At 38.8% G+C, this 72,089-nt stretch overlaps 1 long non-coding RNA gene across 1 annotated transcript; it reads right to left on the bottom strand.

Annotated features, from left to right (window-relative positions):
- Positions 1-60,072: 60,072 nt before the first annotated feature.
- Positions 60,073-69,273, bottom strand: LOC308348536. The gene is made up of 4 exons (XR_013967344.1): positions 69,115-69,273; positions 67,452-67,494; positions 62,761-62,846; positions 60,073-61,769 (listed from the first exon to the last, which is right to left on the bottom strand). It is a non-coding gene; the product is annotated as an uncharacterized lncRNA (long non-coding RNA).
- Between the last annotated feature and the right edge of the window lie 2,816 nt (positions 69,274-72,089).

Here is a 72,089-nt window from a genome sequence, read left to right as displayed (position 1 = left end):
ATATCAGTAAGCCAATGCTGTTACCAGAATTGGGAAAAGAGACACTGAGAGTCTAGGTTTAGGAAGTTTAATAGCTATTTCACATTGTAATGAGTTATATTTCATAAATTGTATTTTATGGTCTTGTCTTCTCATTTTCTGAGTAATATATTATTTTATTTTGTGAAAGTCTGAATCAAGATGAAATTAGTAACTTAAACACAACAAATAAAACTTGCCCTCCATCCCAAATGTTTTGAGAAGTACTGTCCTAACTGAAATGTTATAATCTACAGAATAGATTAAGACTTCCCCTAATTTGGGGGCTCTTTTTCCACATTTTAATCTCAGATCTCTAGCTTCTTTGATAGATGAATGCTTACTACAGCACAACATAAAGTATCATCCCTAAACCTGTTCTGCAAAATTAAAATATTCAGGACCTTTGGGAAGCAGCATGTATATTGTGCTCACCTTAGAGATTCACAATGTATGCCAGCACACTAAAGAATCTGGGAAATTTTGCAATAAATTTTGCAATAAATAGATTTTGCAACACAGAACTTCCCAAACTTATTTGGTCACAGAACTCTTTGCATCCTGTAACACCTTAGCTCAAATTAATTCCCTGTGAAACTCATATTCCATGAAACATAAATTGGAAGATACTTTTATTTAATCATGATTGGAGACTTCAGTGAGAGCTGAAAAGTAAACAAATCAGGTAGCAGTAGATGATGTTGAAGGGAAGAAATAGACAGTGCACATACTTTTTAATTATAGCCCAAATAATATGCTGATTCTGTTTAGACTGGTATTCTAACATGAAACTCCTGACTTCTTCCTTTCTTTTATCCTCCCTCCCACCTGCCTTTTCTAAACACTCTTAATCTCTCCACAGTCTCTTTCTTCAGATACTTATGGAAAGATTTCTGCTCACCTTGACTTTTCACAATTGAGCCAGAAATTATGTGAAATTTAGGGTTTTGCTAGTTTCCTGACTTTTTGACATCTGGTGCTTTCTATATATTTCTAGGCATTTAGTCAAACCCCACTGATTTGGACTAACAAGGGAAAAGGTCAATCTAATTTGGTAAGAAGCCTACTTTAGGATATTTTAAAAGTAATGCAGTTTTAGTTTTATTATTTTCAAAAGCCTTTGGTGCCAGAAACTATGATTGTGGACATATACAGCATTCCTATTTAACATATAGACATGTGTGATTTGCATTAATTGAACTTTAAATAAGGTTTTATGTTTAGTTTAAATATTCTCTCCTTTCTCTCCATTTATAGCAGTTATGGAGCTGCTTTCATTTGCTTAAGAAATTTTACTTCTAGATAAACATATTCTTTATTCAAAGTCCTGTCTCAAAAACAACTGTCCAAACCAGTGGTCCTCAAAGAATAAAGCTTGTTTGTATTTGATTTCCACCCTTACTAAAGTGCAATAATATAACACTGGTAAAAACAAAGAAATCAGAACCACCATGCTTTTTCTTTCCAAATATTTATTCTGAAAATGGATCTTTATTTTTTTAAAGCAAAAAATGAAGTACCTCACATTGTCTCTTTTCACAACTATCATTCTATTTTATTTTTCTCATACTTACAATCATTGTTTGGAATCACAATGCTTGTTGATTTGTTTCCTTATATACTTTCTGCCTCTCCATACTGGCATGTAAGCTCATAGAAAGAGGTAAGATCCAATCCCTATGAAATAACATGGGAGAGGGTCTACTGAGGTACAAAATAGAGACCCCAAACAGGGAAAGTAATTAGAGGTGGTTTAGAGAATAACAGCCTTATTGGCTCTTCTTATCTTCACCCACTCACAACTGGCTGCCTAGCAGACAAAACAGAAGAAACAAAACCAACAAGAGTGCTCTCCTTTGACAATACTCAACTTACCTCTTAAGAAACACTAAGACTTCTAAATCTATTACTTATATTGTAATGACCATCTCCACTCTACCTGCAGATTTAAAGTAAAACCTTCCAGTTGACGATATTTATACCAGACATAGTGTTCCCAATGAGCTCATTAAGAAGTCCTATAAGAACATGATTGCAACTACCTAAAAGAATCAGTTCTCCTTGGGGCGCCTGGGTGGCTCAGTGGTTAGAGCCTCTGCCTTCGGCTCAGGTCATGATCCCAGGGTCTTGGGATCGAGCCCCGCTTTGGGCTCTCTGCTCAGCAGGGAGCCTGCTTCCTCCTCTCTCTCTGCCTGCTTTTCTGCCTACTTGTGATCTCTGTCTGTCAAATAAATAAATAAAATCTTAAAAAAAAAAAAAGAATCGGTTGTCCTTCATGCCTAAATATAATGAACAACAAATAGTTTACCAGAAATATGAGGAAATCAACCTTTTGTCTGTACTGTCATTTGCAAATATCTTCTCCCATTCCGTGGGTTGCCTCTTTGTTTTGTTGACTGTTTGCTTTGCTGTGCAGAAGCTTTTGATCTTGATGAAGTCCCAAAAGCTCATTTTTGCTTTTGTTTCCTTTGCCTTTGGAGACATATCTTGAAAGAAGTTGCTGTGGCTGATATCAAAGAGGTTATTGCCTATCTTCTCCTCTAGGATTCTGATGGATTCCTGTCTCACGTTGAGGTCTTTTATCCATTTCGAGTTTATCTTTGTGTACGGTGTAAGAGAATGGTCAAGTTTCATTCTTCTACATATAGCTGGATCTATAAAGAACTTCTCAAACTCAACACACACAAAACAGATAATCATATCAAAAAATGGGCAGAAGATATGAACAGAGACTTCTCCAATGAAGACATACAAATGGCTATCAGACACATGAAAAAATCTTCATTATCACTAGCCATTAGGGAGATTCAAATTAAAACCACATTGAGATACCACCTTACACCAGTGAGAATGGCCAAAATTAGCAAGACAGGAAACAATGTGTGTTGGAGAGGATGTGGAGGAAGGGGAACCCTCTTACACTGTTGGTGGGAATGCAAGTTGGTGCAGCCACTTTGGAGAACAGTGTGGAGATTCCTCAAGAAATTAACAATAGAGCTTCCCTATGACCCTGCAATTGCACTACTGGGTATTTACCCCAAAGATACAGATGTAGTGAAAAGAAGGGCCATCTGTACCCCAATGTTTATAGCAGCCATGGCCACGGTCACCAAACTGTGGAAAGAACCAAGATGCTCTTCAACAGACAAATGGATAAGGAAGATGTGGTCCATATACACTACGGAGTATTATGCCTCCACTAGAAAGGATGAATACCCAACTTTTGTATCAACATGGATGGGACTGGAAGAGATTATGCTGAGTGAAAAGAGTCAAGCAGAGAGAGTCAAGTATCATATGGTTTCACTTATTTGTGGAGCATAACAAATAACATGGAGGACATAGGGAGATGGAGAGGAGAAGGGAGTTGAGGGAAATTGGAAGGGGAGGTGAACCATGAGAGACTATGGACTCTGAAAAACAATCTGAGGGTTTTGAAGGGGTGGGGGGTGGGAGGTTGGGGGACCCAGGTAGTGGGTATTAAGGAGGGTACGTATTGCATGGAGCACTGGGTGTGGTGCAAAAACAATGAATTCTGTTATGCTGAAAAGAAATATATATATATATATATATGTATATATATGTATATATATATGTATATATATGTATATATACATATATATATGAAATATGAGGAACATAAATAGTGCTAATGAAGATGTATTTTTGAAAAGGTTTATTTATTTATTTGAAAGATAGAGAGAGAGAGGGCACAAGCAGATGGGGCAGAGGGAAAAAAGAGAGAGAATTTCAAGCAAATTCTTTATGAGTGCAGAGCCTGACATTGGGCTAAATCTCACAACCATAATCCTGAGATCGTGACCTGACCTAAAAGCCAAGAGTTGGATGCTTACCTGACTATACCACCCAAGCCTCCCACTAATGAAGATATTTTTAAAAATTAAGATCGAGTAAACCTAAAATAAATAGATAATTCATGGAACATAATGGACCTTTGAAAAAGTTACAAATATTAGAGTCAGAAAGATTGTTGCCTCTATAAAACAAGAATAGACTGTGGCAACAAATGAAAAAAATGAAAAACTATAAGAAATAAACACATTATAGTGTTTGATGTAACACTAGCTTAAAAACTGCTTTCCAAGAATATTTAATTTCATGAATAAGGTATTATAAAGAATATTAGGTAAAAACCTCATAAAAGAGGAAACAAGAATTACATAACTTAAAAATAATGAAAGCAAAAGATACAAGCAAAAAAATATGGCCTGAAAGGAAGCCAAATGGTGTTAAGCTATTATTTCTTAGTAGTGGTTACATTTTCTAAAGTTGGTACAATGAACATGTGTTACTATTGTAATCAGAGAAATTTAATATACAGTTGCAATACTTAGCATGTACTACAAATGAAATACCCATTAACTTCGCACTATTTACTTTTCAATGTATTACTGGAGAAAAGCATTGAAATACTGTCATGTCAAATAAATTGAGGTTTATTTTGTATGCCTTAATAAAAAAAAAAACTACAAAATATCTCTTGAAAATTAAAAATAGTCTGCTTCAATTTAAAGTTCAATGAAAGGGCTTACACACTTCACAGCATTCACCATATCACATGCCCTACCCTCCCCAATGTCCATAACCTAACCATGAAGTGTATAAGCCTGACGATTCATAAACCTGAACCCTTGGGGTAAATAATACATTACATGTTAATAAAAATAATTGATAAAAAATAAATTTCAATGAAAGGGCTAAGAGCAAAAATAAATAACCTTTACCAAAAGGCAGTACAAAACATAATTATGACAGAATAGATAAGCCATATAGATTACTAACAAAGTTGACATTTAACAAAATTATAGAAGTAGAGAATAGAAATAGAAAATGGAGGGGCACCCGGGTGGCTCAGTTGGTTAAGCAGCTGCCTTCAGCTCGGGTCATGATTCCAGGGTTCTGGGATCGAGTCCCACATCAGGCTCCCTGCTCAGCAGAGAGCCTGCTTCTCTCTCTCCCCCTCTCCCTGATGCTCTGCTTACTTGTGCTCTCTCTCTAGCTCTCTGTCAAATAAACAAATAAAATATCTAAAAAAAAAAAAAAATAGAAAATGGAGAGGAACTTAAATAAATAAATAATAGAAAATAATTTACCAGAGATGTGGAAAGATAAGATTTTTCGATTAAAAAGGATCATCCAGATGACCTCAAGGTAAAAGACACACACACACACAGTCTCCCATTCTTTCTCTAATATCTCAGAACACAAAGGATAAAGAAACAATCCTTAAAAGGTAAAATCACATGACACATAACCTCAGAGGATGAAAATCAAGCTTGCATCAGAAATCTTATCATCAATAACGGATGTGTGAAGGCAGTGGAAGAATTCATTCCAAGCTCTAAGAATAAATTAGTTTGAATCTAGAACATAACAAAGTTATCAGAATATGGGAGACAAAACAAATCTATAGAAATTTTCCTATGCACAGTTCTCAGGAATTTTCTAGACAATATACTCAAGACAATAAGTTTAAAAAAATGAGTGAGAAAAAGAAAACAAGAGATACACGATACATTGGAATTAAATGAGAAGTACAAAGAAAATAAATCCCATGATGACAGCTGGCCCAGGACAGGATGTTGGTGGCCTGCAAAATATATTTTTTTCAAAAAAAAAAGAAAAGGATAGATTATTTTCAGTGGATAGGTGGAATAAGCAAGATTTGTTATGTGACAAAAACAGTCATGTTTTTATCAGCAGGAATAAAAGAAAGATAATTATCAATGTCTTATTTATAAAAGTATACAATAATCATGGTTAAAAACATAAAGCAAATAAAATGTGTCATTTAAAAAAAAATGTATGGAATGCAAGAAATCTGCCATGATTTCATTTATGGTTTCTGGTTTCCTGTTTAGCCCAAAAAAGGCATTACCTACCCTGAGATTATATCAATATTCTTGTAAATGATTTAGTTTAAAAACTAGTTTAAAATTTAATTTAAAAATTATGTTTTTATGTCCTTTACATTTAGTTTTCTAATCCATATAAAATTTATTTTTACATGGAGCATAATAGGGATTCAGCATTTCTTTTCCCTGGTGGGTAGATAATTATGCCAGTGTCCCTTATTAAACACAACATTCTTTCTTTACTGAACTGAAATGCCACCTTTATTATTTCACTTCAGCTATTTTAAGAAATGGTTGACTCTATAGGTTGAAGAAACCTGGAAGAAAATGAGAGGCTTGTCTTTTTCATGGAGAAGAAGTAGATACTTGGTAAGTTAAAATGACAAAAAGGCATAATACAACATGTGTAGGTGTCATGATCTAAGCCATGAGAATAAAAATAGAATGTATGATTTTTTAAGCCAGAGAAGACAATTTTAATCATCTCCAGGAATGCAGGAAAGAAGACAAAAGGGGGGGGGTGGAATACAGAAATTTGGAAATATGAAATAATGTGGAAAAATAATGACCAAGAGAACAGAATGTACACTAATTGAAAATTGGTTAATCTCACTAAATGAAAGACAGAACCATTCAGATTAGATTAAAATTACACACCCATACACACTTACACATACAGCATTTTGTAAAAGAGACGATGGGCTTGACATCTTGAAACAGATATTTTGTTGTTTACTAAATGTAGCTCTACATTCATTAAGAATGTAAGAAAAGCTTTTGATAAAATCCAACATCCATTAATGATTAGACAAACAAAGGAACAAACAACCTCTCAGCAAACAAGTGATAGAACGGGAACTTCTTCAACCTGATAAAGGCCTTTGAGAAAAACCTAGAGCTAACATCATTCTTAATGGGGAATGGCTCAGTGCTCTTTTACTAAATATCAAGAACAAGACAAGAATGTCTATTCTTTCTTGCTAATTCAGCTGGAGGTTCTAGCCAGCTGAACAAAGAAAAAAGAAAGCACCCAGATTAGCAAGGAAGAAGTAAAATCATTTTTATTCATAAATAATATGATCGATTTTATAGAAAATCTTATGGAATTTACAAAAAGCTGCTACAGCTAAAAGTGAATTCAATGAATTGTAAGACACAAGATCAATATGCAAATATCAGTTGTTATTTCTATATACTACAATAGACATTAAAAATTGAAATTAAAAATAATACCATTTATACAAGCATATGAAGAGGAATGAAATACTCTTTAGAGAGTATGAAATATGAAATACTCAGAAGTAAATCTTACAAAAGGTAGATAAGCCATGGATACTAAAACCTATAAAAACACTCCTAATTGAAATTAGGACCTAAATGAAAGTTGTGATATACTGTGTTGATGTGTCAGAAGATACAAATTTGTTAAAATGTCAGTCTTCCCAAAATTAACCTACAATTTCAAAACAGACCCAGTCAAAATATCAGTGAACATTTCTGTAAAATAGACAAGCTAATTCTGAAATTCATGTAAATTCAAAGTAGTAGAAGCCTTTGAAAAAGAACATAAGTTGGAAAAATAATACTAACTGATTTTAGGGCTTATTCAAAGTTACTTTCATCAAAGTGTTGTGGTATTGGCCTAAAGATAGACAAATATATCAGTTTACCAGAATAGAGAGTCCAGAAACAGAATCACACCAGTTTATGAACAACTTTTTTTTTCCCCCATAAAAGAGCAAACACAATTCAGGGTTTAAAAAAAAAAAAAAAAAGTTTCTCTCTTTCTTTCTGATTCTTAACGAATGGTGCTGGATTAATTGGCTATCCATATGCAAAAAACCAAGATGAACTTCAATTCATTTTTTATACAATTAGTAATGAACTTGAAATGGATTTTAAATAAATATGTAAAACCTAAGACTACAAAATTTCTAGAAGAAAACAGAAAAGAAAGTCTGTATAACCTTGAGTTAAACAAAGTTAAATACAACAATAAAAGCATGGTTTATAAATGAAAAAGTATAATAAGTTATACTTCAAAATGAAAAATGTCTGCCTTTTGAAAACCAAAGAATGAAAAGGTAAACTGCAATTTAGGAGAAAATATTTGCCAGTAGTATAACTGATAGAGTTGTATCCAGAATATAAGTCTTAAAATTCTCATAACTAATAATAAGAAAACAATAACTCAATTTTTTGAAAATTTGCAGAGGATTTGAACAAATAAGATATATGAATAGCAAATTTACAAATGAGAGGATTATTAACATCATTAGTCATTAAGGAAATGATAATTGAATCACAATGAGATACTTTTACCTGCCTGTTAGAATAGTTAAAAATAAAAAGAATGACTATATCAAAAAAAAAAAAAAGAATGACTATATCAAGTGTTGTCTAGAATATACAGAAATTGAAATCCCCCTACACTCTTAATGACAATGTGTAAGAGCACAACCATGGGTAAACAGTCTAGCATTTCCTAAAATGTTAGCTATATACCTGATAAATGATTCAGACATTCCATTTCTAGTGGTGAACCTGTGAGATTTGTAAGACTGTGACCATATAAAGAATTGTATATGGATAATCGTAGCAACTTCTATTTTAACAGCCTGCATCTATAAATAACCCTAATGTCCATCAATAGATTAATGGAAAATCAAATTACAGTATGTCATACAATGAATTACTACACATCAGTATAATGAACTATTAACTACACACAACATAGATGAATTATAAAATAATTATGCTGGGCACCTAGGTGGCTCATTCAGTTAAGCATGTGCCTTCAGCTCAGTTTGTGATCACGGGATCCTGGGATTGAGTCCCATGTGGAGTCCCAAGTCTGAGTCCCTGCTCAGGGGGAAGTCTGCTTCTCCCTCTCCCTTTGGTCCTCCCCCCTGCTCATGCTGTCTCTCTTTCTCTCAAATAAATAATTAAAAAATAATAATAATTATGCTTTGTAAAAAGTCTGACAAAAAAGTATCTAAAGTGTGGTTCATGTATACAAAATCTGGAAAATACAAACTTAAGCTATAACTACAGAATTTATAACAGTGGCTGCCTGGGAAGGGGGGCGAGGGTTGGGGAAAGAAGTGTTACTTATAGTGTGAAAGGGAAATTTGGGAAATAAAAGGGAATGAATGCATAATTAAACAAAATAGTTACCATCTTTGAACCATCATACTAAAGCAAATAAACTGAGAAGCATAATTAACTTTTTTCACCAAAAGATGAAAAATAACAAATAAAGACAAACAGAAATTTGCTGCTGCTAACAAGTACTAGAGACTACAGTTTTCACCACTGCTACTTCTAAATTGCATTCAAGCATCAGTGCCAGAATCTTAACCTTCTAGCCACAACTTGCTGTCAATGCCAAGGATAGAGGCTTCCCTCACCTCTTTCTCCTCACATTACTAACTCCCGGGTCGAAGTATGACATGAGTGACTGATTGGTGAATCCCACATCATGACCCTGTGCTGTAACTATGAGGGAGGCTGCGAAAGAGAGTGCCTAACATTTTTACCTCTCAAATTAGGATTGGTTACTGCCCTTCACCAAGACTGATAATTCAGAAAGAATTGTCTATATATAGTAGTATATTCAGAAGCTGGGTGGCCAACATGAATACCGAATATCCATTTTGCCAGTTTATAAGTTATTTGATTTGATTTATTGGGCATGTCTCTGGGATTATTTTTATAAGCTCTAAATCCACTAACATACTAGAATATATACTGATTTTGACTGATCTAAGTTATTTTTCTCCTGAGACATGATGTGCCTGTTAAATGTGAATATTGAGGTATGTCTAAATTTCAGAAAAGCTTTCCTGAGTATATATTTGAATATTTTATTCCTGTTTCTTCATGGACACCAATTATGCATATATTGGTGCTCCTTTGTATTTATTCCACATCTATCATATTTGCAGTAATCCTCTAAACTCTTAAAAGTTTTGCTCAAGGTTCTTAAGCCTGCCTTCCTTATTTCTAATTTTTTCAGCTGTATCCGTTTGTTTCTTTTTTTTTTTCTTTTCTTGCTTCCCTCTGATTTCTTTTTCCCCCTTACATTTCTTTCCTGACCTCTGTTTACTGATTCTAATCTTTTACCCACGGATCCCCACTAGCTCCACATTGGGCTTTTTCCTCATATAGACCATATTTCCTTTAAATGTGCTAATTTTGCGGGCAATGTTTGGTACAACTTTCTGCTGCTTTACAATACACTTTTTCTGATGTGGTTCTTCAACTGCCTTCAATTTGTCTTATTGAATTTCACATTAAAAAAAAATGTTCCAGGGGCGCCTGGGTGGCTCAGTGGGTTAAAGCCTCTGCCTTCGGCTCAGGTCATGATCCCAGGATCCTGGGATCGAGCCCCACATCGGGCTCTCTGCTCCACAGGGAGCCTGCTTTCTCCTCTCTCTCTGCCTGCCTCTCTGCCTACTTGTGATCTCTGTCAAATAAATAAATAAAATATTTTTTAAAAAGTTCCATAGATTGGATGTTGTTTTATTATTCTATTTTTCTTGCTATTAATACCATGAATAGTAGTAGTAAATTTCTTATTTTTTATTATCTTTGAATGGAGGGAATTCTTCCTGGACAAGACATTTATAAACAGATTTTATGGACGGGGGATCAGTGGGAGGAAGCTGCGGTTGGAAGAAATTTGAGTAGCAGGCAAGCGAGGAGCTTGAAAGTCTGTCTACAGAAACTTACTCATCAACACTGCCGTGTAGGTAGAAGCGAGAGCCAGAAGAACAGGAAAGCTCTTCTGCCTACAGCAAAACTACATGATGTTGCATGATTCAGATGTGTGAGACTGTGAGTGTGTGTGTGTGCACTGCGTGTATGCATGTGTGTCGAGGGGTGGAGGGGGATGATGTAATCTTATTTTTTTTTAATTTTTTTATTTTAATAAACATATAATGTATTTTTATCCTCAGGGGTACAGGTCTGTGAATCGTCTGGTTTACACATTTCACAGCACTCATCATAGCACATACCCTCCCCAATGTCCATTTCCCCACCACCCTCTCCCATCCCCCTTCCCCCCCGCAACCCTCAGTCTGTTTCTTGAGATTGAGTCTTTTATGGTTTGTCTCCCTCCCAATCCCATCTTTGTAATCTTATTTTTAAGTTTCAAGGCTCTTTCGCTCCCATTCTTTCTCTGACACCATCTACTTCTTCAGAGATAGCGCACATTTGCTCTTCTAACTCTAGTTTGCCGGCTGTTCCGTGCCGTCAGGCTGCATTCGGACAGGCTCCGGCTGTAAGCATACGCACACTTTTTGTAACATCCGAATACAGAGTCATTCTGCTCATCTGGCTCTGATGCAAAATCCTTAAAGACAGGTGCTTTTCTTGGGGTCCTCTCTCACTGTTGTCCCCATTTCATATCTCTCAGCCGGACTTCTTCATACTCTGTGGTTTGAAGTTATAGGTGTTCCATAGACTTGTCGAAGATGACATGCCCCTTTCTGGTTTGGGTTCTCCTTGTTGGTTTTAGTTCATTTTAGAGAGGGAAAAAAGAAAAAGTTATTTTTACTTTTCCATCTAAACACGGAAAACATCCGAGAAATCTTCTGAACGATGATGCTAAGCTCTGTGGCCAGGAGCAGCTGAGTGCCCTCGTATATGGCAGGTAGCCCATGGAAAAGCGCTGCACACCATAGTGCCCTGACTCAAGGTCATGTGTTCCAGCTGCTAAGCAATATTAAATGGGGCTAAATGTTAGAGCAAAGAGCTCTTTGTCCTTCACTCGATACAAATATTATTCATGTATCCTTTGTCTAAGAACCGCATTTGTAAATAGAGTATACATCATGAAGATACTCACTTGAAAAATGTTAGTTTATTTGTATTTTCTTTGCAGATGATAACCCAAGTCAGAAGGTGAACTTGAGCAGCATTTTGAAGCACTGGTATTTTCTTTTGCTTATGCATACTTATTATTCTGGTACACTCCCTGTTGGTTATTTAGAGTAGACATGAATTGCCATGTCCCCTAAGTATCCTGGAGCATGTGACTTTCCTGTGGACAGTTGTTCTACATGCATGGATCAAAGACTAATTAGGGACTCTAAGGGATATGGTGATTAAATAAGCTCAGACTTTCCCATTAAAATCATCATACAATAAAGACCATCCAATTAGACACAGAGCTAAAATACAAATCAAGGCTCTAATCACCCACCATCCTACAGGATTGTTATGTGGTTTAAATAAGAATATAACATGATGCACACCTGGGTGGCTCAGTCGTTAAGTGTCTGTCTTCCGCTCGAGTCATGATCCCAGGGTCCTGGGATCGAGCCGCACATCAGGCTCTCTGCTCGGCGGGAAGCCTGCTTCTCCCTCTCTCTCTCTGCTTGTGTTCCCTCTCTTACTGTGTCTCTCTCTGTCAAATAAATAAATAAATAAAATCTTTAAAAAAAAGAATATTACATGACACCTGGTAAATCCTCAATAAGTATTAACTACTTTATTGCTATTGATGTTTTTATCATCCGGATTGGTAGTATCAGTACAGGGAGATAATGACATAAAAATGCAATTTTATAATTCTTCTATGTTGTGTATATTTAATAGTTCATTATATTGACGTATACCCATGATAAAATTCTTTGACAGAAAGAAGTGGAAGCATTTTTTTTTTTTTTAATTCCTGGATGGACTACATGGATACTGACAAGGACCACATCTGTGGTCTGTGGAAAAAGGATAATCTATACGGCAAAACAGAAATGGACATAAAGACAAAAGTGAAAGGGAAGCAGGCTATTTTTGATGCTGCTGTTTCCGAATGCACTGTGACAAAACCTGCTTCGGTGTTGGGTCCTATGCATTGACCTTTTGGTTCTGTTTCACTCTCTTTAATTAGCTCACTTCAACTTGGCGTGTTTTCTTTAGCAGAGCAGTTGGCATCAGCCTGGTCCCGGTATAACAATTTTGAGAGGATGAGAGACATGGATGGAAATAACCCATCTAAAGTTATGATGACCTTCTCCCATAATGTATTGTAATGTGGTGATAATGATAGATGCACTAGCTTCTGTATTTGAAGTTAAAAGAAAATTCAGTTGTGTTTTCTTTTCACCATCCACAAACCGTTATTTTGTAATAACAGAGGGAAGAGTTTTCTATAGCAGCCTCGTCAGTGGTTCCAAACTGGAAATAACATCCAACCACTAACTGCTGTTTAATTTTTTTTTTGTTTTTACTTTATTTCATGCGTAACTATGTTTGCACAGCAGGGCAGCAAACGTCTGAGGAAGTGTCACTTGGAATAGCAAACAAGCTAGCAAAGCCATGGTCTCTGCCTGGGGTTTTGCCTTTGGTGGGCGTACACAGTCCCAGTTCACCAAAAAGACTTCATTTAAGTACAGTGAAATCTGCAGGATGATAAAAGATGGCAAATGGCAGTAGTTGCCAAAATATGAATTTCATCCTTATGATGCCTTATTTCTCTAGGATAGGAAGAGCTTCTAAGAGACAATTAATGAAAAGCATCGCTGTCTGCTTGGTGACTCAGGAGGCAGAAGGAGGGGAGGCTTGGTGAGAATTCAGCAAATGGGCAAAACAGCAGAAGCCTAGATGCTCAGTGTATAATCTTTATATGTAACCAAACCCCAGATGGACTTCTTATATTTCTGAGGGATGCTCCTGGTTTTTCTCAGGGGTTTCTATTTTGGGGGGTTGGCACATGGAGATGTCAGCGGATATTGGCAGAAGCCATGTCTCTCCCCAGCTGCACCAATGGAAATCATCACGTTACAGTGACTCATCATCTTCCTTTGCCACTGGGGTTTTGTACACGATCTTCCCTGCACAAAACCATGACTGATGACCAGGAACAGGGGCATTCCTGGGAGCCTTGAGAGTTTATGACCTTCTCCTCAAAGGAAGGACCCAAACTCAAAAGAAAATATCTAGGAGCCAAACCCTTAGAGGTAAAGACAGGATCTTCATATACCCATCTAAGATCAAAGCAGGGTTTTTTTTGTTTTTTTGTTTTGTTTTGTTTTTGTTTTTGCATCAGGGTCAGGATAGTGGGGCAGGTAATGGTATGGAGCTTTTCTGGTACCTTTTATGATATCATTCACCCTTTGCTTCTTTAGCTTACTTCATATAACAAAAAGAAAAGTGTCGCATTTAAATTCATGAGTTTTGGTAAAGTCCCAAGTCAGCATTTTAACTACTTTGCTTCATTATATGAATAGTAACCACTTCCTCAGGGTTGTTGAGAAGATAAATTAGATAATTGAATTTAGCGCATGTAAAATTTTCCCACCAAAGTTCTTCCGGAGGTAAGCTTTAGGTCCAAAATTTTAGATCCTCAGGGGTGCCTGGGTGGCTCAGAGGGTTAAGCCTCTGCCCTCGGCTCAGGTCATGATCTCAGGGTCCTGGGATCGAGCCCCACATCGGGCTCTCTGCTCAGTAGAGAGCTTCTCCCCCTCTCTCTGCCTGCCTCTCTGCCTACTTGTGATCTCTCTCTCTCTCTCTCTGTCAAAATTTCAGATCCTCAGATTTTAGATCTAAGGATTACCTCCAAAAGAACTCTGCTGAGAAAGTTTTAGATGCATTAAACTCAGTTGCTCTATACATGATGGGAATATTTTTTCTATTGTATATTATGTTGTTCTGAAGCTGAATCTGTGTATTTAACAAAAACTCTACCTAGAACTATTCTTTATTCAGTTTTCCTTCTGCAGGTTATATAATAACTTCCTATAATGTAGCAGGCATAGACATCATGACATTTCAGAGCTCAGCTCCAATTACTATGATGGCTACAGGGCTGGATGATGGAGCAATGAATCGGGCACAATCCTTGCCTATAGTTAGCTCACAGGCTGATGATATGATATAATAATAAGATTATGTGCAATTCCCTATAAACTCGCCTGGAATAGGGTGAAGCAGAATACAATATGCTCCCTGGAGGAGGGAGTCTTCGAGAGGCGCCTTGAATTATATTTGAGACAACATGTGTAAATATATGGCATAGCATATTTGGGGAATTGATAAGTGGCTGAAAGCATAGAGCATTTACCTTCCTACACTCTCCTTTAGATTTTAGTGGCCATGCTTGAATTTCATGTTGAGTGAAACCTGTGAATTGTGACTTAATCAATTTTAGAGATGGAAGGAAAGAGTAAAAGTACCTAATCTCTAATAGCTATTCTGAGTTACTTCTTCATTCACCAGGGTCAGCCAGCACAGAAGACAAGGTTAGCTTATATTCCAGGTGGGAAGGTTTGCCAACCTTATGTAAGTTTATTAAATGATCTAAGTGGGTAAATTTGGAGAATCCAAGAAGTCCACATGAAAAAGTGCTCAGAAGGTGGTTACACAGCTCTGAAAGAGTTCTCAAAAGAAACCAGACCAATCCTTCATGTCCTAGAAGTATTCAGAAACCTAAGAAAATAGCTAATAAGACCATTCATTTCTAAAAAATGTACAAAGGGGCCATGCATTCTTTGGTGATGTGCTCCAGAAAAATGTTAACAAAAAGATGGTTTTTACTATTAAACCATCAACTAACTTTGGCCTGCAAAACACCAGCTGGCTTCCATTACTTGTAATGTGCTTTGGTGTGTCTCTGATGATAAATATGAAGGGTCCTTTAAGATATACAGAAATATTAAGCAACTAAACATGCTTTTCCCCCCTTCCTTTGAAAATTTAAGGAGTCGAAAGAAACATGGAGGCCTTTAAATGTAGGGTACATTACATATGGCTAAATCAGCTTTGTTCTAACTACAGTGAACCAATGAGACCTTCTTTTTAGGGGAGAGAATAATTGAGCTTGAGCTCTAATGGTCAAGGCCTTACCTTTGCATAGATAAACAAATAAACAAATAAACAAAAGATACCTTCCACAATCCAGCCTCAGCTGTCCCAAATCGTATTATTTTATTTTATTTTATTTTGCACCAGAACTGATCATGCCAATAAGACAGTCTTATCCTGGTGCATGCCAGGCACATTCCTATCACCAAGTATTTGCTAATTCTTTCCGGTGACAAAAAGCCTTCCGTGGCCACTTTAGTTAACATTGATCTCTACTCCTTATTTCAAGTGGTCTTCTACTGCCACTGCCCACCTGTCCCCTTGGTGACTGTTAAATGCAATCTGGTCTCATAAACAGTGATGTGTATGTCCTGTAAGTAACTTTTTTGCCCAGCTTTGCCTCTCCTTAACATGGATCAAAGAGCCTATTAACATGATTTTAGTTTAATAAGTGCCCCATTAACAGTTTGGTGCCCCAAACTGTGTTTTCTTTGGTGGATGACTGATGGGCTGCATTTAAAAACATGGGATTTTTCTCCTTGAGTTTATATCATATGACAAATAGTTCTCCCTTGTGGTCTCCAAATTTCAACTCCCCTTAAAATTTCATTATTGGTATAGAAACTTAAAAAGACCCATTCAGGGGCACATGGGTGGCTCAGTGGGTTAAAGCCTCTGCCTTCAGCTCAGGTCATGATTCCAGGGTCCTGGGATTGAGCCCTGCATCAGGCTCTCTGCTCAGCGGGAGGCCTGCTTCCTCCTCTCTCTCTCTCTGCCTACTTGTGATCTCGGTCTGTCTCATAAATACAATCTTAAAAAAAAAAAAAAAAGTCCCATTCATTTGTTTATTTATTGAACAAGAATTTTATTCCAAGCTCTGTGTTAGGCATTGGGGATAAAATAGTAGGCAAATGTGAGTGAGAGATGTAATGAATCACACAATGTAGAAATTGATGTAAAGGGAAAGAGAGTGATTCCTGTTACCTTTAGGCTCTTTCTTCAAATTCCTCTACTTTTAGGAGAGTAACTAGAGGTTGACTTGGTAAAAGAACTAAGTAGAGCACTGAGTATAAGCACAGAGAATTCGTTCTGAGAGAGCTCTGTTGTCTATCACATAGATAACCGGAAAGACAATGGGTGTTCCCTTTAGGAAAAGAGATGGCATGGACTAAGGGAGTGGAGGCATTGATCTGAAAAATTAAACACACTCTTCAAAATGAGAACGGGTTCTCAAAAGCACAGTCAGTCTTCCCCTGAAGTAGAGTAAAACATTTGGCAATGTCAAAAAGATGAAAGTCTCCTTTCTCCTTCTAGGGTTCCATTTCCCTGAGAACTCTGGGAGGTAGAATGATTTAGTAGAACAATCTCAGGATCCAGGGCTACGTAGATCCTGGTTGCAAATTCCAGTTCTTCTCTTTACTAGTGGCGGGGTTTGGGCATGTTTCTTATAATGGAGGATCATTTTTCTCATCTATAAAAAGGCAGAAAATAATCTTTAACTAGCAGAATGATTATTTTCTGATGGCCCATTCCAGGAAAACAGGCTCCTAGGACTTATGTCTAGATTGGAATTTCAGGAATCTCTTGAAAGAGAGAGGGAGAGAAACACATGTGTAACTAAGCAAAGTACTATATTCAAGAAAGGAAGCAGAACACAGAACTCTACCCAAAAGTCAGTGATCATGGGAAAGTAAATAGAGCTAATGTGTTGGGGAGACGCACCTGGAAAGTGCAACAAGGAGAAAATTCTGGATTCAGCTGGTCCAGACAATCATGAAAATTTGTGGTTATAAAGGTGAAATACCCAAGATAGTGCTTGGCATGGAGCAGACCCTCAAAAACTATCTCTTACCTATAGAGCTGTCATAGTGGCAACAAAAGTTATGGACATTGTGAACAGCTTTTGAGTTTAGTCCACATCGCACATAGGATCTCAAGCAAAGCATGGCCCTGTGCAGTGGCCAAGGCACCACCAAGTTTTGATTTCCTCTCAATCTGTAGCATGGAATATGAAGCTCAGAAATATTTGACTTGACCAAGCCTCCACAAGTATGAGGTAACAAAGCTCAGTGTTGAATAAAATATCTGATATAAATAAAATATTAATACAATTGATGGCTCTACATGGCTGAACAACAAAATCACTGGAGGGAGCTTTAAATAAAATAAAAATTTCTAAGTTACTCCAAGCTTGCTGGATTAAAAAAAAAAATTCTAGATTGGAAGCAACAACCTATATTTAAAATAACACCTCCAGGGGATGCCTGGGTGGCTCTGTTGGCTAAGTCCCTGACTTGATTTCAGCTCAGGTCCTGATTTCAAGATCCTGAGATCTAGCCCTGAGTGAGATTATCTCTCTCCCTCTGCTCCTCCTCCCCCACAAAAAAGAGGAAGAAAGAGACCCTCCCTAAGTGGAATAATGCAGACCCCCTTATACTAGAACTCTCTGACCCACATTCCACACTTACCTTGACCTTCTGACATTGACTAGGGATAGTTGAATGATTGTTGCATGATCATCAGCTCATTTATCTCTGGAAATCCATACTGACTCTTTGCTCAACAAGACTTCAGAAATGCCTAGGTGGCTCAGTTGGTTATGCAACAGACTCTTGATTTCAGCCCAGGTCATGATTTCAGATTTGTGAGATGGAGCCCTGCATTGGCTCTGCACTGGATGTGGAACCTGCTTGAGATTCTCTCTCTCTCTCCCTCTGCCCCTCCCCACCCCTCTCATGCACATGCCCTCTCTAAATAAATAAATAGATGGATAAATAAAATATCACCTCCAGTAATTTTGAGAAAGCCACTTTGCAGTGGAGGACAAGTCATCTAGATACAACTAACTGCTTTATGCCCCCAGTAATATTGGGTTATCAGCCTTAATTACTCACACAGAGCTAAGCTGGGACTAGAAAAACTTTAAGTCTCCTCTTTAATAGGTTATTTGTTTTTGTGGTTACTATCTAAAATGTTCTTTTAATAATTAAAAAAAAACCTTCTTCTAAGAAGACTTAGGAAATAGATAATTAATGTAGCCAATGATATGATATGGATTCTGGGAACCTGATAAATAAACAGTTTTATATTTTAATTTCTCATTCAAAAAAAAAACTGATACATGGAGAAGACTTCTTGAATTCTATAGCATACAAAAGCAAATGGCAAAATAGTTTCATAAGAATCTTTATTTATTAAAGGTACAAGAAAGTTTGAGAATTTGGTAGTATCATCTCTCCTTTATTCACTACAATATACATAGTGAGACTTCTATCTTGAAGTAAGGAGATTAACTTTGTGTGACCCAGGATGAGGTACTGACCTTCCCAAAGCTTCTCTTTCCTTCTATGTTAAATATGGAACATTATATCTGCCTCATGGTGTTCTAGGAAGGATTGAAGGAGATTATGTGGATGAAGGTGTCTGCAACTAAGTTAGTTACAAAAGAAGTACTCAAAATTTAGGTACGTCTGATCCAGTCTTTAAAAAAGATTTGCAATGAAATGGGTCTTTGGTCATTATTTCTTCTCTTTCATTTTCTCATCTGTAAGTGGAGGACTGTTCAGATGCAATAATCTCAGGAATCTCTACAAAGCTGAAGTTCTAAATTTTGTGTTTCTAAAAGTTTCCTGGGTAACACCTAGTTAGCCATAACTGCTTCTGAGAAGTTGATGGTTCAGATCACTAAAAAGGCAATGAAAATTCCCAGATAATCAATAACATGACATTAAAGGATGTATTAGATGTAGTGCATAGGATTTGTATTCAGTGAGTTCCAGTGTTAATAAAAATATATTAAAGTAAACCATAATGATTGCCATTCTTTCTTTGATATAGAAGGAACTTCAAGATCTTGTGTCTCCTTTGTTTGTTTGTTTTTTTGAGAGGGAGAGAGTGAGAAACAAGGGAGGGGCAGAGGGCAAAGGAGAGAGAGAAGCTTAAGCAGGTTCCACACCCAGCGTGGAGCCCCACGTGGGTTCCATCTCATGACCCTGAAATCATGACCTGAGCTGAAATCACAAGTCAGTCCCTTGACTGACTGAGCCACCCAAGCTCCCTGTCTTTCGTTTATTCTTATAGGGCAAGAATTATTATTTTATTTGCAAGCAGCACACCAGTTAATGGAAATTTTTAAAAAATAATAATGGGAACCAGGGTTCTTCTCTAGCTATTTGATGTTAGATGAATTCCAGGTTCATTATCATAAAAGTTTAATTTTGTCCCAGTGCCTATCACAGTCTCTGGTACATAGTAGGTGCTCAGCAAAAATTCATCAGTGGAATTAACAAGTGAATTTTCTATTGAATTTTATTAATTGATACGATGTGGGAAAAGTATTAATATGAAGTTCTCCTGCTCCAATCCTTTTCTTCCTTTTTCATTTTATTTTACCCCCCCCTTTTCCCCTTATTTCTCTCCCATTTCTTTATCCTTCCCCCACCCCCACACACACCTCAGGATCACCAGCTGATCCATTTTCTGCCATGTTGCAGGATGCGCCAGCCATGCTGTCAGGAAACAGTGGGATATCAACAGGCAGAAGGGGACATGAAAGGCAGCAGTCTCCCACATATTTTCATCATTGACAATGGAAGCTGACATATACTGAGCCAGTTTATGATTTAGACATTCAGTAAAAGGAAACTCTTTATGAAGAGTTATATGCACACAATAGTCCTACAGCAAATTAAATCATCAAGCAAACATGGTTTATAAATATTCCCATCCCATTGTTTTTGCAAGAATGCAAGCCACACCTAAGCGCACATTCCTTATTATGTAGGGAAATATATGGTGCTGCATACTTTGCTGCCCCTGTGCCAAGACTTATCCTTAAATTTAATTTCAATCTTCTTGTTTTCCCCTTGTGCTATAGTGTGATTCCACAGTATATCCCATCTGTTGAAACAGAGAAGTGCTTGCATTTTAGGCTGAGATGACTAATATTCATGAGGAATGAATCCAAATTCAAACTAAATGCACATTTTTGCATTTGTCCAAACCTAGCCATGAATTATCTCAGGCTATCAATAGAAGAAGAGGAAAGTTGCTCTCTGTAAATCCTTATTTGTTTTCCCAAATTGCACCCTTGGCAATGGGTGTGACAGAAAAATGTTCAGTATTCCTAGTAGCCTAACCTGCCAAGAAAGATAAAGCCACTTTGATGTCCCGGGACCAGAGACTGTACGGATTTTTACCCAAAATGTTTTTCACAGGGAAGTGGGCTAAAATGACCTGCCTGATTCACAGCCTTCTGAATCTTCTGAATCCAGGAGACAGACAAGTGGTCCTTCTGACAGGAGGTGGCAGGTCTGAAGTTGTCCGAAGTTAATAACAATAACGCTATGTAAACTCTCCTGGGAAACAATGATGGTAGTGCTAAAAACACTAATAGTAAAAGCTGGTTCAGTAATAGTTAATATTGTCAATGCTTATATTGTCTGTGTGATCGCTGTGTTCCAGCTCTATGCCAAGTGACTTGCACATATTATGCCATTTACTTCTTACCCTTTCCCCGTAACGAAGCAAGAAAATCTCAAAGTGGTTGTGTGCCAAATGTCACACAGCGAGTAGCAAGACTGAGTCTCATATCCACCTCTGCCTCCCAGTAAGACCTCTACCTTCCCCGTGTTGCATATGCATCTCCTTGCATATGCTGCTGTCTTTCTCTGGCAAGGTCACCATGGAGCTCCCTTTGGGACAGTTTCTCCTAAAAAACACTGTCCATAGCAGCACCCCCGGTGTACACCACTCACGTGTAAAGTTGATCTCTTTTGGAGGCAGCTGGAAAGAAGACCCCAGAAGAGATATCTCTGAGTGGCAAAATGAGTTGCATTTGTAAAGTTTGTGGAATTTAGCAAAGTGTTCTCACACTTCTCTCCTCATTGGAATTTCTGTCCCTGCAGATGTGACTTGGGGGCCACCTGGCTCCCAGTTACAAGGTCAGAGGAGCCAACTCTGGCAGCACTTCTCTTTCTCCAAGAGTCTCAGTTACTTTCTTTCATGGGCAACATAATTTCTGCATGTTCACCCAGCCATATTTCTGAGCACCTACTTTGCACCAGGACTAGGCTAAATACTACATACCTAATATTTTCATTAGTCCCCACAAAAATATTAGGAATATTTTTAGGGTTTTTTTTTTAAATTTTGTTTTGTTTAGGCTGATAAGGCAAAGTATATCAGAAGCATTTTTTGTGACTTTCCCAAGGTGCTAAGTTCCATTAAATCTGTGGTTCTCAACTTCACTTCCCTTCTCCTAAGAGATTTTGGCAATATTTGGTGACACTTTAGTTGCCACATCTGAGGGGTGGAGAGGAGCAGGGTTACTATTGCTTTCTACAGGGTGGAGACCAAGGATGCTGTTAAAGATCCTAGAGTGCACAGGGCAGCCTCCTCCCTACCCTCCCCCCCCCCCACACACACACAGGAAAGGTTTATCCCATCCAAAATGGCAATAGTGCTGCAGGTGAGAAACCCTGGATTAAACCAAAAGGAGTTTGGAGCATGGCTGTTCTTGCTTGTGGCTTACGTGCTCTGAGATGGACTCAGGTTTGCATCAGGGTCTCTGGTCTTATTCCAGGAGAGTGTCTACCCTTCCATCATGTTCAATGGTGTAGGAGCTATGGTCCTCCCTGCTTAGCCATCTGGCTCTCCAGAATGCCCATGGCTTAATGCCTCAATGCTGTTGCAATCCATAAACCCCTCCAGACCCCCCTCTTGCATTTTGTAGCAACAGTGAGTCAGGAGACATCATGACCCAGGAATTTGGGGGTTCTGAATACTCTTAAGATTCAAGGAGCCCTTTATGAAGAAAAACTCTGAGGGGTGGCCACAAAGCTGGCTCCCTCACATTGGTTCTTGGGGCTACCCAGTTCTTTTCCAGAATACAGGCCAATTTCAGTGAGGCAGAAAAGGACTCAAGATTCAGGGCAGCTGCTCTGTCTGGGAAGAAAGATGGAAAGTTTGACTGCATGTACACACCATCAGGTGACCTGACAATTTTAAACAGAGAGGTACTATTCACAGTTATTCTATATAAATAGATGTTTGTTGGGGCAAAACTTAAACTGATGTGTAAAAACCTTGGTTTGAGGCCTTTCGTGAGATTTAATTCATTCACTTATTCCTAAGAAGATATGATACCGAACACTTCTTCCATGCTTGTCAGGCACTGAGTAAGTCTTGGGAGAGGGATATCCTGGGGAAATAGGATAGGAAGATAAGTCATTATGGCAAAGGGAAATGGGGACAAAAAGGGGACGGGACTGGGAAGACATCCAGCGGGGGAAATGACATGCGGAAAGACGCTAAGACAAGAGAGGGCATGGGGAGTTTGAGAACTAAAAGAAGTCAAGCATGGTTGGAGCACAGAGCACAGAGGAAAAGAGACATGGTGAGGAGAATGAGCTAGAAAGAGAGGTTGTGGGAGGGTGGGCAAAATCAAGCCTGAGTCTGGATTCACGCTGAAGTCTGTGCCATGCCGCTGAAGGACTGGAGATCAGATCTGAGTGTCAGAAAGCAGGGAAGAACACAGAGACCCGTGAGATCCTTGCTGTGAAGGTGCAGACAGGGGCGGATGATGTTTTGACTGGAACTGCGGTGGGGGTTATGCAGAGAATTGAAGGGATCTGATGCATACTTGGGTGGAGGGAAGGCCAGGAGTTGGTGATGAACGAGCTGTGATAAGTGAGAGAGATGGAAGTAAGAGGATCCTGTCCAGCTTCCCCTCCAGGCAACTGGGTGGATGCCATTTACCAAGTTTGCAGTTCTCACTTTCCTCATCTGCAAAGCAGGAGCAAAATCCTTACCTTTTCTAAATCACAAAGCTGTTTTGATGGCCAAGTGATGTAAGCAATTTAACAGGGTTTTGTAGGGTGTAAAGCATGATAAATGTCTGGGCTACAGGGTGACTGTTCATAACTATTATGATAACATGTTCATCTCTATGGCTCTGATATCAGTCCCTATGTGCTGTAAAACATCAACCCCAGCTCTGTGATCATATCACTTGGGTGCCTTTCAGCTTCCTGATTTCACAGTCACAGAAAGAGTTTACAGATCATATAAATTGACAAGGGAAAAGGTGTGGCTCCATGTTCTCTAGCATGAACTTGGCTTTTAAATCTTGAAATTGACTCTGATTGCCATGAGAAAACCCAAACCAGCCCAGCTTGGTTGCTGACATGACTGGGGAATTGGGAGTAGACAATGGAAACTGTTTCTCGTGTATCCTTGTACTGAGTTGCCAAAGAATGGCTGGGTCTCACCAGTCTCAGCCTGGTAATTATCCAAATGGCTCTGGGTCATCAAAACCACAGGAAAGAGCCTACTGGATTTCTGCTGCTTTGTAACTCGAAAGCTATGACTTTCTTTCTTTCTCTTTCTTTCCTCCCTCCCTCCTTCACTCTCTCCCTCCTTCCTTCCATTTTCTTCCTTCCTTTTGTTTCCTTCCTTCCTTCCTTCCTTCCTTCCTTCCTTCCTTCCTTCCTTCCCTCTGTAGCCTTAGAGAAGAGAATGATGATGGAATGAGTTTGCCACGTATCATTTTGTCATCTTGAGGAATTCACCTTGAGAAGTATCAGTTTCCTTGTGCATTATTTGGAGACATAGATAACTGATCCCTTTCAGGGTTCTGAGAAGCAGAGGAAATAATGAATACACTTTGTAAGTTGCAAGATGCTGAGAAAATTGGATGGATGGATGGATGGATGGATGGATGGATGGACTGAGTAATATTAATATAGTTCCATTGAGAAGAAAAGATATACATATATACATATATATCCTCACTTGGGAAGAGGGATAATACTTGATGGAAAATTATGTTAAACTGAAAAATCAGTGAGCCAGACTTATGTATCAGTATAAGTTTTAAAGCTATGTTCCTCGTTTATGGAGGTATAAAATAGTATAACCTGACTATATCTTAGAATGCTCCAGAACTGGAAGTCACCTGAGAGACTTCACCCACACATAATTTTTTTAGAGGGTTCAATGTGGGAGGCTGCTTTCTGTGTGAATCCCGGCTTGTTTGTGGTGATCCATGCAGGCAGTGGTGGTTTGGGGCTGAAGCCCAGACCTCTGACTTCTCCTTCGGTACTCTTTTTACTCAACCACATGTCCTCTCAGGAGTCTATTTTCTGCCAAACATCACAACCCTCCTTGATCAGGCACCGACCACTGGTGGTGGTGAAGTTGTAAGTCTGATGGTGGTGGCATTTCACGTTCATTGCATCCACCGCTCAAGCCAAGCAACATTACATATTCTATTCACATAATTGGAATTAATTTTTTTTTCTTTAAAAATATGACCTCACTGGTTAAGGTCATCACTTTATACTATTCATAGTTACTCAGTTTTATTTTGTTTCATTTTTTTAAAATAAAGCAAACCAGCTCTATCACTTTGCAGAACAAAGAAGCTAGTGAGCATTAAAACAAGGACTCAGGATTGTTCCATTTGATGAGAGAAAGCCCTTCCTGGGACACTAGCCGATCTCCAGATCCTGAACACCCTGATTCTGCTTTCTTTTTGGCAGACGAAGAGTGATGTCAGGAGAGAGGAGAGAACATAGTGGCATTTTCTGTTTGTCAAAACATCTTGAACACTTTTCAAACATTTTGAGTTTGTTAAAATCCAGACTGCCTAGTGCCAAGCAATTTTGCTTAATTTCTAAACCCCTGGGTATTTAAGGGGAAATTTAATCGGTATTTTTCTGAATCGTTTCATTTAACTCATCAGTGTGCTGTTTCATAAGATCATTTGATGCCAAAGAAGTCCTTCTATGCCAATTTAGAAATTTTGCTCTGGAAGGCTCTGAAGGGCTGAGAGCAGTAAAAACAGCAGGGACCGGGAGTTCTAGAATCTCACAAACCAAGATCTAGAAAGGACTACAAAAGGTCTTACTCAAGATCCTCCAGGCCACCAGCAGAAAAAGTGGAATGTCAATTCCAAAGCACATTTATCTGCCCCGTACATTCTTCTCTTTATGTTCAAAGTAGGTTTTTTTTTTTAAGATTTTATTTATTTATTTGACAGAGAGAGATCACAAGTAGGCAGAGAGTCAAGCAGAGAGAGAGAGAGGAAAGCAGGCTCCCTGCTGAGCAGAGAGCCCGATGCAGGACTCGATCCCAGGACCCTGAGATCATGACCTGCACCGAAGGCAGAGGCTTAACCCACTGAGCCACCCAGGTGTCCTTACGTTCAAAGTCTCTTAGTGTTCTTTGGTGGAGAGACAGGAACTTTTATTTAGCAGAGACTAGTTTGAATGTGGTATTTTCAGAATTATAATACATAGGAATGAATCTTTCTAAAGGGTTCTGCAGTAATTGTATGACTATGTATGTGGTATTTTCAGAATTATAATACATAGGAATGAATCTTTCTAAAGGGTTCTGCAGTAATTGTATGACTATGTACCTTTGCTGTGTCAGTGTGGGGGCCCAAGGCACTCAGGGGACAGCAGTGTCCCAGAAATAAGAGTTTTTTGAAGTTCTTTCTCCTTTACCACCTTCTGAGTAGAAGCATTCAGAACCAGTTACTGTTTTTGTGCATTCAATAGTGCAAGACACACACACACACAGGTGTATCTCAATACTATTTGTTCAAAGGTGATTAGCACTGGATTTGTGGACTAGGCCATTGCCCAACAGAAAGGGACACATCAACACACCAAACCAACAGTGGTGTTCCATGTAAATGCAGAGGCTGCTGATGCAAAAGCATGTTTGTTTTACTGCCTATTCTGTTCCAGCCATGGTGTCCCATAGTGTACATATCTTCAGTCATTCATCTTCCTATTGATCCTGTGAGTGTGACAGATTTAAGCTGGTTTCATAGCGGTTATATTGGTATTTAGTGACGTTACATAACTCATCTGAGAGCCCCCAACTGGTAAGCTGGATTTAAACAGACATCCCTTGCTTCCAAATGCCTTCTGTTTCCATTTGCCACTATGCTTGCTGCAAGCAATGTTTGGTTATTGGTCGTTAAGTTAAGAAAAGTGGTGTAGCCACGTGAGGGACATTCAAACTGGTTAAAGGGAGCTTAGTTAGCTACATTTTTTTTGGAGAAAATGTTAAGTCCCTGTAAAAGTTAGGCCTTCCCTAACCTCTGGAGAGTTATACTCTGGAATTTATTATAATTCACTTAGAAGCCAATGGTAGTACATTTTCCCACAGAAATAACATGGAAATGATAGTCAGGCTTCTGTAACAACCCATTAAAACCTGTAAAACACCAAAACTCCAGGGCAGGGAATAACCCTGAAATTAGGAGCATGACCAGGGAATGGTCACTTCAAGGGGCAGTGCCATGGGAAGAGCTGGGAAGTAAACAGTGTGGACATAAGCAGCGTGTGATAGTGGCTTCTGTGGACTGCAGCCGCTCTGTCATGGGCAAGGGAGTGTATTAGCCAGAACTACACCCTAGTCATTGAGCCCAAGACTTTCCATTGCTTTGGTTTATGATGATAAACTTCAAGGGGGTAGTATCTGTTATGCATCAGGAATTTGGGGAGACTGAAGACTTGTTCTCTTCCTGTACAATTTGGGATCTGAAAAGCATCACCTCTCTGGACAGATTCACAAGCCTAGCTCCTAAGTCGTTTTTCACATGAACTTTTCCATTCTTCCTCTGTAATACTGTCACACCAAAAAGGCATGTGTCTTGCCCTTCCTTGCAGCTTTGATAGCCACATATGTTCTGACATGTCATGGGTCCTCAGTATATATTTGTCAACTGAAAATCTTCAATGAGTTCCCCATCTGGCTGCTATCAGCCTTGTGATTTTCAGATTTCATCAGCCAAGCTCTAGGGGAGGGAAAGCTGCCATGTTTGAGGTACATTAAGGATGTGGGTGACTAGAATGCCTTCTTCTTCATGTACTGGATAGCTATTGATCTATTGGGAACTAAGCTCAGCCTCTGTACCACCAGAAAATCTTCTGCCATGCCACCAGTAGAGGTTGGGAGAGGCATTCTGATATTATCCTATGGTCATTATTTATCACTGCCCCACATTGTGTTATTATTTTTTGCCTATCTCCACGATTTGGAAGCCCTTGAGATTTACTCCTCTTGGAAACCCAACATCTAATCCAATGGCTGACTCTTTGTGCCTAAGTGCTTAAATGGTACAGACAGAATAATATCCACTTTCACCCGTGTGCCCCTGTAGCTGTTTGTGTTCTCATCCCTGGGACCTGTGAATATGTTAGCTTATAAAACAAAGCGTGATTAAGGTTGCTAATTAGCTGACCTTAAAAGAGCAAGATTATCCTGGATTACCCAATGTAATCATAAGGGTGTTGAAAGCGAAAAAGAGGGTAGAAGAGGAGGTCACAGTGATGCAGTGTGAGAAGGTCAACCCACCATTGCTGAGTTTGAAGATGGAGGGAAGAGGTCATGAGTTGAGGAATGGAGAAAACTTCTAAAAGCTGGACAAGGCAATGGAATGGATTCCCCATTAAAGCTTCCAGAATGGAACACAGCATTGCCAACATCTTGGTTTTAGCTCAGTTAGACTGCTGACCCATAGCACAATGAGATAACAATTTTGTGTTATTTCAAGGCACTAATTTGTGGTAATTTGTTTTGTAAACTGGAATCTCCAAATTTACTCTTTGGGATATGATAATAGGTCTGTCCACCGATATCCCACAAAGTCATCCTCAGGCTCCCATGTGTCCAGATGAGTGTAAGGTCTAATTTCTCAGGCCTCTGTCATTTATTTGTCCAGGAATTCATAAGGGAATCCCTGAAGGATGGATCCTGCTTGTGCCACTTTCATTTTGCTAAGGTCGGAATTTATGGGCATGCATTTTTAAACTGGAAAATGATGCAGCTGCCATCAGAAGGAACATTAATGCCACTAGCACCCGTTGTTATAATGTCTTTGCAAAGGCTGCACAAGTACTTTCACGAGTGACCATGAACCAAGAGTCAAAGGCAGAACCACTGTGTCTGCACTGAGATGGTTAGGCTGACATTTTGCTCCTGCTACTACCATATGTCAGAGTGAACAACTGCCCATGCAACTGTGATTTATTTTTAGGAGAGTCACACTTACCGAAAGTCTGGGACTCTCAAATAAGCATGACTTTCCTCCCACAAATAGTGCTACCCGGTCCTTGGGCTGAAGCAGTATTGTCAGCAAGGGTCCCCTTAGAAGTCCTATAGCTAAGGCTTCTGGAGGTTCATAAATCTTCTACAGATCCCTGCCCCCTCTACAGTGGTTGTCCAAGAAAATGAAATAAGTTTGTTGCCCATGAAAGGGGACAGTTCATTAGGGTGGAGGGACTAGGAATGGTGACCTAACTGATTCCAGAGAAGTGCTGGGAGCACATTCTCCTAGAAGGGTTAATAACTTGCCAAATGGTTCACCTTCTTAGGCATTCTCCCCTCCCCCAAGTTAGAAGGTATAAATCATTGACTATCAGGATAATGAGAAGCAGATTTGCCTCTGCTAATTTCTGGGATGTAGAAGGTCTTTAGAAAAAGCCTCATAAGACATTGCTGAGTGTTATGAGCCCTACCGCCATGATAGAGGGCACATGTGGGATGCAGACCAGCAAGTCTGTATTCCAAGTGGTGACTGCTGCAGGGGATGCAGGAGCTGCACAGGTAATACCTGTCAAACCGTCATCTGTTCCAGTAGATGAGGAACATCCTTCCTCATTTTGAGCACCAGAGCCAGGGATGAAGAAAATGTAGTCTACTGTTCTAAGCACTGAGTGTGTACATCCTTCCCTTAGACTGGGGTTGACATCTCTTTAGAATATCTGTTTCCAGGATGCCTGGGTGGCTCAGTTGGTTAAGCAGCTGCCTTCAGCTCAGGTCCTGATCCCAGGGTCCTGGGATTGAGCCCCACATTGGGCTCCCTGCTCAGCAGGGAACCTGATTCTCCCTCTGCCTGCCACTCCTTCTCTCTCTCTCTCTCTCTCTCTGGCAAATAAATAAATAAATAAATCTTAAAAAGAAAGGAAGAAAGGAAGGAAGGAAGAAAGAAAGAAAGAAAGAAAGAAAGAAAGAAAGAAAGAAAGAAAGAAAGAAAATACCTGTTTCTCTGTGCTCTGAATAGAGTCAGAAGAGGCTGGTAAAAACCCAGTGACATCCCTGAATGAGTAGCTAAGGCAAAATCACTGAGGGTTCGTAGGAACGAAAAGTGAATGCAAAAACCTACTTCGTGAGAAGTTAAGTTAGTATAAACCAGAAGGAAAAGAGTCAAGGAGAAAGAAAGCACTCCCTGAAAAGAGACCTAGCTCTAGATTCTGAAACAGGGTCCGCAGGAAGCCATGACTGAGTGAGACAGGGAGCGGCAACAGAAGGAAGCTCTCTGAAACAAGGCTTCCTCTGACTGAGCCTTAGAAACTCTTAGTTGGGAGGATCTCTCTCCTCATTTTCCTGCAGAGACCCTCTGCATGTGCAGGGCTCCCTCAGAAGCAACTGGCTGGCTTGTCCTCTGGGTGCAGAGCCCGACAAGGACAGTGTGGGAGGAGCTTCTGCGGCTGACCCTGCTGGTAGATACTGCATGGGACTGTGTCTCCCCACAACCAGAATGATCATCTTGTGAAGCTAGGGACCTACCTCACTTATCAGTGGCCTCTGATACCTGAGCCATTACATTTTAATGTGGCCTCGCCATACACTTGAGTGAAAATGAATGCTGTTTTACTTTGTACAAAGGAATGGATTATAGAGTATCACAGAATCTCAGGATTGGAAGGGGACTTAAAGATTGTGTCTTCCAACTCTCTGATTCTGCCGTGGAGAAGCTGAGCTTCAGAGGGGTGAAAACTTAGGCTATCCCTTTGTTGAAGTTTATAGACTACCTTGGACCTTCTAAACAGTATCTGTCAATGCCTCTATGTAGGGTTACCTCAAGGTATATTTTTGAAAGGTATGTTATCCCTCAGAAACTGATGACTCATTGCAGTGCTACAGGGAAACCAAAGACCAAGAGATGAAAAGGAAACTAAGGTAAATTTTATACCATCAGGCTGCTCACAGTGTAATAGAACAACTCAGACACGGAAATATAAATTCTATAGAAGGGCATACATATAATTACTTTATTCTTAAAAGATATCTACCAAATTCCTACATTTCCCCAACTAGGAACATGGCTGTGTTCCATATATGGAGTTGTCAGCTTGGTGATTTTCAGATAGGCAAGGCGTTATTATAAATACCTGAGATGTTGTCTTAAAGAAAGCATCCTAAGATTGAAAAAAAGAGAAATAAATTTAATTTAACTTTTGCTGCTATAATGAAAGAAACTATATTCTGAAAATTTTAAATATATATTATGAATATTATTAGTTTGATATGCCAACTTACTTGTCTTTGAATAGAGAAGCTTATAATAACTACATTAATCATATTGGAAATTAGTATCACCTTCTGAATTTTTGCTTGCCAGAAAGTAATTATGTTAATATGATGAGGGTAATTTTCCATTGGTGAATTATTCAGTAGATGAAACCAACAACTATTTTTGTAGCCTGCTGTGTGTGTGTGTGTGTGTGTGTGTGTGTGTGTGTACTGAAATAAGAACCGGAGTGTTGGTAAATACAATATCATAAGGCAACTTTAGTGACACAGTCCATCATCTGTGCTTGCTAACAAATATAACTCATGGCCAGAGCCATTTCAGGGTCTCAAGATGAAAGGGAGCGATGCGTCATGTAAGACCTTCACACCTTTGATCACCCCCCTTCCTTTGTTTTTGCCAGAAGTGAGAGAAAGTGATCCCTGCATCTTAGGGAAAACCTCAACCCTCACCCTCAAAAGCTACCCATCTCATCCTGTATGCAGCAAACTCTTTGACCCCACTTTGTCAACTGGTAGAGCCCTCAAGTAGAGGGAAATAATAGGATGAGGAAATAGGTCATTACCTCCCAACATTGGCTTCACATGTTGCTGAGACAGGACTCTGCCCCGATGGGATTAAGGGAGCATTTTTAACGTCAGCAGAAGGATAGGACATGGAAGTTATGTTTGCATGTGTGCTGGGAAGGTGAGGGACAGTACATAATCTGGTGGGACCCTACCAAGCTCCTGAAAACTTATTCTAATGGAACCAGAGAGGGAATGAAGATTGATATGTTTTTAAAATTTCCCCAAAGGGGCTGTCCCAAGCAAAATCAGAGAGTAAGAGTCATTTTATGTTCAGTTTCCTCCCAAATTTCAGCATTTAACTTAATCATTAATTCTGATAGATAGATAGTTAGATCATACGTGTGTGTGTGTGTGTGTGTGTGTGTGTATTCCAGGTATTTTACTAGCTAAATTTGAGACCCACTGGACTAATTAAATCTTCGTTCAAATAGTTATCCATCCAAATATCTCTTGTTCTGGCCCAACCTAGTGAAGGACGTGTGTGAAATGGGCACGTTTACTGCCTATATGGCAATTCCTTTGAACTGACAAGGGTGACTCTCAGCATCCTTCTTTCTACATGTGCATGTCTAATATTCTTCTTGGACTAGGCCAAAAGAAGAGGAGACTCTGCTTTAAACTTTCTTCAAGTGTGGTCAACATGGATTAAGTCTTTGGTGGTTGGTTGACTCATTGATTTATGAAGTTAGAATTACTATGAAGTGATACAGATCCTAAAGCTGTTGGAGAAAGGAGAATCTTGGTACCAGAATGCCCTGACTTTGGAGAAAGCTGAAGAAATCTACTGCCAGAAACCCACAGCAGCCATGACAGAAATAGCAGGCATACAGCTGTGAATCCTGCTCCCCTGCTGAGTCCCCTCCACCCTGGCTGCTACTCTAGTTCTCCTGGCAGCTCTCCTAACCTCTGTAGGATTGTCCTAGTAATTGTTTCTCTTTCTCATCAGAATAGGTGAGGTTATGATTACTACCAGCAAGTAAGACACAGACTGTACTTAGAGGGATTCATATGTTCAGATTTCTTATTGATGCTCCCTAAGCAGATCAGGAAGACATATGTCTCTTTGCAGCTCTCAAAAAGTAAAATTATACTATAATAGAGTTGCACAGTGAATGGATATCCTCATTGAGTTTCTCAGGGAGAGGTTATAATTAAATTGCTGCTCTCAGGATTGTGATAGAACAGAGGAGTGCCCTTGACAGGATGGTAGCCTCTGCATTCTCCACCAGAATTTGGCTATAGGCCATGAACAGCCCTCTGTTTTGGCCCCCAGGCACCAAGTAACAAATGCCATCTTGATGACACAGAACTACTTGGATCACTCCAAGCTGAGGCTGAAAGCAGTGCAGGGAGCATCTGTAAATTGTTAGGATATTACGTTTCAAAAGAAATAAAGGACACGTAAAGCTGATCGGCCAGTCTGTTCTTTGGAGTCTGGAAGCTTCCTCTCCTTACTATCAATTAATTAAGGTATAGGGTAGCCAAAAGGGAGGAAGGGGAGGAAGCAGTCAGAAATCTGACATAAAATAGACAGCAGTTTACCGACTTGTTTAAGCAAATGTCTCAATTTTCCTGGTAGGATTTTTTTTTTTTTAACTCAAAAAACAGTGAACGCAAAATGTCTTAAAATTAATTTGAATTTGCAAAAATAAATATCCTTGTTCTGGTACTTACTCTTTTACAAAAATTTTAAAAGCTATCCTTGGAATGAAAGAAACCTTGGGATCCTCAGGGACTATGCTTCCTTGTGCAAGGCTTGTCTATGGAAAACACTGGCTCGACTAGGATGTCCTGAACTACAACAGGAGAAAGACAGGAGAGAATTATATGTTGTGAGGATCATTAAGGCCTTCATCCCGGGGCTGGAAAGGGTCTAAACCATCACCAGTTGGGTTCTCTAATCTAACGCTAATGAACTAGTCTCAGCTTAGACAATTCATTCCGTTTGGGACCATTGTATTAGGAAGTTCTTCCTCCTCCTGGCCTAAACTCTGCCTCCCTAAACTCTGTTGCTCTTCATCTACCTCCCCACGCTGTGAGTCCCTTCAGTTTAGCAGTCTTTTAGGGACATGCAGACACTGCCTTCTCCCTTCACTCCTCAGCCCTTGTCTTCCTGGGGCCAGGCACACCCAGTCTTCACAACTGTTCCATGAAGGTCTTCCTTCCCTCTCCTGCCCTCCCTTTCTTGGATCAATTACTATTTGCTTAGAGAAATGCTTTCCTTTGGTTAGAAAGAACATGATACTCTAGGTGAGGTGAACAGATCTTTTTTTCTAAAAACTAGATATTCAACAACTAAGAAGTCTAAACTTGAATGTTTAAAAATGGCAAGAAGAGTAGGTTTTCACTGATCATTGTTTAACTTTAGAGTTTTCTTCAAGACCTTAAAATACAATACTAAATAAGTAAAAGTGATAAATTGCAAATGTACATATACAGATGTAGACATATGTGTGCACCCAGGGTGGTCCACCTGACAGAGGATCCTTAAAAACCACATTAGGTTCAGAAGCTTCCAGAATGCCTTGAGTTCGATTTATGAGGTAGGCTTTCTTTAGGGGTCCACAATGCATAAATAACTATTGATTAGCTTCCTAGAGACAGGATTTTAGTAGAACTCAGAACAAGGGCATTAGAGAAATGCCCCCAGTGAGGTCATTTTTGTTGACCTGGGACTACATAAAAATGGGAGTATTGAATGCTTAATGTCACGTTTTATTGCTTGGTTCAGCTAATTTCTCTTGTGGGAAGCAAATGTTTTTGAAAGCATTCCAGAACCTTTGTAGTGTTAAAACTCATTACCTTGGATTTCGTATGAGCCAAAAAATATACAACAAACTAAGTGCTCTGAACCTCAGCATAATTTCATGGCTCAATAGAAGCAAAGCTGTGAATATCATGTCGTCCAAAAATAAGATGAATTTAGCAATTTGCTCTCTTATTAATAGAATGCAATATAATAAATTTGAGGAATCCCTTTATTATTGTTTTATTAAGGTACTGAAGATAATTTAATGAACAGATTAAAGAACAGATAGGAAATACCTTCTTTAAGGAGATTACATTACTTTTCTGTTAATCCTTAACTCTCAATCTGAATGTGAGTTTAGGGAAAAAAAAAAAACTACACATTTTACCTAAACAGAGTTCTTTTACAGACAAGAATACATTTTTCATTTATCTACAGTAGGCTTCATCCTGGGTCAGGTTCTTTCATATACATAACTTGATTGTATGTTTTGAGGAATTGTTCATCCCATTTTACAGGTAAAGAAACTAAGGCCCCAATGCCACTATGTTCTGATTAAAAAAAAAAAAAAAAGATATCAGTCATTCACAAGAGCCAGTAGCATTTTATTGCTCCATTTGGACCTAAGATCCCCACCATCTGATCATAGTAGACCTGTTTCCCATTCCTTGTCTATGAGGCCCTCTACAACTAATTCAGTAGGTCAAATAACAGGTATCAGTCTGTGTATTCAAAATCCCACAATTTGGTTCCCTTCAAAATATTCTGTTTTCTATCCTGTCTGTGAAGTTGTCCAACTTCCAATCATCTGAGTGACTGAGTCTTTCTATAGGAAGTACTCCCAGCTGGCTCCTGATGAGAGCGTGCTCTTTGTCCTCCTAACTCCTTGTCCATCAATGCTGAGAGGATAGTAAAATATTTTACTACTAATGGGTTAAAACAAGTCAATATATAAAACAAAAAAATCAAAATGTTCTTTCTAGTCTGTAGACAAGCTACGCTGTGTATTACAGGACTCTATACTAAGTGAAATAAGTCATGCTCCAAATTATTCATAGTCATTTTTATAAAATTTTGAAGATTTTATTTATTTATTTGAGAGAGAGAGAGAGAGAATGAGTGAGGGGAAGGGACAAAGGGACAGGGAGAAAAAGACTCCCCACTGAGCACAGAGCCTGAAGCAGGGCTCAATCCCAGGACCCTGAAATCATGACCTGAGCCGAAGACAGACGCTTAACTGACTGAACCACCCAGGCACCCCAAGTCATTCTTATAACCTTTAAATCACTTTTTGATATTAAGACACTGCTGGCATGTACATTGTTTTGACACAAGTATCACTAGCTAAATAATGACCTGTTTGCAACTTAATTTTGACAGGGAGATGCACACACGATTCCAAAAACTTTTCATTAAATAGATAGTCATTAGGTGACTTAGTTCAATAGTAGAGAATTTCTTTTAAAATCCGTTCTATTATTCATGGTACTAAATCCTTTATCATCTTCAGCTGAACTTACATAATTACATTAAATTATTTTTAGCCCATGCATTTCTGTCTGAGATATTAACATAATAAATATCTCTATTATGAACTAGGTCATGAAAATAATTTCTTAGAATGTTATACTTGCAAACTTGATTTTATTATATTTTGTTCACCTTTATTCCACAGAGATTTACAAGGTTTCTTTGCTCAAGTTTCATTATACACATAAATTTATAGTGTTTTTTACTTTTTGTCATCAAGTCATGGTCACATTTTCATATATTAAGCCATAATAGCTGTTTCTCTTGGATTCCTATGCTATTTTCTTTCAAATATGTTTTCATCCTTATTCCTATATCTTTGGCTTCTCCTACATACTTACTGTGTCAATTTCTCTAAATAATAACTAAAAGATTCATCCCCTGTAAAGCTAAAGAAAGAATTAAAACTGAGATGCCATTTATTAAATTGCCATTTTCAAATTGTGTAATTTCTCCAATTAGAATTTTTATGAGTGACCATTTAAGACTTGGTTCAATTTCAAGGTGTTTTGTTTTGTTTTTTTTTTCTAGGCTACTTTAAGGTCAACATTTTTCTTCAATAGTCATGATTTCAATTCTACCCATACCACTCAATCTCTTCTGTCTGATGTTTATTGGATGCATAATCAGTAAGATTTATTCATTTATAGATTCACTGTTTTTACCTTCATCAGAGGAATGACTGAGACAGTAACAAGCTAAAACACTCAGAAATACTTTTCAAGCTGTGGGTATCTCTCCAGCCTTTCTGCCTAGCCATCGCACCATAATACCACCTGATCCTTTGATCTTTTGTTTCTTCTTCGGTGCATGGGGGAATTACCTTCCCATGTATATTTGTTATGAGAACTACCTGAAATGCAGTCATAAGTGAAAACATGACACACATTGGGCTTGTCACAAATTATGCTATAATCATTATTATCTGTGATGTACAATTATTGTTTCCATATGCCCAGCATCTTTGCTTCCTTATTTTGATAGTAGAAACCCTTTCTTTGGAGACCTGCTCCTCCCCTACTCAAACCGTGGGTTTCTGCATGTTGCCAATTCCGTGACTCCCCTCCCCAAGACGGAGTGTGAGTACATGACCCAGATCCAGATAATAATAATGTTCCATTCCTCTGCTGACAGTGATTGATCTGGGAATGGGAATATGACCCAAGCTATAGCAATCAGAGTTTCCCCCATGATTCTCTTAAGCAAAGCAAGTGGAAAAAGATCCCTTTTCTTCACCAATAAAGGAGCATCATGAATGTGATGACTGCAGACCTAGTGGTGACCTCGTCCTCTATGCTATCAAGATACTAGAGAGAGTAACGCAGACACCAGGGAGAAGCAGCAGAGACAGCTTCGTGGAAGGGTGAGTCCCCTGTCCCCAAGGTTTCCAGTTACTGCAACTCTTGCATTAACTTTATGTGCTTGCATAAATTCTTACAATGAACATGTGTTAAAACAAGTTTGAATAGGGGCACCTGGGTGGCTCAGTGGGTTAAGCCTCTGCCTTCGGCTCAGGTCATGATCCCAGGGTCATAGGATCGAGCCCCGCATGGGGCTCTCTGCTCAGCAGGGAGCCTGCTTCCTCCTCTCTCTCGGCCTGCCTCTCTGCCTACTTGTGATCTCTGTCTGTCAAATAAATAAATAAAATCTTTAAAAAAAAAAAAAACAAGTTTGAATATAGTTTTAGCCATTTGTACCCAAGAACTTTTCTGAGGAGTACATATGTTTATATAAAGAAAAGCAGGATTGTCAGAAAAGGCATCAGAAAAGACACATTTCAGGTATCTCTGGTGCTGTCACCAAGTTTAGATGTGGAAACCTATCCACAATGTGATAGGGAGCTACAGAACACAGGCACTGTAGTTTAAAAGGAAGGAGACAAAGTAGAACAGAGAGGCAGAGGGAGGTTGGCTAGAACAAACCACTTGGGGCTTGGAGATACCACCTGGCAGAGAGGAACTGGTGGGAAGATAGCTCCTGGATGGGGAATTTGTAAGCAGGACATTGCACTGCACCTTCCCCTAACCAATTGTGTCCCTCGTGTGATGGAGATCTCTGCAGGAACCCTTGACTCAAGTCAGTAAATGCTACTTTCCTTTTCAGTTGTTTGGTTTTATATAAGGGTGCTAACATTTCTGGGACTCTCCTCCATATCTTCTCAATTCCAAAGCCCAAGCCCTTGATCAGTTCCCAGTGTTGAATCAGCACTGTGTTGGTTAAGGGAGGACTGTGCAGCTAGCCCTTTCCACAGTAGTTTGCCTGTAACTTGCCCTATTGCAGGGAGTAGACCAAATCTCCCAGACTCCGGAACCCCAGGAAGAAGCTACTCAGAGAGGGTCTGCTTTGACGCTGGAAGCATGGCTTGTCTCCTTTCAATTGACTTTAGAAGAGCTCTGACATTTCTCGCAGTTTCACTCTGGATGTTATTTTCACAGTAACTTGGCCCTCACGGGGCTGAGGGCAGGGAGCATCTATTTCTCAAGGGGGCTTTCCCTGAATTCCCACACACTGAAATATCCTCCATGCCCTAAGTCATTCATAGCTCAGAGTGAAATGATTTGGGACGTATTTGTGGATTTCCACGTTACTCTCCAGGTCTCCAATTCCCTGACACAAGGTGACACATCCTACAGAAGTATGGGATGTTCGAATGAAATTAAACTAAACATGCCATCTTCCACACAATTTCATCTTCCTGCTTTTAGACATCCAGGAGGGTGTCCTTGATGGAGCTTTGTTCTGCACTAAAGCTGAATGGGTGATTGGGTTAAGTTCCTGGCCATATGGTGGCTTGTCTCTGTCTCAAACCAGGATGAGAAGGTAGGTTTAGTGAGATCACCACTGCTGAGGCCACAGAGTCCTAGTGGTGACGAAGACGGAAGCTGCACAGGTGCATGAAGTCACCGTACACGGAAGCCCAGGCCTGGTTGCAGTGAGTGGGTGTCTTTCTAGAACAACGAGCTGATTATAAAGAAACAGGGCTCCTTCCAGTGTGCCATTTCTCATCTAAGTCTGGCCTTTGCTCCTTCAATAAGCTTGCAGTGAACGCTTTCCCTACTAGGCTCTGTGCTAAAACTGGGTAAACAGCAGGAAAGGAATAACCCCCTTCTCGTGAAGCTTATTATCTAGTGACAGAAGGACAAGATCCATGTAAAATGGAGAATCCTTCTGTGCTATGAAAATAGGAGCCAAATGTGCTTCTCAATTCTGGGGCTTAAGAAATGTTCACTCTCATCTTTTGTAGAGAAGTAAAAAGCCGGAACGTCAGTTTCTATAGGTTCAGATAATGGCTTTCACCCATGTTATTGCATGTTTACCGAATTAAAAGACTGCGGGCAGGAGCTGCCCTCCCCCTCCCACAGCACTTGGTGCATCCCCCAGGAGGAGTATCCCCCAGGAGGAGTATCCCCGCCCTGAGCAGCGACTGCCAGCAAGCCCAGCTATGGCCTCTTCTCCACTGCTAGCCCGGGGCTGGGGGGGTGCATGGATCTTGCATTTGTCCTTTTTATTTTCTGGACCAATGATGGTCTTACACACATAAAAATAAGGCCCCTTAGAATATCTGCTGGATGAACAACGGCAATTGTCTTTTGTGTCCTTTTCAACCTTCCACTGATTCCCAGGCCTCTGTGTACTTACCAGTAAAATGGGGGGCTCGAGTCTATGATGCTCCCGTTTTCCCTGAGTGTACCTCTGTGTGTCAGGGTGAGGGTCAAGTAATCGGCAGATGCCAGTGAAAGTGCAGGCCGCAGGGATTCCAAGATTAAGGGAAGGGGTGTCCTTCTAGATAGCAGACAAGAAAACATCATGGAATAGAAAGATGAAGAAATGAGTGGGGGAGCGTGGGGTTCTTAAGTATTTAGAGGAAAGGGACAGAGGAGGGCACTGTGACCTAGAAAAAAAAAAAATCACACCATCGTCACACATGAGGTCATTTGTTCAATCCCTAGCACTTTCATTGCAGGGAAGAAAGATAGGTTATAACCACATATTCTTTAGTGGAAAACACCTGGTTTGAGTCCTGGCTTCTTCCATGGATTTAGCAAAATCAATTCCATTTTCTTGTGGGCAAAATAAGGGTAATGATACCTGCTTCACAGGCTGGTGGTGAGGAATCGGGGTGGATCTATCAGTAAACCACGTACCACAATGCCTGTGATGTAGTGAGTACTCATAAATATTATCATTTATTATTATTCTATTGCCATTTTACTATTTTTTTCATTGTGGAACTTTCCCTAGAGAATAGTGCTCAAGGCCAAGGCACACCCTTGGGTACAAGAGTGGGACATTTGCCTGGTCTCACCAGACCTGGACACTGGGTTGCAGACATCAGACCTGAGGGCTAGGACATAAGCTCGCCAGGATGTGGAAAGAGAGCTGGTGGTCTTTAATATAAGCACACATGCCCACTATCTCCTTGTCTGGGCATCCACTGACAACATGCATATTCTGGAGGTGAGGGGGCTCATCACCAACATCATGTTGAGCCCTTCCTCTTTCCAAAAGCCACACTCCATCCAGCCTCTTCTGCTCCCCACATAGTGATCTGACTTTGAGCTTCTTTTGCTGTGTCTTCTAAACATTACGTAGCTCCCTTCTCCTGAGGTTTCTGATTTGACATCTTAAGCAAAGCGTGATAAGTGGTATTATTTACAAAATTATGTCTGTGTATGTGTGTTATGTACATGCATGTTTCTGTGTAGGTCTGCACATATGCAAAACACTCACTGATCTGCCTCGGATGGTTCTTAGCCTTTGCTGGGGCAGGCCAGTGGTTTATTCAGAAAAGTTCCATATGCTCCTGGCTGTGAGGCAAGGGAAGGGGATTGTGGCCACCCCCATCTCTAGACTCAGCTTTGGTCATGGTACCCCCTGGAGAAGCAAATTGGGCAGAAAGTTAAATCACTTCCACATATACAGAAGCACCCATGCACCGAACAGTAATATGAATAAAATAAATGCATAAAGATTTGAAGCATATTATCATGTTTAAACCAAACTGTAGCTATTACCAGGCATATAGGCCAGAGGGTTTTTTAAAGTTGTTATTCTTGAAAAACAAGATTGATTTTGAGCTTTTTTTTAAAAATTTCAATGTCATGAACCAGACATTCATAATTATATTATTTGTCTTATACAAATGAAAAAGAATAAATTAAAACTGGACATGTTGCAACAGGACTGTTGACATTATATACAAAGCCTGCTTATTGTCATAAGATACTCTTAACCTTCAAGCCAAAATCTTTCAAAACTATTAGTGTTAAATCTAGCAGCTGTTGTCAGAGTTCTCCTGTTCTCTGTTTTATGCATTGTGCTTTATTTGAAATGTTTGTTATATTTGTGTATATAACTTTCTGTGAGCTGTTCCTTGAAAGCTCCAAGGATTAAACATGAAGGTTGAGCCAGTTCAAAAGGAACAAAGTTAAGAAAATTAAAGAAAACTTGCTAAAATGAATGTTTAAACCATTAAAATATTTAGTAAGGTTTGCCTAGAGCTGTTTCCTTTATGTAAAACATGATGCATTTCTTTTCTCTCTCATTCTTTTTCCTTTAAAACAAATGAGGTTAAGGAAAACATACTTCTGCTCTGAAGTGTTTTTTTTTAAAGCATTAGAAATTTAATATCTAAATATTTTATGCAAATAGAAATACTTGATTCAGGCAGAACTATCTCAAACATCCCAAGTATTTGGGCTAGTGGGCTATGGAAATATTAGAAGGACATGCAGACCTAAGGGATTGTCCTCTTTGAACTTGGATCAACCTACAACTTTACTAAGCCACTAGGAATTAGCCACACAGTAACAGAGAATACAATCTTGTGTATCTGCAAAATGTGAAATAAAGGATGAACTTTACAGAACTCCGTGTAGATTTATCAGGCAGTCTGGGATTATTTATTCAGTCCCTAACGAAGACTGCTTAATTGATATGCTTGACTTCACAGAAGAACTTCTGCTCCCCGTGTCTCTCTACCATCCCATTCCCTTTGGAATTTCCTTCCTGACACCCTGTACAGGTCTTTGATTTGCCCAGGAATCCATCCATCCATCCATCCATCCATCCATCTGGGGAGAGTATGGTGTGGTGGAAAGAGCATGAGCTTCAAGTGAAACAATTCTGGGTTCAAATGACATACACTAGCTGTGTGACATGCAAATTTCTTTAACCTCTCTGAGGCTTGGTTTTCTCATCTGTAAAATACAAATACTGTAACACCCACTTCATTGGGGCATCATCAGAATTATATAAGATATTGTACTTAAAATGCTTTATTGTGCCTGGCTCAGTAAATCTTAGGAGAAAATATCTATCCAGAAATACTGAGTGGGTGCTTACTGAAGCCAGGTACTTCCTCCATCTGCTGCAAAGCCTAAACTAGAATAGGAATCCTATGAGTTGTACTTTGAGAATCACCAACCAGCTTTGCATAGGGCAGAGGGTTCCAAACTTTCTTGAATCACAGTGCCCCTGGTGACTCCACAATTTTTTTTAGGATATCTTTAGATCAAAAGCAATACCAATATTTCCATGTATTAAACAGTTATGTCCACAAACTTGATACACACTTATGCTCTAACAATTTAGTAGCCACTTGAAATACACACACACACACACACACACACACACACACACACACATATATAACTGTGCATAACTCTTTTTTTTAAGATTTTATTTATTTATTTGACAGAGAGAGATCACAAGTAGGCAGAGAGGCAAGCGGGGGTTGGGGAGAAGCAGGCCCCCTGCTGATCAGAGAGCCCGATGTGGGGCTCAATCCCAGGACCCCGAGATCATGACCTGAGCCGAAGGCAGAGGCTTAACCCACTGAGCCACCCAGGCGCCCTTCACTGTGCATAACTTAAGAGAAAGAAAAAACTATTTATTTCATTCTTTAAAAGACACAATTACTCACTAATGGGTTAAGTGTGCCTGTTGAGCTCTGTGCAACTTGCCGAAACTTGCAATCAAACTGGATGCTGGCCATTCCCATTTCCTGCCCCACATTGATTTTCAAACAGTGCTCGCTTTTTATTCACAATCACCAAAAACCTAACTTTGCAAAAATATGATGTCGTTGAAAAGAATGTGATACAACCTCATGTTGAACTGTGCCCCACCTCAATCTAGTAGTTCTCAGGATGTGACAGATGTCCAGTGTCACTATGCTTCCCTTGAATTTATTTTTTAATTTATTTATTTGAGAGAGAGAGAGAATGAGAGAGAGAGAGCATGAGAGGAGAGAGGTCAGTGGGAGAAGCAGACTCCCTGCTGAGCAGGGAGCCCGATGTGGGACTGGATCCTGGGACTCCAGGATCATGACCTGAGCCGAAGGCAGTCGCTTAACCAACTGAGCCACCCAGGCACCCCGAAATTATTTTTTAATTAAAACAAATTGGAAAAGCCTGTGCACCCCAGTTCATGGCCCACAGCATCCTCGGGCACCTCACCCAGTTTGGGAACCATGGGCGTGCCATAGCCTCAGAGGAATTTTGCCTCACATCTGCAAAGACATTACCTCGCTTCTAGACCCAAAAATGAATTTCACAAGGAGGACAGAGGTGCCTGTGAAAATACTGAAATAGTAAAAGCCAGAGCTCCTGAACATTTGCATCTGTCCTGCAGTTCAGGGGACAAGTGCCAGCCTTAGCCATGTGTATTGTGGGCCATCTGACCAGGGGGCTAAGGACTGAGGTCAAACGGAGCTTAAGGAGATACAGGAACTAAATAAATGCCGCTGCCCACCAACCTACCAGACTGTCTAGATTAGTCATCACCAAGTGGCTTTCCTACAGAATTTCCTACAGTCATTCCATGCCCCTCTTTAGAACCGGCATAGGACTCACAGCAACAACATGCAGAATGGCAGAGGGCCACTCACTGTGGCCAACCGATGACCCACCTGCTCGGTGCTTGCCATCATGCTAACTGTCTCCATCTGAGCTTCCTGTTTCTAAACCTCACCGGGCACATAATCAAGGTCACGCTCTCCCCCTCCAGCTCTCCGCCCTCCCCTTCGCAGGCCCACCCCTTACATTGTGGCTCAGTGTCTTCACGGGGTTCTTTCCATTAGAAACATTCAGAGGTGCCACCAGGGCGTGCCCAGGGCTGTAGTCTGCTTATTCTCACACACTTGAACATACATTTTTGTGTTTCAATTTAGAAACTACCAGATGCCTGAACTGTGTTATATTCTGTGGGTGTGAAAGGAAAAGTTTCTGACATTCTCTCTTGCCCTCAGGAAAAAAAAAAAAAAAAAAAAAAAAAAAACTTAAGTTTATGTTTAGCTACACTTTGGCTAACATCTTGCCTTCTCACAAATATAAATCCCACACTTTATTGTGAGGCGCCCAGACTTTTAAGGCATGGAGGAGCTCTGTGGACAAGAGTGACAGGGTGAGGCGGTAGAGAGGAAGCTTTCCGGGGAGCTAGCTTCTCCCTCAGCTCTGACCTGGGAGCCGTGCACCATGAAGACAGAAGCTCAGGGGCCACACTCCACTCTCTCTGCTGATTCAGATCCCCTGCGGACTTGCCAAGAGAAAATGCACTCCGGGCGTCTCAAAGCTTTGACTTGGCCTCTGACTTACCAGGAAGACCAGTGCAGTACTCCTTTTCCTGCAGGAAAGCCCTCCCCTGACACAAACATGCCAGAATAACACTCCCCTCAGAATAATTCTTCCCCAGCCTCAAAGTTAAGAGTGTCCCTTTTACACTAATGAGTGTGTTTTAATAAGAGAAAATAAGAGAAGTTACTAAATTCGGAAGAAGAAAACAGAAATCCTACCAAGAATCTTATCAAGATGCTATCTTTCCTTCCATTTTTTTCGAAAAGATAAACTCTGAAAAAAGAGTTGAACTTTCTGGATATGTGACATCCCGGATTCCAGGTCTGCCTGAGGTCTGAGTTCTCCCAAGGCCCCAGGTCCAGTGATAAGATGATTCCCCCTTTGTCCTACTGCCTGCCACTCTCAGCGCACAAGGCTTCTCTGCAGATCGGCTTGTACCGTCCTTGCCAGCCATGTGAGGGGAGTTGCAATCTCCAAGTGGTTTCAGAAAAGGAAAGTCCCATATAAAAGGTGGAGAGAGCTGAGTGTTGGACCCCCAAAGCAGACACCGTTGTGGCAAAGGGATAGTTTTCCCATTTTTCAGACTTTCAACTCTGAACCGAGTTGCAAATACAGGGGAGGGAACAAAAGATCACTACTTCTTTCATGCCAGCAAGCTCACTCTATTCCAGAAACATAGTAAGAATAGATCCCAAATTATCTTAGTCATTATGTTTTTGTAAGACCTCTAGTAAGTGGAAATTCTTCCCAGGTTTTGGCAATAGGATGACCATCAGTTCTAGTTTTTGAAGCTGTTATAGGGTAAAAGTTATTGGGGATGGCACATCAAACTCACGGCTGGGAGACAACGAGGATTAAATGAGATTCAGGGACTGTTACACAGATGCCATTTGAAAGCTGAATTTCATATAATTCTTTAGTAAGACAAGATAGTATGTATTTCAGGCAATTTGGTTTGGGTATTACAAGAGTCTGCATTACTGGGGATGGCACCTAAAACTTACAAATGGGAGAAAATTAGATTATGTGACCTATGGGAGGGATTCAGGATGCTCTAAATCCTTCACTTAGCCATCCACTCGGCACCATTTCTAGGAAGTATTGTGGATAAAGCAGTATGTTTGAACCACATATGATTTATGTATGTGATGTAACTTTTTAATACTTGTTTACCTGTATCACCTCGTTAGTGTCCTTACAGGTGAGTAGAATGTGATGTCATTTTATAGGTCAGAATTTATTATGAAAGGATTAGCAAGATTAAGTCTCACCATGTATCAGTTCACCATTAGTAGGTCATTCATCCATAGATGTACTCATTTAGCTATTTTTTCCTTTTAAAATGTATTGTCCTGACCCCAGGTCCTTGACTTCCCTAAATTGTGTGGTTCACGCATTGGCAGTGCTCACCCCTCCAGCTGCAGGATGACAGCAGGGGATCCGTGGTTTGGTGAGCTTATGGATCCCCAGGCTGCTTGCACTGGGCCCAAGTCCTCCCAAGGGACCCCTGTTTCAGGTTCAAGGCTCCCCTCGGGCCTGTGCTCTGATTCCTCTTTTTGTGAGAGACCATGTTTTAGAGCCTATTTTAGAGACTAGCACGCAGTGCTGTGCTACTAAATATTGAACAAATTGCTCTTGTGGGGGGTGATTTATAGTGTTTGCCAATATCTGTGGTATAAATATTCCCACTGTGGCGGATCTCTAACCACCAATGTGACATTGCTGAACACAAGGTGGGGAAATTAGTTCTCTCTGCACAACTAGCTCTCTAAAGCTTGCTTGAGCATACCACTGGATAACTGTCTTAGTCTATTCAAGTCGCTGCCCACAAAGTGCCATATACCAGGTAGCTTACAAGCAGCCAGAATGTATTGCTCATAGTTCTGGAGGCTGGGAAGTCCGAGATCAAGGCACCCGTGGATGGCAGTCATCTCACTGTGTCCTTATATGGAGGAAGGGACAAAGGCAAGGCTCTCTGGAGTCTCTCATGAGAGCATTGATTCCATTTATGAGAGCCCTGCATTCATGACCTAACCATCTCCCAAAGGCTCCATGTATTAATGCCAATATTTTGGGCACTGTGATTTAGCATATGCATTGCAGGTCGGGGGAGGGGGGGACATATTCGGTCTATAGCAACAAGGGATAGAAAATATTTGCTATGTTTGTGTTGCTCATCGTATTAGGCAAGGGACAGAATTGTAAAGAAAATTTACAACATGTAATTTTATAAATGATGTAATACATGGGCACCTGGGTGGCTCAGTGGGTTAAAGCCTCTGCCTTCGGCTCAGGTCATGATCTCAGGGTCCTGGGATCGAGCCCCGCATTGGGCTCTCTGCTTGGCAGGGAGCCTGCTTCCTCTCTCTGTCTCTGCCTGCCTCTCTGCCTGCTTGTGATCTCTCTCTCTGTGTCAAATAAATAAAATCTTAAAAAAAAAAAAAGAAGAAGTCTGGACTTGCTTCATCATGAGGAAACTAAATAGGTGCTTTTAATTTTTTTTGTTGCTCTTTTACTGAAGTATCATTGACAAATAGAAATTGTCTATAAAAGGTGTACAACTTGATGTTTTGCTGTATGTATACATTGTGAAATAATCATCACAATCAAGCCAATTAAAGTATCCATCGCTTCACATAGTTACCATTTTCTGTCTTTTTCTTTTTTGTGTGGTGAGAATACTTAAGATCTACCCTCTTGGCAACTCTGGAGTATCCGATACTATATTATTAACTGCAGTCACCGCACACTGTACATGAGGTCCCTGGAACTTATTTGTCTTGCATAACTGAAACTACATTTTCTTTTCACTGTCTCACTTGGCCTACAGAGTGGTGAATAGATTTAAAGGTGGCAAGATGTGTGATAATGAGACAGTGATGCCACCACAGGAATTCAGTTGAGAACAGAAAGGGCTGCATATGACTAGGGAAGAAGTCAGCAATCAGGGTGTAGAATCCATTGGGCAGACTGATATATGGAGCCTTGAAGCCAGTATCCTGGATCCATCCCGTCCATCCCTCCGCTCACTTACCGAGCTGCCCTTTGCCTACAGCGGCCATTTCTGGGGTGACTCTGGCCAGCCAGGAAACCCTTCCCAGCCTCAGTTTACCCCAGGCTGGGGGCCTTGAAGGTACAGCCCCCACCCCCACCCAGCCGACTCTATCTCTGTTACCAAGTGCCGCAAAGATGGTTTGCTCCCAGCTTTGAAAGGCCACGCAGACCCAGGGCCACACTACAGAGAACATGTGGTTGCTATTTCATTTATGCTTTATCATTTTTCATTCTGACATTAAAGCTCCTCTGCAGCCGGGCGAGCGCGCTGTACATTGTAAGGCGTAATGTGAACCGAGGGCTCCTGCTTCTTGCCAGAGGAAACGTGATTCAGAAACAATTTGAGGGCAACTGCAAGGTGATGTGGCCCAGAGAACCAGAAGCTATTGAAACTTTAAACATCATTTCTGGACAGTATAATATGTTCTGCAGGGCAGCTTGGAAAAACAGGAAAACCCTCTTTGGCCAATCCTTGGAGAATTCAACTTTTTTTAAATATCATCTGGAACATATGTTTCTTAAAGAGCCCACGCCCTTGCAATCAAAGATCACAAGGTTGAGATGGAAGCACCTTTATCCCATGGTTCCTTGAGAAAGCTTGGGCCAGGGGCTGACTTGCCCAGGGTCTCACCCATCCTGGCCAAGGACCTGGGCCTTTTGACTTTCCCCATCCCTTTTCAAGCTTTCTTTGCCATTGGCCAACTTCTGCCAATTGTTCTTTCTGATCTTGAGCCATTGAACGGTCAATTTTCAAGGGGACAAACCTGTGAAGTTCTTTTAAGAAGAGAAAGACAGCTGCCTTATGCTCCTTGGAGAACAAATTTAGCTGCTCCCATGCATGTATCTCTCCCACTAGGTGGTGTGTTACTTGAAGGGGCCTAAACCCAGTGTCTGGAACTGAGCAGATGCTTAGTAAATGTGGACAATAGAGTGGGAGAAAGGGGAGGAGGAAGAGCAGGGGCGGGGCAGGAAGAGAGAATGCGAGAACATGGGGGAACTAGGATTTTTAGTTTTGTGTTTCCCCATAAAGAAAAGGAGAAAAATCAAGCATTCTGCACATTGTTGAGGTCGGAAATATAAAAAAATAAAGGCAATTCATACTTACTGAATTGTTTTAATCTCAAAATTTTTTAAATTTCAAAATCTTTTCATCAGTTTATCACCAAGAAACTGTTTTAACTACGCCCTATTAACAATTAGTAGGAAAATATGTCAAGGTTGTCGTTAAATTCAGGCTTCAAATACCCATGACTAGCCAAATGCCATTGCTACTCTTTTGTGAGACCTGGAACTCTTCTCCTTTGTTTTTTTTCGGCTTTTCAATCATAATGTGCAATTCTTCTGACAATGACGGATTGACAGGAATGGGCCTATATAGGATTCATTGTGATATGTGAAATGAATTTTTGTGAAAAGAATGTCTCACTCTAGTTTTTGAAAATGAACTTAAAAAGTATAGAATGGTTTTGGTTACAGAAATTTTGGAAGACAGTACAGTGAGCTCCCATATACTGTTAGACAGTTCTCCATTATGAACATTTTACATTGGTGCAGTGCATTGCTTACAACTCATGGGCAGTGTTCACGCATTATTATTAACTCATGTTCTTACTATATTCAGATTTCCTTAGCTTTTGCTAAGGAAATGTCATCTTCTATTCCAGGATCCCGTCCAGGATACCACAATGCATTCAACTATCAGATTGCCTTAGTCTCCCCTTGGCTGTGACAGTTCTCATTCTTCATTTTAATAGGAATAAATACAAATCTGTGTCCTGTGCTTAAAAGTGGTAAATAAGATTTCCTGCCTAACACAAGCCTGTGCTTGTAAACACAGTTTCCACAAATGTAAAGTTTTAAGCATGTTGACTGTGTTACTGGTAAGCCAATGGCTATTTCTCTCAAAAGAGATAAACACTCACTGTACCCAAAGGCTATAAACATATTTGAAAAAACACCACAAATTATGAATGTTGGTGAAGAATATAAACATCGTATATAGCCAATGATATAATAGTTCAGGTAACTTTGGTTGTAAACAATCAGAATATGAGGAACACCTGGGTGGCTCAGTCGGTTAAGCATCTGCCTTCAACTCAGGTCATGATCTCAGGGTCCCGGGATCCGCGGAGCATCAGGGTCCCTGCTCAGCGGGGAGTCTGCTTCTCCCTCTGATCCCCCACCCCCCTCATGCTCTGTCTCTTTCTGTCACTCTCTGTCAAATAAATAAATAAAATCTTTAAAAAAAAAAAATCAGAATATGAGGTTGCCACTGCCAGTCATCGGGATGTGAGCCAGCCAAGTGCCCAGGTTCCTAATTGGCATATTTTTCCAGTTCCCGCAAGACCATGAGGAGCGTTCACCCTTGCATTGCTTCAGAGCTGCTCTCAGCTGCTCTCCACTTGCCACACACTGACCATAAGGCAACAGAAAGCTGGAGACATCGGCTGGGAATGAGTGGAGGCCAAAGCAATGCCAGACCAGCCAAGTCCTGCATAGATGGGAATGGGCCTCATACCCCTATCCTTTCTTTTTTTTCTTTTTTCTTTTTTTTTTTTTAAGATTTTATTTATTTATTTGACAGAGAGAGACACAGTGAGAGAAGGAGCACAAGCAGGGGGAGTGGGAGAGGGAGAAGCAGGCTTCCCACGGAGCAGGAAGCCCAATGTAGGGCTCAATCCCAGGACCCTGGGATCATGACCTGAGCCAAAAGCAGACGCTTAAACACTGAGCCACCCAAGCGCCCCACCCCCATCCTTTCCTGCTGCTTCTCTTGTTCAAGGAAACATGTACATGAAAGTTGTTTAAACTGAGCGGTGTTTGTCTGTGGTTTCTCTTAGTGTTGCCTATTCTTCGAATAAAATACTCATGCTGAACCAATTGGAGTATTTCCTAGGGACTTTTGCTGTATGTATACATTGTGAAATAGTCATCACAATCAAGTCAATTAACATATCTTTCAAGGAACCAGAAGTAGCAAGAAAGACCCTTTTCATGAATTGCATCTAATCTGTGAAAATGGAAGCCTGAAATTATCAGAATGGAGAGACGGAGTTTATAATAGAAGCAAATGGAGTTGGGACACAGAGAAAAGCAGACAAGAGAAGTGGAAATAAAGGGTACTGATATCAGTGTCAAGAATTCAGAGTACTTGGATTCAGTTGTTCCGGAAGCCAGCCCTGTCATTGTTCTTTCTAAAATTCTGTCCCATTCTTCTGCATTATTGTTGCTTTTTCTCACTTTTGTAAGATTTCTCTCAGCTATAATGAAAGGAGTCCTAATGCCCAAATACCTGGGCATTTGCTTTTATATTCTTATAACATTAATATTTCTTTTTCCTCCTAATATTTATCATAATTTATAATTATATATTTATTAAATGTCATTTCCACATTAGACTATATAACATGAGAGTGAGGACCATGTCCTTTTGGTTCACTACTGAATACACAGTGCCTAGCATTAATGCTTAACACAAAATAAATATTGATGGATGAGTGAGAGCAAATAAATGAGCTGTACTAGATTCTCAAGTTATTTTAATTATTGAAAGCAATAATGAACTTCCAGTAACCTCTATAAAAGTTAAATCAGGTAAGGGTGAGGGAATAATTCTCAATGCCCAGGAACTTAGACTGCTGGTTCTTATGGGTAAGTCATTCAAACATCACATGATGAATTATTTCTTTGGGTTATTGTGTCATATAATCTGTAGGGTTTTTAAGTTGTTGATATCTCCATTATCTTATGCCTTATTTTTGAAAATCAGATCCTCAGTCTTGGATCTGGTAATTGTAGCCAAATAAAATGAGGATGCTTGTAATTTGGACATCTTGTGACAATTATAACAAATTATAATGAAGGGTTCTTTCTATCTCACAGAGTAGGGAGCCAAATTAAAAGTAGGATAGTTCCCTGGATAGTGCTTTATGCGAATTCACTATAAAAGTATGAGAGAATATGAGTTTTACATGAAAAAGATTGCCACCTCTAAGAGCTAAAACTTGGCAAAAATTAAATCCAAGTCAATGAGTTAGGATTTCTGCAGAATTCCTTAGGGTACACACTATCTTCCAAACCAAAGCAGAAAGAATAGAAATTTAAATGAAGAATGTGATCTAGGGCATAGAAACAAAAACTAAGCATAACAATTGTGCAAGCATCATAGAAGAAAATACATGTATTAGTTTCCTAGGACTGTAGTTACAAAGCACCACAAACTGGGTGGCTGAAACAACAGAAAATGATTGTCTCACAGTTCTGGAGGCTAAAAGTCTTAAGACCAAGATGTCCACCCACTTGGTTCCTTCCGAGAAGTTTAAGGGAGAATCTATACCATGACTCCCCTAACTTCTGGTGGTGATCTGGCAACCTTTGGTGTTTGTTTGGCTTGTAGAGACTCTGCCCAGATCCCTGCCTTCCCTTCAGATGGCATTCTCCCTGTGCCTATATCATGTTGGATTAGCGCCCACCCTAACGAACTCATCTTAACTCGATTATGAGCAAAGACCCTGTTTCCAAATAAGATCATATTCTGAGGCAGTGAGTTTAGGACCACAGCATAGGAATTGGGGAGGGCACAATTCAACTCATAACAAGATGAACCAAAAGAGAGTCTACTTGGAAATTTATAGGGGGAAGCAAAAGAAAGGTCATATTTGTTACTTTTGCATGGTCCAGGGGGAAGCACACTCATATGGACTGGGCTAAGCATTGAGAAGCTTAATTCCAAGGCAGAGATGAAGAATCATCTTTCTCCCACTCCCATCTCTGACCCCATGCTTACAAAGCAAAATCCTGGTAACTATTTTAGTGTTCCCAGTAGGGGAGAACATGACCGACTTGATGGCATAAGTATTCTTATTTATTCTGGAATTTTCTTTAAGATTTTATTTATTTATTTGACAGAGTGAGAGAGAGAGGTCACAAGCAGGCAGAGGCAGGCAGAGGGGGAGGGGGAAAGAGGCTCCCCACTGAGCAGAGAGCCCGATGCAGAGCTCCATCCGAGGACCCTGAGATCATGACCTGAGCCGAAGGCAGAGGTTTAACCCACTGAGCCACCCAGGCGTCCCTATTCCGGAATTTTAATTCTCAGTGTGAATTATAGTTATTCCCTAGCCTATAAATCAGTTTCTATGAACTTGGTTTAAGGTAAATGAGCTCAGTACCTCTAAGTGCCCTGGCAGAATCCATTTTCTGGACAGGTCACACCTCTCCATATAACCTGGATGGTATAGTCACCCTGTTTCCTCAACACAAATAATGGATCCAAATGAAATCTCTTTGAATTCAAACTTCCTGGCGGACAGCCTTACCTCAGTTTCCATCATCATCACCCAGATAAATCTATTGCTGAATCATTTGTTGCCCGTGTCCTCATGCTCTCACTGATGACACCAAACTCTGTAAGGATAATATGGAAGCCACTATTTACACCCATGTTTTTTTTAGTTGGGGGATTGTGCCCATATTGCAACAAACAAGTTGGAGTTAAAGGCGGATCTGCAGAGGATAGATGTTTATTTATATGAATATGCTTAAATTTTTACTTACTCTCTGAGAGGCTGGGTAGTTGTTCCTTGAACACCGCTTAGTTACCACTAGGAGACTGAGAATTGGTGCAAGAGGGTGGGGATCTGTGGCCCTATTCCAAGTTCAATCAATGCAACATTTTTATCTGTGTTACATATTGAAATGGTACTTCAGATTTCACTTTGAAACTGATAGGTAACTCCAATGAGAAAACCTTCACAAAATTCTGCCTTAAATGTAGCTCCAGATTTAATTCTTATAGGAACACTTTCAAATAAAATGTAGAAATAGGGAATGAAGTCATTCTACAGCTGATTCGGTACAACTAAAACCAGCATGATGAGCAATTAACTATTAATTGAATCCCTCTTTTAAAAAAAATCTTTGTGACAAGTCCTACCCAACTCCTCAGCCTACTCACAAAGGCCAGTCCCAAGGGATAGCTTGTCATTTTATGTCACCACAATAAGGCAAAGGAAAAACTTTGCTGAGAAAACACTGTCCCTGACTTTCCTCCAAGGGCATGACTATCTTAAATAAATTGCCCCATGCTTGATACACACTTGTCAACCATGTCTTTAAGCTTTTGAAGGACTGTCAGCAAATGCATGAAATGAGGTCAGGTTTATACTTCTGCTGTCAACAGTCAGCAAATTGTTGAGACTGAATTACCCTTATTGCTAGTTATTAAATCATTAAGTGTCAAAAGTTTATTCACCCTAACAGTGCTCAATACAATTCAATTTTGTTTTTCAAATGATGAATAAAATATCTTGAAACCGCAAGATCTTAACGAACCTAACAAATTATCACTCTTCTAAAAGGAACTCACTGTGGAGGCATAATTTATAACTTTAAGAATAATTGTTTATTTACCGATACCAAACTTTTTTGCTATCTAGTACATACTTACTGACTTTACATTAACTGTCCTATATCCATCAATGGGGAAACAGAGAGGGAAACTGAAATTCACCAAGTCTCATGGTAAGGTATATGGTTAAATTGCTTTCAGCTGCAAGTTTCAGAAAAGCCCATTTCTAATTACCTTAAATAATAAGGAAAAGTATTATTTCTCATGAAAAGAAATCCAGAAAAATGCAGTGAACACATTATCTCACTCATCATACCACCTTTCTCAACTAGATCTCTAGAGAATTGAGCCGTAATGCCCTAGGTCATCTATGGAATATAATGAATTGACTTTTCTCCTGTGCATCTAGAACAGTGTGTTGTTATAACCACCCCTGAGAGAATTAAGAAAATTGCCATATCTATTATTTTCATTATTTGGTTGTTCCAAAAGAGAATCCCAACTGAGGAAGGCTGAATAGTTTGGCCTTCCCCTTCCTTTATGTTTGTAAGACACATTAGCTGTACCTAGCATCACATTCGAACATGACAGCTTTCGGGGCCCAGAGACCTTTTTCCTTTGACCATTTCTCCGAAGTAAGAAAACAAGGAGTTCATGGCACATTTTCCTCCACATTTTATTAGCCCAGTGGTAAAGCCACTGATTCTAAACTGTTTTCACACAGTGAGCTTCCACAGAGAATCAAACATCTCTTGCTGTACCTAAATCCCCAGCCGCCAATACTTTTCTCAGAACGGTATTAATAATAAACCAATGCTATGAAATGAAAACGTGCCAGGACTATTATTTCCAACTCCATAAGCAATAAACACACATCTAAATGCAAAGTCTAGAAAGTTCCGTTACAAGATAATGTAATTTGGGGATGTTTTAGAATACTCTTTCTAATATGTAGTTGTTCTGTAGCTGCATATGACAAAAGTCGCAAAGGTTTCAACATAGAAAGAGGTTTAAGAACAACTAAGACAAAATTCAGAATTTGCAATTAGGAGTCATCTCTAAAAGTTGGCAGCAGTGACTCAGTCATATATCCTTTATTAAACTATTGGAGTATATTACCGGACGTTCATATTTGCTAATTTTCTTCCATGTAGTTTGTATTTGTGTGTGTGTGTGTGTGTGTGTGTGTGTGTGTATACATCTCCATCTGTCCACTTATTTATCTAACAATGTCTCAAACAGAATTAAGGTGCACATTAGAGAAACTGCTTTACTGTAGTTTTAAGAGAAGAGGATTTGGTTTACAGGTTTCTTTGGAGAAGGAAGAGGAAAACTCTGACTAGAGCAGATCCAGGTCAGTTCAGAGACTCTAATTCTCAGAGAGCCACATACTGAACTGGGAAATTACTATGACTACTGACAGGCCCCAAATAGGCAAAATTATTTCTGTGTATGGACTTTCTTAATATTACATTGTTTTGCCTGTCTTTAAGTCTAGACATTCCTTTATTCCTCAACTGTGATGGTTGCAAATTAAAGACTGATCTAGTCCCAGCTTTTTTTTCCTCCTCTAATTTCCTTTAATTCATCATCTCCAATTATATCCCATTCTAGAATCAGAGTCAAAATGAGGTTGTATAGATTTCTCTCCTTCAAGACTAGTTTGAACTTAAACATCCTCTAGTTTTTCTCTTAATGCTTAGTGACTTTTCTCCTGGGGACATGAAATTTCTTGCTCTCTTTAATGTATATCTTCCCATAATCCTTATCATCTTCTCCTCCACCCTTCCTGGCTGACAGAAAAAAAATTGCAGAGGTGCAGTGCAGGGTGACAGGAGAAAGAGACAGTGTTTTCTCTTCAATGCTCTTTGCAGCTCTAATTTTCTTGTCCTTATATAAACATGGCAAAAAGGAAAAATTTAATAAACTAAGGTATTTTTCTCTGTAGCAAGAGCACAACATTTTAATAGAGCCTTTTTCTATTTAGAAGGTGGAAGTAAGAAAAAAAAATTTTGCAATAACCAAAACTAGTTCCAACTGCTTATGATTGGGCTGTAGATTTTAAGCCATTTTAAAACACTGCACTTCATTTAACAACTAAATTTATCCCTGGAAATCCAAATAATATATGGCCTATCTTCTGAAAACATGGGAAAATGCAATAGCATTTGTCAATAATAAGTGGTTTAGAAAGAGATATAAAAGGATTCTATACTGGTTAAGAAAACTGCTACTGCTGATTATGGGCAGACCTTGTTCTAAAGATGCCACGATAATTAAAGTATTATGTTGACAAACCCTTAGAGACTTACGCAGTTTGGGTTAGCTAGCTCCAGAGAACTGGGAATTAGGAGATATTCTAAGATTTAACCAGCATTTCTACTGCCCTAATGTTTAACATTGCTTTACAGCAGCAACCATGTAGACAGTCTGTTGGATTTACTGAATTGATAAGAAAATAACTCATCTTATTTCTGTGCAACTGAATGCTTTGGGTATATCTGCCTGGACTTGAAATGTCTTCTTTTATATACTTAACCCAGCTTTGTATTACTTTTTTATTAAGATCGTACTCTGATATATATATATATATACACACACACACATATATATGTGTGTGTGTGTGTGTGTGTGTATATGTATATGGACAAGGGGTTATAGAAAAAGGTAAGTTTTTGTTCATGTCATAGATGAGAATAATTAACAGAGCTTGTCCTTCTTTTGATAGGTTAGGGTTTAGAAAATATGTCTCTCACATACCTTTCCTTAAAAAATGACCAAAGGATCACTAAAATTTAATAGTATAGTATAGTATTAATGTAATGATATTAAGTGTTGGAAACAGAAGCTAAATAATAATTGCAAGTTTGATAATATTACAGAAAACAAATACCAAAATGTACTTTCGGGAGTGCACATGCACACACACACACACACACACACATTTAACAACAGTAATCTGAGTTTACAAAAATATTAACCAAAACTCAGTAGTTAATGAAATAAATATTTCTTATAATTAACAATAGCTTAACATTAAGTTATGAGAATAACAAAAAATCAAAATCAATAGTTCTCTTATGTGGATACACAAATCAGTTTGAAGATGATCTGGAAAATATTTATTAATAAAAATATCATAAAATATCCAGCCCAACAAAAATGTTCAAATCACACGTAAGGACATAATAAAACTTTGATAAGAAATTTTATTTTACTTATGTTGATAAAAATTTTTTTTTAAATGATAAGAAGAGAACCATAGTCTATTCCTAGGTGGGAATATTGGGTTTTATAGATATCCATTCTTCTGAAATTAATTTTTATTCACCAGGAATAATAAACATGACTAGTTTGAAATATATATGTGTATGTGTGTGTGTGTATGTGTGTGTATATATATATATTTAAAATCCTAATTCATTTTTATATGTCATAATTAATTCTAAATTAATATAAAATGAGAAACTTTGGAGGAACCAATGGGGAAAAAAATAAATAAGTACCTGATCTTGAGGTATATGAGGGGTTTTATGCAAAAAAAAAAAAAAAAGAGTAGAGAAAAAAACAAGAAAATAACAACAAACAAGTAAATAGGGGCACCTGGGTGGCTCAGTGGGTTAAGCCTCTGCCTTCGGCTCAGGTCATGATCTCAGGGTCCTGGGATCAAGTCCTGCATCGGGCTCTCTGCTCAGCAGGGAGCCTGCTTCCCCCCTCTCTCTGCCTGTCTCTCTGCCTACTTGTAATCTCTCTCTCAAATAAATAGATAAAATCTTAAAAAAAAGTAAATAAATATCACAATAAAGGAATTATAATAAAGTTGAAATATTTTAATCACAAAAAATATGTTTAATGTATATTATAGGCCAAATCAACAACATAAAAAAAGCATGGGAAAATATTTGGAACAAATATTAAGCTTAATGCTTTAATATTTTATATATCCTTAGAGATAAATTTTAAAACTTTCTTCGATCAAGATGGGGCAAAAAATGGAAAAAAGGACAAATTTTAAATATCCGAAATTCATATGAAAACAAATTTAATCCCACACAGAATTTATTAAGATTTGAAAGGTACCATTTCTGCCTGTCATATTAGTAAGATTAAAAATACATTGTGTGGCTAACATGCGAGTGAATAAAGACTCTTGCACATCCCCTAAACAAGTTGAAAATAGCTTATTTGGAGGGCAAATGGCATTGCTCATATAGGGCTTTAAATGTGTTTAGATTGTTGTCCTGGTAATTCCACTGGGAAAAAGAGAGTGTATCCTGATGAATAACTAGAGCTGTGTAGATATATTTAGGTAGGTGTTTGATTATTCCATGAGATACTTGCAAAAATCTAAATGCCCAAGAATAGTTAAATAAATTTTGAAATATTATAAAATGCAATATACTGCTGGATTTAAAAATTGTGATTTCAAAAAATGTGAAGAATGTGTCTGCAGAAAAAGGCAGTAACCAAAGAGCTCTGTATGTACTTATTAAAATACTCTATCAAAGGGGATGCCTGCATTAGACCAAAACAACAAATAGGAAAACAAAGGAACTTTTTATTGCTGGGAGATGAACTTATGAGGGTTTTTTATTTTTTTATCCTATTTATATGTTCTCAATATTTGTCTAGAGCATATATTTCTTTAAAAAAATGAAAAGTAAAAGCTTAAAATGTATCTGTTTTCTCTACATGTTGGAATTAGATTGGATCTTTTTTTAAAAGATTTTATTTATTTATTTGACAGAGAGAAATCACAAGTAGGCAGAGAGGCAGGCAGAGAGAGAGGAGGAAGCAGGCTCCCTGCCAAGCAGAGAGCCCGATGCCGGACTCGATCCCAGGACCCTGAGATCATGACCTGAGCCGAAGGCAGAAGCTTAACCCACTGAGCCACCCAGGTGCCCTAGATTGGATTTTTATATTCTTATCCAGTGGAGTAATAGGATATCTAGATGTCAGAATTGGTCTCATGAGTTTTGTAAATAAATTCTAACGTCTCCAAGTTCTTAGTTGCTCTAAGAACTAAATATATCTCACACCCATTAGTTGTATGAGGATACTTATAAGGATTTTCTCTTTTTTTGTATTGTTTTCAGATCTGTCCATGTTTTGTTTTGTTTTTTTAAGATTTATTTATTTATTTGACAGAGAGAGAGAGATCACAAGTAGGCAGAGAGGCAGACAATGGGGGTGGGAAGCAGGCTCCCTGCCAAGCAGAGAGCCTGATGCTCGGCTCTATCCCAGGACCCTGAGACCATGACCTGAGCCAGCCAAAGGCAGAGGCTTAACCCACTGAGCCAACCAGGCACCCCAGATCTGTCCGTGTTTTACTAGGATTGTGTAAAGCAGGGTAGGGGAGCTGTCCTTTGGAATGAAACAAGCTGGCTTCAAACCTGGTCTCTGTGATCATTTGATTGCCTATAGGAAAATTACTTACCAACGCAAAACTTTTGTTTTCTCATAAGTAGAATTGGAATAATAACATCCACCATATGGGATTATTTTAAGAATAACATGAGATAATGCATGCAAAGAACATATTGTAAGTGTTCTACAAATATTAGCCATTATTTTCACTTTTAAGGGTACTATTAAACCTGAAGAGCTCAACACTGTATAATTATGCAATATTCAGCTTCAGTTATAATTCCTACATAGTATGAATTTACTCGTGAAGCCTTTGGCTAGGCACAGAGAGTAGACGCAGTAGTCCTTTGGGTTGCGCAACTCTCAGAGTTTCTGGTACCCCTTCACTGGGAAGCTTTTCCTTTTTGAGAATTTTTTTTTAAGTTTATTTTTTTTTCAGTGTTCCAAGATTCATTGTTTATGCATTACATCCAGTGTTCCATGCAATACATGCCCTCCTTAATAACCACCACCAGCCTCACCCAACCCCCCACCCTCCTCCCCTCCAAAACCCTCAGTTTATTTCTCAAGAGTCCACAGCTCTTATGGTTTGTCTCAACCGAGCTGGGGAGACCAACAGATGGGGACAGAGTGCCTCACCCCGCCCACCACCCACTGGAGGAGGAACCTTGGAATTTCATGTTGCAGAGCAGATGCTGATGAGTCCAGTTGTTGCTGTCAGGGGAAAAAAAATATAGCAAGCAAATACTGTGTCAGGATCGAGTACTTAAAAATAAAGTTTTATTAAAGTGTAATTGACAAGGAAGTACTGCATAGCTAATGTATACAATTTGAGGAGTTTGAATATAAGCAAATACCCACGATACTACCACCACAATCCTGAGAGTAGATATAACCAAAGGAACTGAAATCAGGAACTAGAGAGATACTTGCACTCCCATGTTCACTGAAGAATTATTTATGATAGGAGCCCCTGGGAGGCTCAGTCAGTTAAGCATCTGACTCTCGATTTTGACTCAGGTCATGATCCCAGGGTCCTGGGATGGAGCTCTGTGCTCAGTGGGGAGTCTGCTTCAGGATTCCCTCTCTGCTTCTGCTACTCCCCCCCCCCCATGCTCATGCTCTCTGTCTCTCTCTCTCTTTCTCAAATAAATAAATATTTTTTTAGAAAAAGAATTATTTACGATAGCCAATATATGGGAACAACTCAAGCGTGCATTGACCAGTGAATAGATAAAGCAAACATTAGATGTGTGTTTGTGTATGCATATTAATTAATTTATTGTTAATTAATTGTGTTAATAACTCAGTATTAGTTATATTAATATATTAATTATATGATTAGTTATATATTGATGTGTAATAATTAATATCTATATATATATTAATCAGTCTTTAAAAAGAAGGAGATTCTGCCATTTGTGACATGATTGAGCCTGGAAAACATTACGCCGGGTGAAATAAACCAGTCACAGAAGGACAAATACTACACGATTTCACTTATATGAAGTATTTACAATAGTCAAATCAATAGAAACAGAGAATACAATAGTGACCGGCAGGGCCTGGGAGATGAGGAAAATGGGGATTTGTTCAATGGGTATGAAGCTTCGGTTCTGTGAGATGGGTAAGTTCTAGACATCTGCTGGGCAGCAGAGTGCCAGCAGTTAACAATATACTATTATACTGTACTGCGAACTTCAAAATCCAGTACTATCCAAGAGGCAGTCTCCATCGCTTAAAGAAGAGGATGTGTTGGTGCACTTGAACATGGGGTTCAAACGAGAAATCAAAGGGGGCGAAGCAGCAACAGGGTTTTCTTCCTTTCAGTGAGGCAGCGTCCTGAGTGTTGTACTTGGGACAACTGGGAAGAGAAGGGAGAACCTTGGGGACCGAGGAGGCACTGTCTGTCTCTAAGATGGAGTGTAACTGGAGACGGCCTCTAGCCAAGGTCAAGGTCAAGGGTAATAGAATCCTGGCAAAACGTGCTAGTTTATCTTCCCCCAATGAACCGCTGCCAAACCATATACACAGTGTCGCACAGCGCCAGGGAGTGTCTGATGCCTCTCCAGAGTATTTATGAGGACTTCTGTTTTGAAGATAGTTTCTTAGGGAACAAAGTGAAAACACGTATGGATGAGCACTCACTTATCCATGCCCTGGCTTCCTGTAAAAACCAAACAGCCAGAATTTCAATATTTTCTCCTGAGCAAAGCAAGTTCTTGAGGGGGACAAATGGGGCAGGCGTGGCGGGGAGGGCCTTTGAAGGTGGTGTAGACCCGACTGACTCAGCAAAAGCCTGGCATCTGCATATTCAGTTGTCTTGACCCCCTGCTTCTAGGGTCCAGTCTGGTAGAGAAGAGATGATAGCAGCTGTAGGCAGCCAGGACAGGACGAAGCTGTTTGTTACGGAGCATGAAGCCCCCTGGTTGGGGAATGAGCACTCTTTCCCTTTGTTTGTTCAGATCACCTTCGGATGTCCCGTTGTGGTGCGTTTCTCAAACCTCATTCAGCGGCTCAGATGGCTGGAAGCTGTTAGACTAGAAATGCCAGATGGCAGTTAAACTAGAAATTCTTTGCTTTTTAAAACAACACCTTTTGTTTTGTAACGCGAGCTAGTCCCATGTTGCTCCTGGAGTGATTTTTATCATCAGGGAATGACCAAGAAATTGCCTAGGAATCCATGAGAACGCTGAAGGGGAGCAAAGCAGGATATGGGGGACCCTGACATGGGCATACAGGAGGAAAAGCCAGGAGGTGCCAGTGGAGCGTTTTCTGGGGGGCTTGAAATACTTACTTAATATAGCGAAATGTTTCCATTAAGTTGCCAAAAAATTTTTCCTGTTTTAATATTTAAAGTTGTATAATTTTATAATAAAGTAATACATCTTTAATGGATAACATGCAATTATAATAGAAAGTCTCCACTTTATATAGATACAAAAATCAATCTAATTCCAAAATGTAGAGATAACAGTTATGTTTTAGACTGTTACTTTTCAGTTTTTTTTTTAAAGAAATACATGTTCTAGACAAAGAAATTGGGAACATATAAATAGCATTAAAGAAATAATTACTCTTAATCCCACCACCCAGCAATAAAAGTTGTTATTGCTTTCCTAAATATTGTTTTGGTCTAACACACACATCCCTCATGACAGAGTACTTTAATAAAATTGTACATAATTATTCTGTCACTGCCATTTTCATTAGTCACATCCTTAAAATGTTTGAAAACATCATTCTTAAATCCAGTAGTATATTGCTTTTTATTAATATTCCATAATATTGTGGGTACCCATGAAACAAAAAAGTAAATGAACAGCTTTGAGGCTCCTGACCTAGTTACCAAAGTGGTAATTCCCAGAGGTTTTGTGGCCATTCTGAAAATGTAGAAAATGAGTCTTAGTACAATTAAAGGATTTTTCTCTGGACCCAAGATGCAAAGGCCAGGGATGCTAATCAACCACTTCCTCTGCCCTCCCCCCCCACCCCCGCCCAACCACACCCCTGCCCATAGTGCAAAGATACCTTTGTAAATGGTCCTCTAGGCAAACACTGTGCACAAGCCACGTGAAGGGTCATTCTTGTCTGTTGAACCCACTGACCAGTCAACTCTGCAGTCGAAGAGGGGAGACAGCAGGTGGCTTGCAAGTTGAGCCCTCACACATTTAGCTGCTTGATTCTGTTCTGTCACAGTGCTCTGAGCTTGGCATTTTTACCTGCTCCTGTGTTCTGAGTCAGGCTCTGAGGGACATGCTCGCTGAGAGAAAGTCCACATTTGGAAGCCATTTGCTTTTACAAAATGTTTACTATTCCTGCCCTTGACAGTTATTACTAGAGTCATTACTGATGGAACACAGAGAGAGGAGAGTTTCAGAGGACTGACATGTGGAAATGTATTTGTATGAGGGGACAGAGACAGAAAACAAATGCATATCTGCCACGAGCATTATTTTACCTATTCTGAAATATTGGCTTTCTCATCACATCCCCTAATTTGAGTTTTAAAAAGAAGCAGCCACAGACAGTATTCTGTTTCCCCAATAAAGATAAAAATTCCTTTTTTTAAATTTTTACTTTTATGGGTAGTTCTCTAACTATAACACATTTATAGTTGCCAGAAATAATCCCAAACTAATGATTGCTTTGCAGATTGTTCGTGATAGGTGTATCTTGAGGAATTATCTGGTGAGAGGATGGGTGTGAGTAAGAAGAGCTAAACAAATCTTCAGGGAGTTCTGAGTTTGGTGAATCACCTGGTCACATCCTTGCATGAGACCCTTTGTGTTTGTAGAATTGGGACAAGCAGGGCCCACTTGACTCAACTTTTGTTGTTCTTAATTTTTTTAAGTATTTATTTGACTTTTTTTTTCCTACTTATAAAGAGAATTTTTGCTCATTGTAAAAAACATGAAAAAATATGTAAAAAATTATCTCTATTTCACCACCTAAAATAACCATGATTAACACTTTCGATGATATTTTTCTGTGATTTCTTTAATATAATGTCTATAGACCATGCTTCGTTAAGTTTAAGGTGTTTTGATTATAAAACACCTTTAATTTATATACCATCAAGAAAACCTATGACAGGGCTCTTTTTAAAAATGCACTTTGCTTTTTATTGGTACCGTCTAAGTGAACTTCTTAGAGATATAATTTAATTTTTTTAATCAATATAAAGTAAAACTGACATTTTTTAATTTGACAGTTCTGTTATTTTGCCATATGTATGGGTCTGTGTGACCATCACCACAGTCAGGATACAGAACACCTCTATCACCCCAAAAAAGATCCCTGTGCTGCCCCTTTTCAGTCATACTCTCTCACACACCTGATCTGTGGCAACCGCGAATTTGTCCTCAGTCACTATGGTCTTGCCTTTTCCAGAATGTCATATAGACGGAATTATATGGTATGTCATCTTTGAGACTGACTTCTTCCATTCAGTATTATGCTTTTGAAATTCATCTCTTCTGTTGCACACATCAATAGTTTGTTCCCTTTTTCTTTTCCTTTTTTTGTGGATGAGGAACACGACTGTATGGATATACTAGAGTTCGTCATCCATTCACCTCGAAGGACACTGGGGCTATTTCCAGTTTTCTGAGATTATAAGGAAAACTAGGATAACATTTATATGCAGATTTTTGTGTGAACAAAAGTTTTTCATTCTATTGTGTAAATGCCCTGGATTGAGGGAACACACCACTGTATGTTCATTAAAAACTACCAAACTGTTGTTCGGAGTTCAGGTACAATTTTGAATCTCACTAATAGGATGTAGAATTCTACTTGTTCCCCATACTTGGTAGCACTTGGTATTCTTAGTTTTCCTTAAAAAAATATTTTAGATATCTTCATAGGTGTGTGTCTCATCTTAGTTTTAATTTGTATTTCTGTAATGATTACTGATTGTAAGTAGCTTTTTTTTTTCTGATGTTTATTTGCCATTGATAGAGTTTGTTTTCTTAGTGATGAGTTCTGAGAGTCTTTTATATATTATGGATATAAGTCATTGGCTGGATGTATGATTTACAAATTTTATCTCCTAGTCTGAGACTCCACTTTTCATCTCTTAACAGTCTTTTCCAGAAGAACATTTTTAATTTTGATGAAGTTCAACTTGACCAGCCATTTCTTTTATTGATTGTGCTTTTTGTATCATGTCTAAGAGATCTTCACCCAACCTCATGTATAAGATTTTTGCTTATATTGTCATCTAAAAGTTTGAGAGTTGTGCATTTTATGTTTACCCATTACTCATTTGGGTTAATTTCCTTATAAAAATTATCTTGAGGTTTATTTTTTGCATATTAATTACTAATATTAATTAATTGTATCAATACCATTTGTTGAAAAGATTACTCTTTCTCCATTTAATTTTTGTATTTTTTTCTTGGTCAAAAATTGAGTGAACATATTGGTGAGGCTCTATTTCTGTACTTCTGTACTCTATCTATTCCACTGTGTTGTATATCTATATTTTTACCACTTTATATTATTGCAACATTAGAGTAAATCTTAAAATTGAATAACATAAGTACTCCAACTTTATTTTTCAAAATTGCTTTTATTTTTTTTAAAATACTGTATTTATATATAGAGAGAGAGATAGAGAGAGAGAGAAAGAGATGGAATGAAAGAGAGAGAGCATGAGCAGGGAGAGGGACTGAGGGAGAAGGAGAAGCAAGCTACTCCTGAACAGGGAGCCTAATGCAGGGCTCTATCCCAGGACCCTGAGATCATGACCTGAGATGAAGGCTGATGCTTAACCTACTGAGCTACCCAGGCACCCCCAAATTTGTTTTACTCTAATTCTTGTGCCTTACCATATAAATTTTAGAAAATGTCTATTAAAAAAAAAACAAAACAACAAAAAAAAACCTATTCCTTACTTTGCTTGGAATAATTATAAAACCATTGCCAAATTTGAAGAGAATTGACATCTAATAACTATACTGGGTCTTTCAATCCATGAATGTCTTCCAATTATTTAGATCGTTGGTTTCCTTCATCAGTGGTTAGCTTTTCTCAGTATGTAGATCTTACACATGTTTTGTTAAAGTTGTAACTATTTTTTCTTTTTTGTGTGTGGAGAACTATTGAAATTGATATTACATTTTTTATGTTGAATTCCCATTATTAATTGCTATATAGAGAAGTAGAATTGATTTTTGTATATTGTCCTTATACTCTGTGACTTTGTTATGCCCACCTGTTAGCACTAGCAAATGATTTTGTTTGTTTGTTTGTTTTGGTAGATTATTTGGGATTTTCTATGTAGACAATCATGTCTTATGCAAATAAAGACAGTTTTAGTTCTTTATTTCCAATATGTAGTATTCTTATATTTTTTTCTTACCCTATAACACTGGCTAAGACTTCTAGTACTATTTCAATAAATAGTGAGAGTAAATATTTTTCCTTTGCTTCCTTTCCAATTTTAGTGGGGAAAGCAGGCTTTTACCTTAAGTGAGTTATATTGCTTGAAACTTTTTGTTCTAAACAGAGTTTATATAAGATTCGTATTCCTTCTGAAAGTTGTCCTTAATGATTCTGTGAATGAAACAATGAGTAATGGCAGTTGTTCGGTCATTCTAACAAGAGTAAAAGCCAAGTTCATACATGTGCCAGCAAAAACAACTGCCACCATGGCTACGTGGCTTAAAATGACTGTAAGACACCATGAATTTTAAGATGAATTCTGATTTTAGAAATATTAAAAGGCAAAAAAATGTATATCTAGGAGCTAGTAACATGTAGTAAATCTTTATATATATGCTTTTTAAAAATTAACCCATTTCATGAACAATTTATAGGGTATTTTAGTAGTGCCTAATGTTTCCTCAGAAATTCTATCAAAATTTATTTAATCAGTCTCATCTGTTGAAACTTTATTTTGTTTTCAATTTCTACTATCACATATGACACACTGATAAGCATTTTTAACATTGGATTTTCATTTACAATTATAAGCCTGTGATATTCAAATAGAAGTGAATTTGATCAAAAAATGATTTGTCTAATATATCTAGCTAACAGTTCTTCCAAGGGCATGGTTTTATACCAATGGAGAGTCAAATGATCCCTGAGAAAATGAGTCACTGTTGATAATATAAACTTGTATTCTAAGGAGAACTTTAGTTACCACATCAGGACATGAAGTACAATTTAAATGATCAGATTTTTCTTGTTCATCTGCACAAGAGTAGAGTACAGGAAGGGGATTATTCTTTATTTTCCCATAAAATTTGTTGGTAAGATGGGAAAAATCAATTTCATAATAATCTTGTGAAAATATTTCCCCTGAGGGGCTACTGCTACAAATTGTAGGCTAAAATGGAATGTTTACAGGATGAAGCATGAGGATTTTTCTATCTGACACAGAGCAAAGTCATTTAACAGAAAAAAAAATGCGTTTTTTCAGTTGTACAAAAATTGTAAAATTTTCATTTTTACTCAAATTTGTAAACCAAAATATTCCATTAACTCCATTCCATCACAGCGTGGGTAACTACAGGAAAATTTGTTAACATGTCTTGGATAAGAATATCGGTTGTATTGGAATTAAAACAAATATGTGTTGCAATACAATTTGCTCCAATGTTTAGCTTAACTTAGAAGCAGAAAATGTTAACACAGTAATTTCAAACTGTTGATACTGGTTTGTATTTTGGGGACCAGCACTGAAATTGATATAAACAAAAATTACTTACATTGGATTTTTAATTCATTCTGTCTTGTGGTTCAAGCTGCTCGCTATTAAATGAGGGAGTAAGAGGGAAGAGATTAGGAATAAGTGACAGCCACATTTATGCATTTCTTAGTAAGTATAATTAAAATTACACAGAAATTAAATAAATAAATGTACACATATTTAGAAAAGGAAACATACACAGATGCAATGTAGTGTAGACAAAACCTTGGATTGAGTTAGGAATCTGACACTTACAAACTGCATAACCTACCATGTTTTCATCTCTGAAACAGGATCTCTGGCTAAATTCCAAATTTGTGAAAATCAGTAGATAATTGGTGAGAAAGTCTCTACTTCAAAGTTTTTTATAACATTACAGACAAGTGAAATATTATTAATAAAGGACAAGAATATTCATCTTTACTATGCACAATGTGACCTTGAGCAAATAATTTAACTATTACAAGCCCTGTTTTTCAATCTGGAATGTTGCTGTTTACCCCAGAAAGGTATTTTAAAGGCCAAATGAAATAATTCTGTGAAAGTGTAAAAGGTACAGCCTATGGAAACAAGATTGGGATACAAGATTAGACACATTCTTTTAAGAGTTACCTTTATTTGGTTGGCGTAGGGTAGTGACTTGCAAATAATGGCTAACCTGAAAAGGCAATGCTGAAAAGCATTTATCAGCTTAGACTTTACAAAAATCACCAAAGGATGATTGGAGAAGATCCAGAACTCAATTGTGGACTGTGTCTTAAGAACCATGGAAGCTGTCTATAAGGTAAAACACATATATATATACCACACTTAGAGATGTTATTCAGCTAATTCTAGCCCATTAGGTGACATTAACAGCCAATCTTTCCTACCAAGCAGAAATGAAATTTTTAGGAAAAAAAGCTTCAGCTGTATTTATGTCCTCACCTATATGCAGATTATTTTCTATTACTGAGTATTTCTTTAACATCTAGGTGTATTAATAACAGTTCATCTAGTTACTTTTTTGGTTATGACTATTCTCATCATTCTGGATGATTTTTTGAACTGATTGATTGGCCAGTTGTCCATAATTCTGTTTGTCCATAATTCTGTTTGTAATTGCCTGAGTCTATTCTTTTCAGCATAGCCTCATTCCCTGTATTTTTAAAACTGTCTTTGTTCCCTTCCTGATACAGTGCCCCCATAGAACTTACAAATGCAAGCAATGTAATACGCTTTACTTATGCTGCCATGCTTCAATATGTTTGCGAAAGGGGCAGGGGTTCCGTTGGCTTCCATGCAATTTAGTTAGAAAATACAGTTTTGTGACTAGCAGAAAACTAAGTGCCAGTGACCAGAAATAGCAAATGGCCAGAAATTGTTGTGTCATATGTTATGTCATATTTCATGAAAGGTATGAGGAAGAATAATTCGGAAGAGCAGGGGTTTTTGTAGGAGGAACATAGTGGTTTCTGATTAGCACACTCATGTGCCGCTGGTTCAAAGCATTGATTTAAGCATGAAGGGCTGTAAACGATGAGCCATAACAAGGACATAGTCTCAAATGCTCCCATCTTCTCCCCCCCCCCCCATGGCATAGACCTCCCGTGACCCTAAGCACAGTGATGAATATCCAGCAAGATTGGTTAGGAGGATTGTGAGGAAGATATCCTCTGATGCAGTGAACCCATTGCACTCACCTTCAGGAAAGCCTCCTTTGTGTGGCTGTTCATATTTGATATTTAAGAAACTATCTGTTGGTCTCAGAGAAATCATTTATTTTGAAATGATTTCACAAATACCAAGGGTGAGACCTCCTTTAGGCAGAGGGAAAACTTCCCTCTAACCCCAAGGGAACATTCCTCCCAGGACTGTGATTTCTGCTGAAGAAAGGGAGGTGTCTGAGATAAGCAGAGCAGACTGTGCTGGAAGAAAACAAACATGTTTATTGTTCCCCTGGTGAATATATTTCCTAATATAGTCCTGGACCTTGAGAACTTTGGCTGCCCCTGCCCTGGCAAAGAAACTCAGAGCTCTGTCCTTCAGAACCCCAATGCCTATACCCAGGGGAGAATCCCCGAGCTGCCGCCAATCCTCCTGGAGAAGACGGATGGTTCCAGATTGACTGGCTTAGGGACAGTGTTTTTTGGGTTCTAGATGGTTTGGGAACGGTGCACTCTCACCTCACTCCAGAGATCGAATTGAATGGATGACCACCTCACTTCTGACTCCTTACCCCCAGGCCTCTAAAGATGAAAAGCTCACCGCGTTGAGATGCTTTCCTCAAAACTACTCTTCACTCAAACTTTTCACTGAAATTAACTGTAGGCGGTGGGATTAGTTCACCATTACGGACCACTTCCCAAATGCGAGGCTTTACTGGGCACTGGGAACGAAAGTAAATACAAACAACCAGTGGTATAACAAGAGCAGGGCAGGGATAGCAACAACAGTGGACACATTCTGTAGAGATGCATCTAAATGCATAAATAGAAATGCAATAACAGAACAGATTAAATAGGCCCACTTTTGATTATCACCATGCACCAGCAATTCTAAATAATATCAGTGATAAAATACTCCTCCCTGAAAAAAGTGTTTTGTTGCTATAAATTCTAAACAATTGCTGCAAGTACTACATGATTTTAATTATCTATCTACATAGTGCATATATAATAATATATTAATAATGATTTATTATTTATTAATAATATTTATTATGTGTATATTATATACATTTTTATACATTATATATTGTATATTATATACATTTATATATTTATACTGATTTATATATAAATATGTGTTTATAAAATTTAATACACATATTAACATAAATGTATACTAATTTAAATATTATACATTATACAAATAAATATAGCACATACCATTTTACAGTAAATATATAATAAAGATATATAATATAAAAACTCACATGTGTATATGTATAAGGCTCAAGTGTGTTTTCCTTTTTAAACTTTTTCTCTAGTAAGCTTTCTACATAACTTTAATTCAGAGAACTGCTTTTTGTTAAGTTGGTCCTAACACACATGCTCGGTTATATGTGTTTGTTTCAAAAATGCATATTTAATGGTTCAGAATTGCTAGAACTCATTTAGATGCAATTTTTCTCAATTTTTCCCACTAGACATTCTGGTATTTAAACACTAGATTTGAAATAAACAATGATAACATCATGATTTTTGAATACAAAGAAACAGAATTTGAGTGATTCCTGTGACTGCTTGGGATTTTTATTTATTTTTAAAATATAAATCAGTGAATCATAGTGTGGGCTATATCACAGAGATGTGATGTTTTCCTTTGATAAGTACATATTTTGGTTCATATATAGACATCTTACTGAGTTTGAATAACATCTTTAAGATTGCAATGTATTTTGGGGGCGCCTGGGTGGCTCAGTGGGTTAAAGCCTCTGCCTTCGGCTCCAGTTGTGATCTCAGGGTCCTGGGCTGGAGCCCCGCATCTGTCTCTCCACTCAGCGGGGAGCCTGCTTCCTCCTCTCTCTCTGCCTGCCTCTCTGCCTACTTGTGGTCTCTGTCTGTCAAATAAATAAAATAAATTTTTAAAAAAAAGATTGCAAAGTATTTTTTAAAGTTGTTAGTTTTTGCAAAACTAAAGAATGAATCAGTAAAGTAAAACATTACATCAATGGTATGACTTAGTCATTGTGCTTTCTGAAATGCTTTGTTTGCATTGAAGTTTGCTTTCTGGTTAGTGGACAATTATTTAAATAAAATATTTTTATATCAGGCTATAACTATACAAAGTTCAAATGGCTAGGTAAATTTAATAGCTATTAAATGAATAGTATTTTTTTTTCTTTTTTGAACTATACTATTAATTTTGTTTTTATGAATGATTACATACTTAAGTAAAATATGTTTTGTCACCACCTTCTATCTTATTATTTATTTCCTGACAGTAAATGATACTAATTTTGCCATGTAGAGGAAATGAGTGTAAAAACCGATCTTCTGTCTGTGTCAAATACACTAGGTATACCACTGACCACAATATTATTGACAAAGACAAGTATTTACTAAGCAGCTATTATATTCAGGCACTGTTCTAGGGCTACATACAAAGCAGTGAAAAACAGACACAATGTTTGACTTTGCAGAGCTTCTATTCTAGTAGGGAAAAATGAACAATAAATAAAATAACAAAGTAAATTATATGCATGGAAATGATAAGTGCTTTGGAAAACAAGTAAGGCAGAGAAAGGGGGTCATTCACTATCTGCTTTGGGAGGAGCTATAATTTTCAACAGTGTGGTCAGAGTAGACCTCAATGAAAAGTTGTTATTTGAGCGAAGACTTGAAAGAGGTGACAGAGTGACACACATTCTTTAAGGGTTCCAAGGGTCAGTGTCTTAGGTGTGATCTCATTTACCAACCTCACTACTGTTTGCTATAGAAATAAATTAATTGAGGTCCATGGATATGGCTTAGTTGAACAAAATATAGTCCTATTTAATATCATTTTACTTATTTTTAACTGGAGAATAAGAATGTTTTTATTTGAGAAGGTTTCAATAATCTGGATCTGTACTTGGCAAATAACAGTACTTTACTAGAAAAATACTCCATGAACACTTTCTATATAAACACATTTTGGTAAGTATTGTTTGCATCTAATGGGAACAAAATTC

The sequence above is a fragment of the Martes martes genome (genome assembly GCF_963455335.1).
Source record: "Martes martes genome assembly, chromosome: 9".
Taxonomy (NCBI): domain Eukaryota; kingdom Metazoa; phylum Chordata; class Mammalia; order Carnivora; family Mustelidae; genus Martes; species Martes martes.
This window is presented reverse-complemented; position numbering and strand designations above follow the sequence as displayed.